This window comes from Crinia signifera, chromosome 2 (genome assembly GCF_055691185.1).
Source record: "Crinia signifera chromosome 2, ASM5569118v1, whole genome shotgun sequence".
Classification (NCBI taxonomy): domain Eukaryota; kingdom Metazoa; phylum Chordata; class Amphibia; order Anura; family Myobatrachidae; genus Crinia; species Crinia signifera.
This window is the reverse complement of record NC_139218.1, coordinates 362340225-362401789: the sequence shown is the minus strand read 5'-3', so window position 1 is coordinate 362401789 and position 61565 is coordinate 362340225. Positions and strand designations below refer to the sequence as shown.

Here is a 61565-nt window from a genome sequence, read left to right as displayed (position 1 = left end):
CCAAAGGTTCTGCGTTATCACTGTTTTATGTTTTATGGTCTTATGTGATTCCCTGTGGAGGGAAAAAGAACATTATTGTTCAGAACCTGCGTGAAATCATCTGATTCCCAGTGCTACAAAGGGAAAATACTATTTGAGCAGGTCTATGTATTTGGGAATCGGTCATCTATTAGAATGAACTTAGGTCTACAGTCATTAGGTCGACCCCACTAGGTCGACTGGCAGGAAGGTCGACCTGACTTAAGGTCGACATGGGCCAAGGTCGACATGACTTAAGGTCGAATTTGCATAAAGGTCGACATGAGGAAGGTCGACTGGTCATAAGGTCGACATGGGGTTTTTCACTGTTTTTTGAGCCGACATGTGCCGACAGGCGGTATTTCATGCCCTACCATCCACTAGGGCGTGGAGGAGGTTATTAAAGCTGTGGCAAGCGAAGCGAGCGATGCGAGGATCCGATTCTCATTGCCAACTGTGTCGACATTCGGATAAAAAAACAGTGAAAAACCCATGTCGACCTTATGACCAGTCGACCTTCCTCATGTCGACCTTTATGCAAATCCGACCTTAAGTCATGTCTTCCTTGGCCCATGTCGACTTTAAGTCAGGTCGACCTTCCTGCCAGTCGACCTAGTGGGGTCGACCTAATGACTGTAGACCTAAGTTCATTCTAACAGATGTACCGATTCCATGTCACCAAAGGGTAAAACATATGGGCCCTTATTCTGATCGGTGCGGACTTTCCCGAATTGTTACGGTGCGGTCCGCACGCCACGCTGTGCGGCGGCGTGCGGGCTTCGTCCGTAGAAACGCCCACGTGTCCTCCGCATTCGGACGGACTCACTCTTTAAGAACAGGGCGTGTGTACGGACGACATACAAACCGTGCGTGTGCGGTGGAAACGTACAGATTCTTGCACGGTCTTCCAGCACAAGCACGGTCTTACCGCGTCAGAACGTACGGGAAGCTGTCCGTACGCCCCGATGCGGAGTATTTACGCTCAATCCCACACTTTTTTACTGAGTACACACAGCGATCACATGACCCACTTAGGCAATTAGGCAACCTCCTGAAAAAGGGATTGTTATCAATTTCAATCAATTAAATGCTCATCTATACTGACCCACATTCCTACTACATTCATGACACACATTAACCCTTACAGCATGTGACCCTAACATACATCTAGATACACTATGTACATTTTGCTTATTTTAAAGATTTTAAACAAGTTACACATATGGTACTTATGTAGTATCTGGGCTGCCGATTTTTTGATTGTATGCCTTAAGTTAAGGACTCAGTCCATTTTAACATTGATACCTATGGAAAAATCGGGTCATCGCATCGCATCCGATGGTCGCATGCGATGCGATGCGATGTACCCGATTTAGAAATCGGCAGCCCAGATACTACATAAGTACCACACATATACTTTAGCATGTTAGAAAAAAACACTGACAACTTTGAACTTTCAATAACGATTTATTACAAAACACATTTCAAAAACACATAATTAATTTTCGGCATCAATGATGCTGTCCATTAGTGCCAACATTTGGCGCATCAGGCCTCGCAGACGAAGGAGGGCCCCACGGCGACCCTCCTCTGCTTGGGCAGGCTCATCTGTGGAGGAAATTCAAATTGAAAAATGACTAATGATATTCATGCATACATTTAACATAGTCAAACCTACTTTTTAAACATGCATTGTGACAGGTGTGTGTGTATATATATATATATATATATATATATATACACACACACACACACATATATAACTATATATATGAGATATACACCTATACATACATGCATACATACTACATGGAAAGCCTGATTTTGGCCCTCTACCCTTTACTCTGTCAAACACCTCACAGTCATACTGCTCCTTCTCAATCCAAACCCACCCATGACAAAGCTGTGAGAAGCATGTCACGCGCTGCACCAATCAAAATTCGGCAAACAAAGTTCATTGTCTGTTATATGATGGAGCCTGGCAGGGGAGTTACACAACTCTCAGGAATGCTCAGTACATTTGTGCAATCAAGCATGGCTTGGCTGCTGATGGTCTGCTCCAGAAATCATTGTCAGAATGCCAGTTAGGGGAAGCTGCAGCACTAACCCACTCCCATGCTCAAAAGCATTATTTATTTATTTATTTATTTACAGGTTCTTATATAGCGCAGCAGATTCCGTTGCGCTTTACAATAGTAGACAGTGATAAAACAAACTGGGTAACAACATACAGACTTGGAGGTAGGAGGGCCCTGCTGCAAGCTTACAAGACCAAATCAACACACAATTATGGTGCAAAACATACATGCAGACCGAAGGGGGTGGTTAGCTAGAGGAGGGCCCAGGGGCACTGACCACTTGTTACTCCAGTCTAAGCCACGCCTGTCCATACTCCATTTATGCCATACTGAATCTAGTTTACAAAGAACAATCACCAGTAAACTCTACTCACCTAGATGAGGCTACAGATTGTATGCAACCAGCAGGGACATGTAACCCTTACATGAGCAAGTCATCACTTTCTTCCTGGATACAGATTAACTACACAGGTTCAGTGGCACTTAAAATCGACCTGAAAGCCATCCGCACAACCTGTGTCATTAATATGTGTCCAGGATGAAAGGGATGGTTTGGCCACCCTATCTAACCCCAAAGTGTGTCTGTTGCTACCCAATTTGTTGTTTGCCTTTATAGTATTTTCAAACACATTTGAATCAACAGTGCTACATATCAAATAGTGGATGACAAAATGAATAATGATTCTTTATGTATACATACCACTTTCGGCCGCCTGCTCCACCTCACAGGCCTCCTCATCCTCCCCCTCTTCCTGGGCCTCCTCGGCTGGCACGACCTCCTCCTCGGCTGCCACCTCGTGGTCGAAAGCCACCACCTCCGCCTCCACTGCCCACACATCCTCCACCACTTCTTCAGTTTCTCCCTCCTCGCCCATAGCTGGCTCCGCCTCCTCCTGGGCCTGGGACGCCTCTGCCTCCTCCCGGGCCTGTCTTGCTCGATCACGTGCTGTGTTTGGGATAAATAAAAAAAGTACCAATTAGTGGTAATTTGTATTAAGCCTTATCAACCTAGAAATGCAAAGGTTATAAGTACTGATAATTGTACAGGCAAACAGCTCCTTAGTGGCCTTTACAAAACACAGCCTGTAACATGGCAGGTATGCTGTGACATTTGGCCCATTGTAAGCATCACAAGCATTAATCCTCCCCAATAACATATTTTATGACCATTACAGGGTGTCAAACAGGAAGTAGCACACATATATTGTATGCCATGTTTAACTCATGGATCAGGCAGGTTACCTTATTGGTTGAAAAATGGTCATGTCAGCAATATTGTACAATTGGGCATTTAATGGGTAAACACTTACATCGAGCAATGCTGGCCCGTATTTGCTGGAGCTTATCAGGCTGGCGCCGCCTGAGATCAGACCATCGCCGCTCCAGCTGTGCGATGGTCCTGCGCACCTGGGTGCGCGCGAATATGCGCCTGCGGGCCAATGCATATGCCTGGCGCTTCTGCCGGTTTGTAATAAAAGGGCTGGCACGCCCTAGCCTGGTCTCCATAACGGAGACCAGAGTTCGCAGCTCCGCGGAAGAGAATGGGGCTGCTCTCCCATAGGCCGCCATCTTAGCAATGGCACAAATCAAACAATCATGTGCTGTCATTGGTTGATCAGAGTGATATTTGGTATTAACTTTATTGTTCATTTTTACACTAACAGCGTGTATGCGCCAGAACAGACGGCTAACCCATTGCATCGCACACCCATCCTAAACAGACAGTGTAAAATAAGATGGAAACACATTATATATAATCTATACCATCCACCAAACATGGGTAGAAGCACCAGGTGAAATAGTCTGCATCAGTAGACACTTACACCTAACTCCACAAGGTTCTAAACAGCTATTTTATAATGAAAGCTATGCAGCAGAAACATAGCAAATAGTGGCAGACCTTTTACAAAAATTAGCCCATGCTGCCATGTGTACACTTACCTTCTACTGGCCCCTACTACAGAGGTGGAATGAAAAGTAGCTAGCATCCAACCTGAATTTGGAGTGCTTTCACATGTGATTTGGATGCTAGCACTGATTACTTGTGGCTAAGTGGTGGACTGGATTGACATATGGAATGGGTAGTGTCAGTTGTACTACATACCAAACAAGTGCACAGTACAGATGTACATTCAAATATACAGTTCATGTGTGACCTCTGTTTTATTTTGTAATTGGTGTTGGAATCTGCATTTAGCTACTAAATCTGACTTACTCAGTTTTCCTGGTTTTTGAGAAATATTTTTCCACACCAAGGGGCGTCCCGTATGCGCCGCACGGTTGACGCTGGCGTACGGAACGCGGCCGTACGGAACGCAGGTTGCAGCTGATTAACGCCAATTACAGAAATAGTATTTAAAGTTGTCCTAGAAAGGCAAACAGTTGTTGCAAACATGGCTGGCTCAGAGTCAGAGGAAGAACAGGTGGTGCAGAATCTCTTGTCCCGCATGGAAGCCAACACCACCTATGTCCCCCTCAACCCAGAGCAGCCCGATGGGCCATCAACATCAGGCCAATCAGCAGCTGGCCCATCCTCAGCATCAGCAGAATCATTGGGAACACAGCAGGTGGCTTCCCAACAGAGTAGCCAGCCCAGCACTTCAAGTACACCAACCGGTGGCCGTGCCCGTGGACGTGCCAGTGGCCGTGCCCGTGGCCGCAGTCGGGCAACAGAGGAACCAACCACAAGAAACATGGCATTTGAACCGCAGGAGCTTGACATCCTGGTGACCCGGGCACGTGATTTAATAGAGTGCCCAGCGGTAAAGTTGACACACACAAGGAGATGGAAGATCTGGGAGGAGATAACGGCGGAGATTAATGCAGTGGCTCCACAAGTTCGTGAGGCGGAGCACGTTAAGAAGAGGCAAGTACATGTGTGTTACATTTGAGCAGTACAAGTCCAGTAATGTTTACATTCAATATTAGATGGAGTTGGTCGATGGGTGTTCACGTTGCTTGGAGGCACAGACATGTTGGCCATGACATTGAATAGATAGTTATTGGAGGGTGACTGTTGTTGTATCTTCTAAGGGTTGGTTTTAAAAATGAATATAATGTAAGTTTGGTGTCAGTAGGCGCATGTTGTATTATGTTTCATATTGCAATGGGTGCTACAGCAAACATGAGGAGTTACATGTATTAATATGTACACTTTGATTGCAGGTGGCACGACTTCAAAGGCAACCTCAAGAAGAAATTGACCGAGCGGTGGCAACACAGCCACACCTCTGGGGCTGGCCCCATGCCTGGCAAGCTGAAGCTCACCCCCCTGGAAGAGATGGCCCAGTGCTGCATTGCAGTGGAGGAGGTCCGGGGGGTGAGCACCATAGACAGCGAGTCCCCAGTGGAAGTGATGGCTTCTACGCTTGAAGGTAATTATTTGGCAGGCCATAAGTAGATGTTTTGAATTTGGCATGGAATGTGTGGTAATTGGTAATTTCTCGTTCAACAGCATCCCCACCGCTTGGTCCAGATTCTCTTGAGGAGGTTGTGGAGTCTGTGCCACCTGGCCCCAGTAGCAGGCCCGTGCAGCAGCAGCCGGAAATGTCCGCGGCTGAATTGTCCACGTGGGGCCGTGTGCTAGACAGTATTGTGCAGCAGGGAGACTCGGCATTCGAGCGGGTGCGTAGGGCCGAGGAGGTGCTGCAGGGTTTGACCACCAGCCAGCAGAGTATTGCTGCGAGCCTGCAGGCTATGAGTGCCAGCCAGCAAGCTATGAGTGACAGCCAGCAAGCTATTGCTGCTAGCCTGCAGGTGCTGGCTGATCAAGCCCTGCGGCAAAATGAACTCCTCCTCCGCCATAATGAACTTATGGTGGAGCTAGTTACCACCAATAGGGTCCTAATGTCACCCGCTTCGGGTGCTTTACCAACATCATCACTCCCTGCTGCCAGACGGGGAAGAAGATCCCCCCCCCTCCCCAGCATGTGCTCCACGTGACCCTCCATCTGAGCGTGGCCGTGGGCGAGGCCGAAGAGCTGCTGCACGTGGCAAGGAGCCTGCCAGGGGCAAACGTGCCCGCAAATGAACTTGTGTCCCCATTAATCTCCACCGTTATGTCTTCCCAAATCTTCCATTGAGCTGTGTGTGTCAGCATCCTGTGTCAAAATCCGTGCCGAGGGTCACCACATTTGCCCGCGGTTCAAATGTCATGTTTGGTTCCCCTGTTGCCCTGTTTGGGCTAGCATTACTGTGTGCTGTACTTGAAGTGTTGGTGCTGTACTTTTGTTATGAAGCCACCTGATGTGTTCCTAATGATTCTGCTGTGGCTATTTATTATATATTATTTACTTTTAGTCCTGTTATGGTACCATTTGTTTTGTGATGTTTTTGTCATTTTTGGCAAAGTTTCTTTAATAAATGTTATTTTGGCCCCACAAATGTCTGTATTAATTGATACACGCAGAAGTGACATGTGTATTAGTATTATTAATATTAAGTTGTGTTGATTATTTGCAGTGTAAAAGTGTGTGACAAGTGCAGCATGTAATGTTCCCTTTAAGCTGCAATGCTTCCAATTGTAGCAGTGAGAAGCGTGTCATTAACAAGTAATGAGTAAAGTAGGTGATTGTATTGGGTTCAGCTGACATTGGTTGTGTTGCGTCCGTCCTGATTAGGCGTTCCGATTGCCTAGCGCATGACCGAGTGGTGTCCGCAAAGCAATACTAGCCTTTTGGACACCGCACATTTCTACCCTTTTTGTTCGTGTGCATTCGGCGTGCTGTCCGAATGCACGCCTACCCAAATATGTGTACTCCCCCGTGTCCGCCCATGTTTCCGCCCAGTTTAGCCCACTTTGAAACTACGCCCCTGTGTCATTCCGCATGACGCCCATAACACACCCATATTGGCCGAATGATTGCGGTGCACATTTCTGTACGGTATTAGTGAGAACAAGTACGGAGACCATACGTGGCACATGCGCATAGCGTTCCCCACGCATGCGCAGACGGCTAAAAAACGCGATCCGAAAGAATTCGGGAAAGTACGCACCGATCAGAATAAGACCCATGGTTATTTGGGGGTAAATTGAATAGGATGAGAGATTCAGAAAGTGAGAGATTTGGTAAGAATTCTCCAGTTTTTTTAAAGCGGCAATCATTTACACTGCAAAACCAGTCTGATTTTAAAGTGTAAATGATTGCTGCTTTAAAAAAACTGGAGATTTCTTACCAAATCTCTCACTTTCTAAATCTCTCATCCTATTAAATTTCACCCAAAGAGTTTTAAAGAGAACGTGCCACAATATTTACACTATCCAATTTGTATTTGTATCTTTCTTTACAGAAATGAGATCCGGACTTGGGGGGCAATTTACTTACTCCGCTTACCATGGAGATAAAGTCGCTCCTGTTTTGCCTGCTATCACTTTCTTTGCTTTTTTATACTCTTTGATTTTGTTGACATGGAAAAAAAAAGTTACTCTTTACCTAGCACGGCGCCCGCGTGGGCATCGCAGGTAAAAAAATCGCGGGCATCGCGGGCATTGAATGCACTTAAAATCGGGTGTGACGCGACCGACGCGATGCCCGCGATTTCCCATAGGGAACAATGTTAAATGTCTCAATTGACCCGATTTTCATGTTCAATGCCTCAATTGACCCGATTTTTCCATAGGAAACAATGTTAAATGGCCCACAGAGGCCAAATAGCCACCCTGAAGTGTGAAATGGCACCCACAATTGTTAACGCCAACCCACGATCAACGTGAACCCGAAGCGTGGCGAGCGCAGCGAGCCCACGAGGGGCGGCGGTACGCGTCCTACGACCTTTTCATACCCCCACTATCCACGTCGGCGTGGAGTTGAGAATAGAATAGTGTGGCGAGCGCAGCGAGCCACCGCGCCCGAAGCGTGGCGAGCGCAGCGAGCCCCACGAGGGAACGCGGATACCTTCACAGGTAAACGCATCCCTTTGCGGGCTTCACAGGTATCCGCTTGCGCTCGCCACACTTCGGGCTCGGAGGGCAGTGCACCATAGTAAATAATTATTACATCCATCCTCACATTGCAGAACAAAAAGGAGAGAATGGTTTAAAGATCAGTTATGTGGAAACTTGCATGAGCTTAGAACATTTGTTACACAGTTAAGGATTTTCGGTACTTGTGTATTATCAGGGCGCCTGCGAAATCGGCAGCAAATCGCATGCAAAAATCGGATGCGATTTTGCGGCCGTTTTTTGGCCGATTTTTCAAGTTTTTCCGGCCGATTTGCATGCTGTTCCATCATTGCACACCCCCGATTTCCATCGTAGTGCATAGCATTGCATGCAATATAGCGGCATGCGATGCATGTGATGCGATTCGATTTTTAAATGTACAAGCACCCTAATGGGTGCTTACAATGTTAAATGCCCCTCCATTGTCAACGCCACCCCCACTATCAACGCCAACCCGAAGGGTGGCGAGCGGCGGCGGTACGCATCCTTCAACCTTTTCATACCCCCACTATCCACGTCGGCGTGGAGTTGATTTTAGATAGTGTGGCGAGCCCAGCGAGCCACCGAACCCGAAGCGCGGCGAGGGGACGCGGAATACATGTAAAGTGATCTGCGTCTGCTCGCCACGCTTTGGGCTCGGTGGCTCGCTGTGCTCGCCACACTATATATAATCAACTCCACGCCGACGTGAATAGTGGGGGTATGAAAAGGTCAGAGGACGCTTACCGCCGCCCCTCGCAAGCTCGCTGCACTCGCCACGCTTCGGGTTAGCGTTGATGGTGGGGGTGTCGTTGACAATGGGGGTGCATTTAACATTGCGAATCGCATCACATGCCACTTGCTGGCATGCAATGCTATGCGATATTTAATTGTACAATCAGGGGCATTTTCCCGAAAATCGCATTGCATACCATCGCATAGTACCTGGGGGTGTGCAAGGATGGAATAGCATGCAAATCGGCCAAAAATCGGCGCACGAGAGGCGCGCGCGTCCCCTTCCGACGGTGCTTCCATCCGCTCCCCGCCGGCTTGTCGCGGTAACCCGGGGTCCCCGCCGCCTGCCCGCACCTTCCCCCCCTAACCCTGTCCTTCTCCCTGAGGCGGATACGGACAGGGTTTCCGTCGCCCCGCCGACGGAGACTGAGATGCGCGTGAGATGCGCGTGAGACGCGCGTGAGACGCACGCGCGTCTCAGTCTGATGGATGGCGAGGCTGCTGGCGGATCGCCAGCGGGGACGTTCTGGCGATCCGCCAGCCAGGATGTAGCCTGCCCCATCTGTATGCTGAGAATTACACCCATTGCCCATTATTAAAGAAGTGGTACTGTGCAATTGTTATATATTTATTTTACCTCCCCCAATATAGGAATTAAATAATATTGCCCCCATGGTATAACTAATAATGGTTGTTGTTTCCTTAGCAGCCTATAATTGCGTACAAAAAGGGGGTGGGGTCACAGCTCATAGGGGCGGGTTCACGGCTCATGGGGTAGTCATGGGTCTACGCCCTCATAGTAAATGTATTGTACCTATTTTTGTGCTGCTTTTGCCAATCGTAAAACTGCTACAAATATCCCAATGTTTTATTAGTATAAAGAGGGTACTGGATGACGGTGTTATGTTATGGTTAGAAGACACTGAGATATATACAGTAATACCCACTAACACTAACTAACTGACTGCATAGCGGCCATCTTGTCCCATGACATCATTATGACATCACAAATGCTCTGTGTCAGAAGACTTTCTACCGGCATCAGGAGAGGAAGCTGAGTTTATTCTCTTGTGCTTCAGCTCTACTCTAATTTTTTGGCCGTTACCTATATAATACAGCTGATATTATGGGCTGCATGTGCAGTAAACTGTGCATCCCTGCACCCAGCAGGAAGGTAAGTGCGCTGTTATATTTATGGATTGTACTTTGTACATACAGAGAATTATCATAGGCCACCATAGGGGGAGCTCAGCCGATATTGGGAGTTTCTGGGCAGATATGGTGGTGATTTGTCCAGTTCTGTAGCCTAAATACGGGGGGATAGGTATATTGTATTGTTATTCTCAATGTGCACACATTTCCACTTTAACTTAAGTTGTTTTTTTCATGTATTGAACATCCATGTAACAAAAAGGGTAACGCTGCTCTTCAACTCTATGGGGGGAATTCAAGTGTTTTTGACACCGGTGGCCACTATTTGCTTCATTGTTATGTAGCATTAGGGGTACACAGGTAGGTGATGCTCCCTGTATGTAGTATTAGGGGTACATGGGTAGGTGGTGCTCCCTGTATGTAGCATTAGGGGTACATGGGTAGATGGTGCTCCCTGTATGTAGTATTAGGGGTATGCACCTTCTCCTTTGCACTGTATAGGTGACCCAAGGAGACCCCCTCTCACCTTTTTGGCTCCCTGCAGTGTGCGCCTTTCTCCTGCCGGTAGCTGCCTACTGCCCATCTTCCTCCTGCCTGACTCTAACTGCCACAAACTGCGCATGCCACTTGGTGACCAGTGTTGCCAGATCATCATTTTAATAAGAGCATATATTAATTATACAGGTCCCAGGTGTCAGAGATCATGCCAACTGTCATTATGTCCGATGAGTAGTCAAGTTTAGCCCCAAATCCTGTGTTAAAAATATATTGATTGCTCATTGGATGTAATGACAGTTGGTATGAACTCTGACCCCTGGGACCTGTGTAATTCATATGTGCGCTTATTAAAGGGATGATCTGGCACCCCTGCTGGTGACCCTCATACCAGGGGAAACGCAGGATGTAAGATGGGGGTTTCTCCCAACATGACCCATTCCAGGAGGGACACAATGCTCTGCTCCTGCGCTTCCCTCTGATATTATAATTGCTGTCACCTGTGTTGAACTAGTTGCTTGTTAAGAAAGGTGATAGCAATCCTAAAATAAGTAGGCATGGCCAACAACCATCGATAATTCATAGTCATTGATGGTTTCTGGCTGATGTTGAATACATTTTTGCCATCAATGGGGGAGAATCAGATGTTTGCCTTCATCGATGGTGAAACATAACACCTGTAATGCCCTGCCCCTGGAACTGATTGGCCCACGAGCCAGTCTGTCACATAAAACGGATAACCATCAGTTGGTGAAACCACAATTACATACTGTGGAAGGCTACCATCAATGACTACATGCAATATCGCCATCGATGGCAACCACATCGATGGTCATCCCTAATATTGGCCCTTATTCTGATCTGTGCGGCCAGATCAGAATATGCGGCCAGGACCGTGCAGGCGAATCCCCGCCTTCCATACGGATCGCCACCTCCGTCCGTACGCGGATATGTGGCGGTCCGCATGAAAGTGGACGGGGATACGCCTCCTCCATCTTGGGAGCAGCCCCTGCATTCGATGGTCGCCGACCATCGAATGCAGGGCCGCACGCTCCACCAGCTCCCGCCACCCTAGACCACACGGACACTTGTCCGTATGAAATCATGTATGGGGGCGGGCAGCTGACATCCGGCGATGTCAGATGCCCGCCCCCTACACATGCGTCACGGCTTTATTACCATGCATACGCCCAGCGTTTGCATGGGAACGCCCATGAAACGCGGGGCGTATGCATAGGGTAATGAGGCTAAGTAGCCCCTCACGCCCCTCTCCGCCCCCTGTGCAGCGTCTAAAAAAAACGTACGGCGAAACCGCTTGCACATGCGCAGAGTGACCTCTGCACATGCGCAGACGAAAAACATCGGCGGTACGACCGCAAGCGGCAAACACCGCACCAACCAGAATAAGGGCCTAATAGAGAAGTCCAAGAAATCTAGAAAAGAGCATTTTGTCCATTTTGGAGTAGGTCAAGTTGGAAGGTATGTAATATTATATATATGTGGATGTTTTGGTGCTGCAAGCTGGCACTCTAGTCGGTAAGGATGACACCAGTTAAAGTTCTCCAGACAGACTAGCTCGTGGGCCAATCAAATCCAGGGACAGGGCATGACACGTGTTATGTTGCACCATCGATGAAGGCAAACATCTGATTCTCTCCCCATTGGTGGCAATATATATATATATATATATATATATATATATATATATATATTTATTATGTCACTAACACACTCACTGTTACTGTAGTTTAGGGGAGGATGAGGTCAGACCCAGACAGTTTGCATTGTTAGGCTCCACCCATTCCTAGCATAATGCCACAATTCCCAGGTCTGTGTGAAGGGGTGGGGCAAAATTGACGTGATTCTTTTGTATTATGTCATATTATACCCTTCCCCTCACCATAGACCCGCTACTCATTAAATTATGCTGTGAGGGGCGGGGCTTTGCCGGTCCGAGTGCAGATGTTTAAAAGAAAACTGGGGGTGGGGTTTGAAGTTACTGGGTACCCCCCCCCCCCTTTTGTGCGATAGTGCATACCCCCTGGTAGTCACTTTGTACTCTCCAGTGAGTGTTACACTAACAATGGTTATATGTTAGTGACACTATATGAAATTTAGTGAAAATACAGTTAAAAAAAGCTGGGCGGATCTAATCTCCATCATTATACATTGCTATAATCTTATTATAACTGCTCACGTTGGTAGTCATAAGGCCCCCTTACATTTGTCCGACTTGTCACAACGACAAGTCGGACCCGATTGTCCCAGCAGCTCCCCAGGAAGGATCACATGCGATGGCACTTCATGTGCCAAGTTTTGCATGTGATAAATCGCATGCGATTTATCACATGCCACTCCCGGGGAGCTGCAGGGACAATGGGAGCGGGGGACAGCAGCAGGAATATGCCCGCAAACAGAGAGTGGGCAGGGGGGGGGGTCGGGGTGCAGGGAGCCGGGCAGGAAGCCGCTGGGCAGGGAGCAGGGGGGGGCGGCGGCGCAGAGTACCAGGGAGCCGGGCAGGAGAACACGATGCAGCAGCAGCACTTCCAAAAAAAAAGAAAAACCCCATACAAACGAATAGGAAGCCATTGATTGGCTGAGACCTCTCTCAGCCAATGAGCGATTGGCTGAGAGAGGTCTCAGCCAATCGCTGATTGGCTGAAAGAGGTCTCAGCCAATGAATGGCTTCCTATGCGTTTGTATGGCCCTTTTTTTTTTGAAGTGCTGCTGCTGCAGCGTCTTCTCGTGCCCGGCTCCCTGGTACTCTGCGCCGCCCCCCCTGCTCCCGCTGATGCTGCTCGGCTCCCTGCGCCTGACTCTGGTAGGTCCCCTGTTGTGGGGGAGCACGGCTCCGGGCAGCACATAAGATTTAGCAAATCTTATGTGCAGCCCGTCCGACCACCCATCTCCGATCCGATGCGCACGTGGGCCGCGCATCGGGTCGGAGGGGATGTCACCATATGCGATTTGGGACGATTTCACGGCCCGATTCATCCGAATCGGGCAAAATCGTGCCCAAATCGCATAATGTAAGGGGGCCTATAGTTATAACAATAACTTATAAGCCACAATGGTGACGCTCCAGCTGATTCCACTGGGCGCTGTACGCGGTGCTGAACTACTGCTTCTACTCAATCTACTGATCTGTGCTAGTGCTTCTATAGTAAAAAGTGACTGCACTGTTATGTAGAGTTATGTAGTCACAGCTCATGGTGTCTCCTCCTCTGCACCTTATAGACAGGCAAGTCTGCCAAAGTGAGGAGGATCATGGTCCAGCCCATTAGTGCTGAGAAGCCCCCCAACACCAGCGGCACCACTCCTCTACGTGTGGTGGGCAAACCTCTGGCACAGGAGGACATGGTCGTGCCCATTACTGTGAAGGTGGGGACACCTCTGGCGCAGGAGGACATCTACCTGCCCAGTGAGGGTAAGCTTATGTACGGGCTGGATGTAAGCTTCCCCAGGTTTTATGTACGGGCTGGATGTAAGCTTCCCCAGGTGTTATGTACGGGCTGGATGTAAGCTTCCCCAGCTGTTATGTACGGGCTGGATGTAAGCTTCCCCAGGTGTTATGTACGGGCTGGATGTAAGATTCCCCGGGTGTTATGTACGGGCTGGATGTAAGATTCCCCGGGTTTTATATACGGGCTGGATGTAAGCTTCCCCATGTGTTATGTACGGGCTGGATGTAAGCTTCCCCGGGTGTTATCTACGGGCTGGATGTAAGCTTCCCCAGGTTATATGTACGGGCTGGATGTAAGCTTCCCCAGGTGTTATGTACGGGCTGGATGTAAGCTTCCCAGGTGTTATGTACGGGCTGGATGTAAGCTTCCCCAGGTGTTATGTATAGGCTGGATGTAAGCTTCCCCAGGTGTTATGTATGGGCTGGATGTAAGCTTCCCCAGGTGTTATGTACAGGCTGGATGTAAGGTTCCCCGGGTTATATGTACGGGCTGGATGTAAGCGTCCCCAGGTGTTATGTACGGGCTGGATGTAAGGTTTCCCGGGTTATATGTACGGGCTGGATGTAAGCTTCCCCAGGTGTTATGTACGGGCTGGATGTAAGACTCCCCAGGTGTTATGTACGGGCTGGATGTAAGCTTCCTCAGGTGCTATGTATGGGCTGGATGTAAGCTTACCCAGGTGTTATGTACGGGCTGGATGTAAGCTTCCCCATGTGTTATGTACGGGCTGGATGTAAGCCTCCCCAGGTGTTATGTATGGGCTGGATGTAAGCTTCCTCAGGTGTTATGTACGGGCTGGATGTAAGCTTCCTCAGGTGTTATGTACGGGCTGGATGTAAGCTTCCCCAGGTGTTATGTATGGGCTGGATGTAAGCTTCCTCAGGTGTTATATACAGGCTGGATGTAAGCTTCCCCATGTGTTATGTACGGGCTGGATGTAAGCTTCCCCATGTGTTATGTACGGGCTGGATGTAAGCTTCCCCAGGTGTTATGTACGAGCTGGATGTAAGCTTCCCCAGGTGTTATGTACGAGCTGGATGTAAGCTTCCCCAGGTGTTATGTACGGTCTGGATGTGAGATTCCCCAGGATGTTGCCCATAACAAGCAATCTGATTCTGTCTATCACTTTCTAACAATATATACAGATTCCTCGGACAGTGGCAGCTGTGAATCTGATAACAGCAGCTGTGAATCTGAAACCAGCAGCAGCTCCAGCATAGGGCACCTCACGGCAGCATCACCTCCACCACCAGATGCTGCAGTGGTAGCAGCTGTGAATGCTATTATCTCAGAGAGAGTAGCATTTTACTTGTTCGGTGCAGGTAAGCTTCCACAGGTGTTATGTATGGGTAGTATGTAAACTTCCCCATGTGTTATGTATGGGCCAGATGTAAGCATCCCCAGGTGTTATGTACAGGCTGGATATAAGCTTCCCCAGGTGTTATATACGGGCTGGATGTAAGCTTCCCCAGGTGTTATGTATGGGTAGTATGTAAACTTCCCCATGTGTTATGTATGGGCCGGATGTAAGCATCCCCAGGTGTTATGTACGGGCTGGATATAAGGTTCCCCAGGTGTTATATACGGGTTGGATGTAAGCTTCCCCCAGGTGTTATGTATAGGCTGGATGTAAGCTTCCCCAGGTGTTATGTATGGGCTGGATGTAAGCTTCCCCAGGTGTTATGTACAGGCTGGATGTAAGGTTCCCCGGGTTATATGTACGGGCTGGATGTAAGCGTCCCCAGGTGTTATGTACGGGCTGGATGTAAGGTTTCCCGGGTTATATGTACGGGCTGGATGTAAGCTTCCCCAGGTGTTATGTACGGGCTGGATGTAAGACTCCCCAGGTGTTATGTACGGGCTGGATGTAAGCTTCCTCAGGTGCTATGTATGGGCTGGATGTAAGCTTACCCAGGTGTTATGTACGGGCTGGATGTAAGCTTCCCCATGTGTTATGTACGGGCTGGATGTAAGCCTCCCCAGGTGTTATGTATGGGCTGGATGTAAGCTTCCTCAGGTGTTATGTACGGGCTGGATGTAAGCTTCCTCAGGTGTTATGTACGGGCTGGATGTAAGCTTCCCCAGGTGTTATGTATGGGCTGGATGTAAGCTTCCTCAGGTGTTATATACAGGCTGGATGTAAGCTTCCCCATGTGTTATGTACGGGCTGGATGTAAGCTTCCCCATGTGTTATGTACGGGCTGGATGTAAGCTTCCCCAGGTGTTATGTACGAGCTGGATGTAAGCTTCCCCAGGTGTTATGTACGAGCTGGATGTAAGCTTCCCCAGGTGTTATGTACGGTCTGGATGTGAGATTCCCCAGGATGTTGCCCATAACAAGCAATCTGATTCTGTCTATCACTTTCTAACAATATATACAGATTCCTCGGACAGTGGCAGCTGTGAATCTGATAACAGCAGCTGTGAATCTGAAACCAGCAGCAGCTCCAGCATAGGGCACCTCACGGCAGCATCACCTCCACCACCAGATGCTGCAGTGGTAGCAGCTGTGAATGCTATTATCTCAGAGAGAGTAGCATTTTACTTGTTCGGTGCAGGTAAGCTTCCACAGGTGTTATGTATGGGTAGTATGTAAACTTCCCCATGTGTTATGTATGGGCCAGATGTAAGCATCCCCAGGTGTTATGTACAGGCTGGATATAAGCTTCCCCAGGTGTTATATACGGGCTGGATGTAAGCTTCCCCAGGTGTTATGTATGGGTAGTATGTAAACTTCCCCATGTGTTATGTATGGGCCGGATGTAAGCATCCCCAGGTGTTATGTACGGGCTGGATATAAGCTTCCCCAGGTGTTATGTACGGGCTGGATGTAAGCTTCCCCCAGGTGTTATGTACGGGCTGGATATAAGCTTCCCCAGGTGTTATGTACAGGCTGGATGTAAGCTTCCCAAGGTGTTATGTACGGGCTGGATATAAGCTTCCCCAGGTGTTATGTACGGGCTGGATGTAAGCTTCCCCAGGTGTTATGTACGGGCTGGATGTAAGCTTCCCCAGGTGTTATGTACGGGCTGGATGTAAGCTTCCCCAGGTGTTATGTACGGGCTGGATGTAAGCTTCCCCAGGTGTAATATACGGGCTGGATGTAAGCTTCCCCAGGTGTTATGTACGGGCTGGATGTAAGCTTCCCCAGGTGTTATGTACGGGCTGGATGTAAGCTTCCCCAGGTGTTATGTACGGGCTGGATGTAAGCTTCCCCAGGTGTTATGTACGGGCTGGATGTAAGCTTCCCCTGGTGTTATGTACGGGCTGGATGTAAGCTTCCCCAGGTGTTATGTACGGGCTGGATGTAAGCTTCCCCAGGTGTAATATACGGGCTGGATGTAAGCTTCCCCAGGTGTTATGTATGGGCTGGATGTAAGCTTCCCCAGGTGTTATGTACGGGCTGGATGTAAGCCTCCCCATGTGTTTTGTATGGGCTGTTTGTTTCTGATCAGTAGTCTAATTGTAGTGTTACTTTGTTCGGGCACATGCACTGGTGGTGCTGACATTACTGTTATGTTCCGTTAGTGTGAAAGGTAGGTTAACTAGTATATATGTAATAGGCTGGGAGTTCTGTGACAGGCAGGTAACTAGTATGTATGTAATAAGCTGGGAGTTCTGTGACAGGCTGGTAACTAGTATATATGTAATAAGCTGGGAGTTCTGTGACAGGCAGGTAACTAGTATATATGTAATAAGCTGGGAGTTCTGTGACAGGCTGGTAACTAGTATATATGTAATAAGCTGGGAGTTCTGTGACAGGCAGGTAACTAGTATATATGTAATAGGCTGGGAGTTCTGTGACAGGCAGGTAACTAGTATGTATGTAATAGGCTGGGAGTTCTGTGACAGGCAGGTAACTAGTATATATGTAATAAGCTGGGAGTTCTGTGACAGGCAGGTAACTAGTATGTATGTAATAAGCTGGGAGCTCTGTGACAGGCAGGTAACTAGTATATATGTAATAGGCTGGGAGTTCTGTGACAGGCAGGTAACTAGTATGTATGTAATAGGCTGGGAGTTCTGTGACAGGCAGGTAACTAGTATATATGTAATAAGCTGGGAGTTCTGTGACAGGCAGGTAACTAGTATGTATGTAATAAGCTGGGAGCTCTGTGACAGGCAGGTAACTAGTATATATGTAATAAGCTGGGGGTTCTGTGACAGGCAGGTAACTAGTATATATGTTAATAGGCTGGGAGCTCTGTGACAGGCAGGTAACTAGTATATATGTAATAAGCTGGGAGTTCTGTGACAGGCAGGTAACTAGTATATATGTAATAAGCTGGGAGTTCTGTGACAGGCAGGTAACTATTATATATGTAATAGGCTGGGAGTTCTGTGACAGGCAGGTAACTAGTATATATGTAATAGGCTGGGAGCTCTGTGACAGGCAGGTAACTAGTATATATGTAATAAGCTGGGAGTTCTGTGACAGGCAGTTAACTAGTATATATGTAATAAGCTGGGAGTTCTGTGACAGGCAGGTAACTAGTATATATGTAATAGGCTGGGAGTTCTGTGACAGGCAGGTAAGAAATATATATGTAATAAGCTGGGAGTTCTGTGACAGGCAGGTAACTAGTATATATGTAATTGGCTGGGAGTTCTGTGACAGGCAGGTAACTAGTATGTATGTATGTAATAAGCTGGGAGCTCTGTGACAGGCTGGTGACAAGTATATATGTAATAAACTGGGAGTTCTTTGACAGGCAGGTAACTAGTATATATGGAATAGGCTGGGAGTTCTGTGACAGGCTGGTAACTAGTATATATGTAATTGGCTGGGAGTTCTGTGACAGGCAGGTAACTAGTATGTATGTAATAAGCTGGGAGTTCTGTGACAGGCAGGTAACTAGTATGTATGTAATAAGCTGGGAGCTCTGTGACAGGCAGGTAACTAGTATATATGTAATAAGCTGGGAGATCTGTGACAGGCTGGTAACTAGTATATATGTACATAGGCGAATCTAGAAATATGTTAATGGGTGGTCCCAGGCTCAACCTCCCAGAAAGCATGACCATTGCGCGGCTAAGCCGCGCGGCGAAAAAGGGGCATGGTCTCGTGAAAGGAGGCGTGACATCGCAAAAAGGGGCGTGGTATTATACGATTGATATGGGACACATGGGGGCACCCATAGAATTATAGGGCACACATGCGGGCACCCCTGGACTGATATTGCACATATGCGGGCAACCCTGGACTGATAAGGGACAAATTATTCCCACCAATAGCACCTGCTACCTAACCTTTTGGTGACAAAAAGTGCTATGTAAAACCCCATTCCCTGGGGCAGTGCACCCTCAGGGCTGCTGCCTGTCCCCCCTCCCCAAATAACAGCAGAGTAACCATTTTTAAAAATATGGGGGCCATAAAATAATGACCAAGATTCCTTGTTCTCCCCTTCTCCCCCAACACAACACAACACCCCACCCTATCAACACAACCTCTTCCTTACTTTGTTTGATAGGCTGGCTCACTTCAGCTACTCGGCTGCTCCACAATCCAGTCCAGCCGCCCTGCCCGCTGTGCCCACTCTGCTACACACAGTAATTCCCATTACACATAATGCCACACATAGTAATGCCCATTACATATAATACCACGCACAGTAATGGCCATTACACATAATGCCACGCACAGTAAAGGCCATTACACATAATGCCACGCACAGTAAAGGCCATTACACATAATGCCACGCACAGTAATGGCCATCACATATAATGACACGCACAGTAATACCCATCACACATTATGTCAGGGCTTGACAATAGGGACAGTGCATGTTAAAAATTTACACCATATTGCCTATTACACATCACACAGCCATTACATAGTATACCACATGCCTAACACGTTATACCACACACTGTAATGCCCATTGCACGTTGGGCTTCACACTGTGATGCCCATTACGCTTCACACCATAATGACAATTACATATTAGGCCACATACCATAATACCAATTACATATTCGGCCACACACTGTTATGCCAATTACCTATTACGTCCCACACCATAAAGCCCATGACATATTATGCCCCACACCGAATTGCCTATTACACATTATGCCATATGCTGTAATGCCCGTTACACATTATTCCAAACACAGCAATGCCAATTACACAGTATGCCACACACCAAATGACCCATTACACCGGGGGGGTTTCATTCTCATTGCCACAGAGACTACATGCTTGTTGCAAGTGGTAATTACAGGCTTATTGCGGGAGGGATTACATGCCTGTTGCCCAGGGGGAGTACATGCTCATTGCCCAGGGGGATTACAGTCTCATTGTCTGGGGGAATTACATGCTTGTTGCCCACATATAATGCCCCCCTTAGTTCTACATACATAATGTCCCCCACAGAGCCACACACATAATGCTGACCCCTTAGTGTCACACACAATGCCCCAATAGTGCCACATACATACTGCCCCCCATAGTGCCACACATATAATGCCCCTGTAGTGCCACATGCTTAGTGCTCCCTGTAGTGCCACACACATATAATGCCCCCATTGTGCTATATACACAGTGGCATGTATATATGACAGAGCTGCCAGGAGCCTGCCACTGCAGTGGTGTGTGGGGACAAACCTGCTGCTGCCAGGCAGAGGAGGAAGGAGGCGCCTGGCGATGGAGCACCGGGCAGCATCCAGCCAGCGTCTTTAAAGGGTAGGAAGCGGCGGGGAGAGCGCATCATTAGGAGGTGCCTGTGTACCCAAGGGCGAATTTAGCGTATTCATTATGTTATGTTATACATACATACATATATTTTTACAAAACAAATATTACAACCCAAAGGTTAACATATAATAGACGGTACACCTCAGTATAGTCAGTAATTTAATGTCCAATTAAAAAAAACACATAGCACAGCAGCTGAGTATAAATATGACAGAATAATCACTTGGGAAAACAGTTACACCTTCATCCTGGACTGTAACTTGCATATACACATATATATACACATATATATATATATATATATATATATATATATATATATATATATATATATACATATATATACACTACATCTAATATACAGGTGATAAGTTACCTGGAGGAGGCCACATTATCTCCTCAGCTTTCCAGAAACACTGGGGTTAATGATCCTTGGGCCGACTCCGTCTCTCACCCACATCGGAGCGGAGCTGTGAGCAAGGGGGTGAAACTGCACCCACTGGCCCGAGAGGAGTGGGGCACTGGGGAAGACAGTGGGCGGTTAGATACTGCCGAGTAGTGTGTCAGCTCAGGCTGTGAGCCGAATGGAGCCATGCTGGGATGATGCCGCCACGGCAGGACTGCAGTCCTTCCTGTGCGACTCTGAGTGGGCAGCGCCGCTCCACGCTTGCTCTGCAGCCGCGGCGCTTACAGCTCCCGCCTTTTCTTCCCTTCCGACACAGCTTCTCAGTCCTGCACTGCGCCGGTACGCGGTGACGTCACCCGTGCACCCGCGCAGTGCACTACTGGGAACGCTGAAGCCCTGAGAGGCTTCAGAATAAAATGGACTGTAAACTAAAATTTAAAGTTTAAATTGTGTACGGCGGTCTAATGGGTGGTCCGGTGCACCCCCGGACCACCCCCTAGATTCGCTTATGTATATGTAATAGGCCGGGAGTACTGTGAGTGGACAGGAGCTTGTTATCTCACCAGCCTGATTTCACCTTATACTTTTTACTGCTTTAAATCTACAGCAGTGTTAATTTTGTCAGGGATTTTCAGTATAGTTTTAGTCTTAGTCACTTTCCTAAAATTTGACGAAAATAATGGTCACATTTTAGTCAGATTTTTTAATTTCGACTCTTTAGTCAGGTTTTAGTCAGTGGATCTTGACGAACATTTTCATCTAATTTTAGTCATTGATTTAGTCATAGCTTTGCCCAGTGGGGTAACTATTAAAATATTATATATTAAACATAGAAAGTACAGGGTACGTTTACTACAATGAACAGAGGTGATGTTGCCCATAGCAACCACTCGGATTCTGTCTCTCATTTTGAGATGATACAGCATCTCTGGAGTCAACTGCTGACTGCTCTGAGCTGATGGACATGGCAGAAAGCCCGTCTGATACCAGCAGCACCGGCTCTATTGCGAGCAGAGACTCCTCCCCCAGGTAGGTTGCCGGCACAATACGTGCGTCCTCCCCGCTCTGGTCGCTGGGGTAGATATCAGGTCTCTTGTCTTACAAACATGATATGATGTAGAAACGGTATCTCCATATCTGCCTGCAGTTGGGCCCCTACAGAAGTTCTATCACACAGAGCGCTGATTGGCTGATATTCTACTTGTATGACATACACGTATATATCATTATACTAACGAGTGTAACAATATAAGAAGGCCAAAATCGCTCAGTGTGTAGCCCCATTAGAGGAATCTCACATCACTGTACGCTGGGCTTTCTGTATGGGGCCGTCCTTGTCATGTCACACCCACAGCATCAGCGCTGTGATTGGTCCAAAAAGGAATCACACAGATAAATGTAGTCAGTAACTAACATGGTGCAGACGCTACATACCAGCAGGCCAGGGAATAATGAGAGGACTTGTACATGGCAAACGTTTGGGTCTTTACAATAACAGTCACTGATCAAAGTCTGTTTTTGTAGGAAGGACGTCTATAACAGCAGCATCTCTGTTGGCCTCATCTGGCAGGAGGAGGACGGCATGCCAAGGGTCGATTGTTAAACATGGACCTCGGACTCATTGAGTCACTTATATTTAATTGTTATTGATTTTGCATCAAACTAAATCATTATAGTTTATGCAGCAGTTAAAAGCCAGTCCTGTTGACGGCTATTCCCCCAAAGCCAGTCCTGTTGACGGCTATTCCCCCAAAGCCAGTCCTGTTGATGGCTATTCCCCCAAAGCCAGTCCTGTTGATGGCTATTCCCCCAAAGCCAGTCCTGTTGACGGCTATTCCCCCTACCCCTACAATGCCTGTCCTGTTGATGGGTAATCCCCCTACCCCCAATCTCTGTCTTCACAACTCCCTCTCTCCATATCCAGCAAGTTTGAAGCATCATTTTGCTTTCACTTTCTGGGGAGTAATTTGGTCGCTGAGCGGCCTTTATATGTATCTGTTATTTCAACAATAAAAAGTCACACAAGTCAATCCGTGTCTGATGTGTTATTTCCCACCTACTACTTTGAATGTTCCTATTGTACTACTGTATTGGTCGGACCCATATTCATGTGTTAAATAGATGTTGGGAATGTAATATGTAATAAAAGAATACGGTAGGTTGGTGCAGTACTGTGGGCTATGAGGATCTGTGCAGCTACGTTGAGCCCCAGAGGTGACTGATGCTTCAACACTTGGGGGACCATTTACTAAGGACTGCATATACAATACGATCTGGGTCGGTTCATACCGCCCAGGATCGCATACAGTCAGTGGCGTAACTACATAATATGTGCCCCCATATCCGCCATAATAGTTAATCAGTGCTCCCCACAGTAAAGTGAAGACGCCCAACCCTCACATCCCTCCGCTTGCCGCCGTCGGGTCTGTGGCCGGGACCTGCAGATCTGCTTGTCTGAGGTCCCGGCACTCCTCCTGATAGGCTGCTGCTAATGAAAAATGCCCTATAAAAAATAGCTGCCCCCTTACAGCAGACCATTTTTAAGGATTCTAGAGGAGGCTGCCTACTCTAGCATCCTCAAAAATGGTCTGCTGTAAGGGGGTGGACATTTTGTCAGGGCCATTTTACACTAGCAGTTGTCCAGCAGGAGGAGTGCCGGGTATAGTTGGGGAATTAGACACAAATATGAAATGATAAATGGGCCCCTTTGTCTCCTCACTGGGTTATGTATGGTTATCTACTCAGAGGATAGCTGCCATAGTGCTACACACACCCACATACAGCAATGTACAAGCAGGGGTAATGGCTAAATGGGACTATAGCCCTGAGATGATGCAGAACCTCTCTTGCTGCAGTCATGTGTAACCTTCCCCTCCCCGCAGCCTTTCCTGAGTCCCCCCCGCTAGTGCAAACCTCCTTTCGCCAGCCGCATGCTAGCTAGCCCTCCGTACTTACCGGTTGGTATTCCTGCTGTCAGTTTCCCAGCATTGGAATCCTGATATATTCAGAGTTTCTGTGCCGCTGTTGTGAGGGCAGCCGGGATGCCGGCATCAGTATACTGGTAACCGCATTCTGTCAAACCACCTGCAACAACACGCAGACATTTCAGGTCCAGGTCCTTGTGCAGGCCTGGCGTCAGAGGGTGCAAAGGGTACACCCGTCCTGGGCCCCAAGAATCAGAGGGGCCCCGTGATCCAGAGAAACATAAAACAGGGCAGCATTACTTACAAATAATATACATACTGAGTGTGCTGGACGCATATCCATCATTGCTCAGTTAGACAAAGAAATCTCAAATGTGCTGAAACCCTGCTCACAGTTAAGGAAGACTTAACCCCCCAACCTCCATCCCCTGGGCTATACAAGTCACTATGCTGCATCCGTGGCGTCGGGCCTTCCCTTCTTTTCTGGTCACCGCGGTCACCTAAAAAGAGCAGGACTGCACCAGGAGACACAATCCACAGCAGTTGCCGGATCTGTTGCCTGGCACCCTCTCCACCCATGAGAAGGCTGACACTTGTCCAAATGTATTAAGCCTTAACAAGAGATAAAGTGGAAGGTGATAAAGAAAGGTAAAGGACCAGCCAAAAAAAAACACAAGGAAAAGGAAGCCATTGTGGTTTGCGAAAGATGTAGCAAGTATTGTGAAAGCAAAAAAGTTGGCCTTTAAGAAATTTAAGCAGATGCAGAATAATGAAGACAAAGTGGTGTATCTTGTTAAACAGAAGGAGGCTAAGAAGGTAATCAGATGTGCAAAAGCACAGGTTGAGGAGAAAATGGCCCAGTCACTGGGTAAAGGGGGAAAAACTTTTTTTTAGGTATATAAGTGAAAGGAGAAAAACAAAAAGTGGAATAATTAGACTGAAGACAGAGAGTGGAAGTTTTCTTGAGGGGGACAATGTAATGGCAGATCATATTAATAATTATTTCTGCTCAGTATTCACTGCTGAAAGAGAGGAGAAGGGGCCACAGTTAAGTTGCAAGTATAGTCAGAAAACTGAGGGAGAAACAAGTACATTTACAGAGGAGAAAGTCCTCAAAGAACTCTCAAAACTGAAAGTAGATAAATCAATGGGGCTAGATGGGATACATCCAAGGATACTAAAAGAGCTTAAAGGGGAGCTGGTAAAACCGTTAACAGAATTATTCAACCAGTCACTAGCTACTGGAGTAATCCCAGAGGACTGGAAAACAGCAAATGTAGTCCCACTGCACAAAAGTGGAAGCAAGGAAGAGGTAAGCACCTATCGACCAGTGAGCCTTACATCCGTAGTAGGAAAACTGATGGAAGCACTTTTAAAACAAAGAGTTGTAGAATATCTCAAAACCAGAAATTTACAGGATCCGAAACAGCATGGGTTTATTAGGGGAAACAAATCTTATTTACTTTTTTGACTAGGTAACTAAAGTAATAGACCAAGGTGGGGCTGTGGATGTAGCTTATCTAGACTTTAGTAAGTCTTTTGACACTGTCCCACATCGCAGACTGTTAAATAAACTTGAAAGCTTGGGATTGGATTCTAATACCCCTTTTACACCGCCTCAAAACTCCGGGTCTTCGGTGGGTCAGAGGCGGTGTAATTCTGTCACGCCGTGTCCCTTTACACGGGACTTCTACCCAGGTCCTGACCTGGGTAGAACACGGCTAGGACCTGGGCAGAGGGCGGTGTAAATGGGTACACCGGGTTGGATGACCCGGCTCCCATTTACATGAATGGGGGACGTCCAACCTGCAGACCGCAGCGTCCACAGGTTGGACGGGGGGGGGGGGGGGACACAGCCTGCGCTGCTGTCTGCTTAACTCTGCAGACAGCAGCGGCGGCATCGAAGGAGGTGAATGGATGCCTGTGTGCGGCATCCATTCACCTCCCGGACGGTGGCTGGGGAGGTGCATGGGGGCTGGGGGTAGCCCAGCAGCTTACCTTGGTGCTGGGCTGCCCCCAGCACGGCGATCAGTGTATCCGGCGCGGATCACTGCGGTCCCGGCACTTGGAGATGATGTCATCTCCAAGCGCCACCTCCGTCTACATTGCGGGTGGGCACCGCAGTGTAAATGGAGTAAATCCTGGATCCGACCCGGCTTGAACCCTTCTTCCAAATGCCGGGTCAGATCCGGGATTTTTTGTGTAAAAGGGGTATAAGATAGTTGAATGGATAAGATTGTGGTTACAGGACAGAAAACAGAGAGTTGTACTAAACGGAGTACAGTCAAAGGAGGGAAACATTACAAGTGGAGTACCCCAGGAATATGTACTTTTTAATATCTTTAATTGGTGGGTAAAATGTGCCTTTTTGCAGATGACACAAAGGTATGCAACAGGGTAGACCCACCAGGAGGGGTCCACATAGGCCTGGAGCTGAAATTTACAAAGGGCCTATTGTGTGCCACTGCATGGTGTGTGACCAACGTCGCTGAGAAGTCTCCCTGTGTGGGACGGTTGGTTTGGTGGCGCACTACCTCCCTGCATTACATCTCCTCACTATACTACACTACACTACATCTCTACACTATATCACTCCACATTACTTATCTGCACTATGGGGCTAATTCAATAAGCCCAGCAGAAGTGCAAAAAAAATCGCAATCCGCAATGACTCTCACACTTCTGTGCATGTGCAAAACCTCAAAGTGCGGTCTTATCCAGGAAGGACACAATCATAGCTTGAGTGTTGGGGGGGGGGGGGCATCGATGCGCCAATAATGGCATAAGGTCAGGACAACGCAATGACAATGCAGTGTTATTCTGGTTGTTCAGAAGAAGAGTAAGCTTTGCTGTTGGTGGTGACAGCTGTGGTGAATTTAGGGCCCTAGGCCAGATACTGGGATGGGGCCCCTCATCCAATCCTTAGCATTATAATTTATTTCCGGATTCATGCCCCTTACATTATTTTTACAAACATGGTGTAATGATTCGCATCACAGAACGAGGACATTGGTTCAATTCCCACCACGGGACTAACTATGGGGGCCCCAACTGCATCCCTGAGGCAATGGAGGATGGTGGTGTTGTGGCTGTGTGCATTGCTGCTTCTCTATGTATGCGCAATGTGATATGACATCACACCACCACTTATTAACAGACAACCCCAAACCTTACCAACAGCTATTACAGTACATCTGACACCGCGCTAACATCACCAGATCTACCAGTCACCAATAACAATGCTGCAATTATTGTATATATTCCCCATCCCATTACACATTGCTGTATATTAATGAAGCATTGTACCTCTATTGTTTCAGCAAATAACATTTCTGATTTAAAATCACCTTTTGGTCTACTTTATAACTACCAGTGACACATGCTTTATAACTATATACCAGGGATGCAGTCAGCATCCCACCAGACAGGATGTCAGCATTCAGTATAGCGATGCTGGCGTCCCGGAGCCGGAACGTTGAAGAGATTAGGATGCTGATGCCGGAATAGTGACTGGCAACTTCACATTCAGGGAGTATGCAGGGATCAGTAGTGGGGAAAGTGAGGTTAGGTTTAGACACTAGTGGGGGGACATAGGGTTAGGCTGTTGGAGGGGGGGGGTTTGATTTAAACACTTACAAGGAGGATATGGTTAGGCACTAGCAGGGAGGGTTAGGGCAGGCTGCGGGGGGGTTACGGTTTAGGCAGCTACAAGGGATTGTTAGGTAGGGGGAGAGAGGGTTAGAATTCTCCACATCAGGATGCCGGGTGGGAATTTTGACCACCAGCATACCCACCCCAGGGATATTGTATGTATCCCCATATACCACATACAGACATTTTCTCTCATCATCACATTGCGGATAGCGCTTGTGTCCCCATTACTAGAATTGTATCCCTATTAGAGGTGGGTTATCTTCTACTCCAGCTGCTCCAGAGCAAGGACTGCCGTTCTGCTAACACAGGTATACGGAATATATGCGACGGAGCCTGTGCTTTATCGGTATCGGTCTATGATTTGCAGGGGCTACTCAGTAATGACTGGTCCAAACTCGAATTGTGGTATATTTGGGGGGTTTTACTGAGCGCTCAGCTAGTTACTACAAAGTGTAGGGATACAAAGTGATCAGAAAGATTATGAGACAATGATGTACAGATGGCGCGCCTCTCAGCCAGTGCCGGGGATCGCCAGAATGTCCCTGCTGGCAAACGCTGCCGGAGCGGCGCTCCATCTGACTGGGACACGAAAGCATCTCACACGCATGCACCTCCCAGTTTTCGGGCGGGGGATGGGAACCCTGCCCGTCTCCACTTCAGGGAGACGGGCAGGGTTATTGGGGGTGTCGGGAGGCGGTGGGGCCGGCAGGCAACGACGAGGACTGACGGGGAGCTCAGTTGGAAGGAGACGCATGAGAATATTGTGCGCGCGCATCCTCTTCCGGCGGCTGGTGATCCGACCGCCAGACCCCCGCTAAACGAGAGCGGCTCATATCTGTATAACAGGATGATGGTTACATGTCAATCAGTACTGTGAGACAAATATGTGCATAAAGATGTATTGTAAAAATAAATAAATAATGTGGTGCCTGGGATTTGTAGTCCACAGGTCAGTCCTCGCAGTATCACTCTTAGGGTATGGTATAGCATACTGACAGTTGGGATTCCGACATTCGTTTCTCCGACATCAGAATCCCAACTGTCAGGAGCATGACAGAGCTCACCACTTATTCTCTTCCGGCACCCCACTCTTATCGGGTAATCTTTTAGGGACCCAGTACACCATAGGACCCCTCAGGTGACCACAGCAGACTAAATGGGCAGAACATAAGGTGCCAGTTTTTTGATGAATATTGTGAAATTAACGTTCAGAGTACTAATCCAATCAATAATAAATGAAACAGGGCCTGTAGCAAAAATATGGTTTTATTTCCAGTAGGGATATAGGATCAAGTGAAATCAAACTAGTTTGTGAATGACAGCCGGAGCGTGGCGTCCCCCTACCGGGTGCTTACCCTCTCTGTTGTTAGGAGCTGACAGCCCCGCAGTCTAGCCGGTGCTAAGGAGTGTCGGTGCAGTCCCTGGGAGTGCTTATCGGAGGATGTCCTGGTGAGGAGCTGGAGCAGAGGCAGGGGTGAGCGTCCGTGTTCGCTCAATCCCCTGAGTGCACTTACGGGTTAGCAGGGGCTCCCGCCATAGGCAGTGTGATGTTGCAGCTTGATGCTTTCTAACTGCACTGTGGAATGGATGTAAATAGGAAAGTCTGTGTCTGCCATACAACGCAGGTATATGTCACCTCACATCCTTTGAACATTACCATTGAAACACAGCCGTCACCAACATTACACTGTCAACCCACACTGCCATCACTATCAATGACAGTACATCAGCACACACTGCATCACTACAAGCACACACTGCACCACTACCAGCACATATTGCACCACTACCAGCACACACTCAACCGCTACCATAACACACTGCACCGCTACCAGCACACACTACACCGCTACCATAATACACTGCACCGCTACCATAACACACTGCACCGCTACCATAACACACTGCACCGCTACCATCACACACTGCACCGCTACCATCACACACTGCACCGCTACCAGCACACACTGCACCGCTACCAGCACACACTGCAGTGCATCACTATCACTGACATTTCACTATCTGCACCGCTACCAGCACACACTGCACCGCTACCAGCACACACTGCACCACTACCATAACACACTGCACCGCTACCAGCACACACTGCACCGCTACCAGCACACACTGCACCGCCACCAGCACACACTGCACCGCTACCAGCACACACTGCAGTGCATCACTATCACTGACATTTCACTATCTGCACCGCTACCAGCACACACTGCACCGCTACCAGCACACACTGCACCACTACCATAACACACTGCACCACTACCATAACACACTGCACCACTACCAGCACACACTGCACCGCTACCAGCACACACTGCACCGCTACCAGCACACACTGCACTGCATCGCTATCACTGACATTTCACTCTCTGCACACACTGCAAACTCACACATCACATTGCATCACTATATACAATCAGGCAATAAGCATACACTGTATAACTGCATACACCCCAAATCAGCACACTGTTATTACAGTCCCTGGCAGCTTGCCTTGCACAGTAACCCTCCTCCATACAACAGTGACTCACCTGTCCTAACTATGGCAGCTATACTTCATTTTCAGCATCTTCTGAGACAGGGACCCAGCATAGTAAAGCCCACTCGTTGCCTGTAGTAGCCGAGGAGCTGGCACAGGAAAAACAGACAGCAGCACAGTAATGAGAAGCTTATTCTCTTAGCTCCCCCTACTGGCACCTGGAGGAAAATGCTTGTAATTTACAAGCAGAGGAAGATACCTATTACTGACGGCTGCTCCTTTTCACCTGCTAGAAGTAACAGCTTCCGCACACCAGGGTCGGATTCCGGGCCCACGGCCAGGGTCCCAAGGGACCCGTGGCTGGGCCTCCAATGCAGACTGTCAACACTGACTGCATAGCAGGACTCTGTGGGCCTATTTTCAGTGGTGGGCCTGGATCTACAGCTCCATTTGACCCATTGTTAATCCGGCCCTGGTCCTAAGATACTTACAGGGTGAGGAGGCACTCCAGTCATAAAAAAAATACTGAAAGCCAAAACTTGGTAGACAACATTTCAGCACCTTTTATGTGGTCACCTAAGTTTACCACACCATATACCCCTTATACAAATCATGCAACACAATCCTAACCCACTTATACTGTATTTGCTTCTTACACAATATGCCACATGGATCGAGCCAAAATACACACTATACCAAACGGATTGAGTCAAAATTAACAACATGCTTCATAAACAGGGATAAAAAGGCGCGCATGAAAAATTTACACCATAATGCCCATTACATGTTAAGCCACACACCATAATTTCCATTATGTATTATGCCAAACACCATAATGCCTATTTAAAATTATACTACATAAGTGCTGCTTACCTACATGCTCATTGCCAGGGGTTCAATTACATGCTCATTTCCAAGGGGGAATACATGCTCGCAGTAACTGTGGGACAGCCGCTGCCGGGCAGAAGTGATAGTCATTGACAGCCAGGCAAAGAGCGGGGGGGGCTACCCGGCCATATTCAGAGCGCTGCAGGTCCCGACTATTTGAAATAATACCCCTTTCACACCAGAAAATGCAAGGACGTACCCAGGAATATGGTCCCAGGATTCACTTCCGGAAGAGGCCGGGGATGGTCGCATGCACGTGGAGCTCCGTCCCCCATCCACGGAACTCAACCATCCCCGGCCTCAGGAGCAGCGTGCGGCAGAGGGGACGAAGACAGGCAGAGGAGGCGGGCAGGCAGTGGTGGAAGAGGAGGAACCGTGCGCTGCAAGCCGAGGACGATGCAGCCGGAGCTGGGAGAAGGCTGACCGCACGCCCGTTGAAGTTCACCTTCAATGGGCGGGTGTGAGATCATCTCACAGGCGCGACTCACCCCCGGGACCCGCCGAGCACTCGACACGCTCGCCGAGCTGCCTGTGGCCTCTAGAGAATTGAGGCCTGGATCAAGTGGTGCAGTCGCGGCTTCTCCTGCCAGATCTGATGCTGCCGGCACATCACGGGTGACGCGGCTGGCGCATCGAGTAGTGAGCGGATGCCCCCGGCAACACCAACGGCCGGGGGGAAACCCTACGACCACCTTCACTGCCCTATGGATGCAGAAGGCCGGGCAAAAGCAGACCAGCGGACCTGGTCAGAAGGGACCCATCCCCCCAGCTAGGACAGAAGGCAGATCAGCCAGGGGGACCCCCGGCAATACATCCGGAGGCCGGTAGGACCCCCCCCCCAACAGGCCACACCAGCCCCAGGTAACCCTGCGGCAGCTCTGCATCCTCCCCCCTCCACTGACTCTCCCCCGGCCTCACTGAGTCTTTCTACCCCCTCCCCCCCCATAGGTGCAGATTTATGATTTTGCTGGTGGGTGCTCAAGCCAAAAATATAGGGGAGTGGCTTCATGGGGAAGGGGTGTGGCCACAAAATAATACCAATTTATATTACGTAGTACAGTTGTCTCTAATATTCAAATTATGGTAGCAGCGTCAAGTACATAAATGCCCCCACAGTGCCAAGTACATAAATGCCCCCACAGTACCTGTGCCGGTAATAAGGGAGGGGTAGGGCCGGCGCCACCACTAGGCAGGTCTAGGCATTTGCCTAGGGCGCCAGCCACTGGAGGGCGGTACTGAGCCGCCGAGGAGAGCCGAGAAGCTATACAAACACTAAACTACAACTCCCAGAATGCTCCTTACCAGGAAAAGACCACAGCCTTTACTGATTGGCTATTGCTGTGACTATTGAACACTGATTGGCTGCTGTATGACAGCCAGGGAGTGTAGGCACATCGGCCGCTCAGCTATACACCACCCGGGATATGGCAGCGTGCGGGGGCCCTGCGTGCCATCTACTGCTGCAGGGGAATATCCTCCTCGTTAGGCAATGGCGAACTGTCAGGAGGGACTGCACTTCAGAGGCTGCAGGTGAGGCAGTGAGAACGTGCCAGCCTACCGCCCCCCACGCGCCGGACTCCCGTCTGTGATTTCCCCCCCCCCCTCTGTTCATCCCATAGCAATCTAGCGCTGCACCCCCTCCAGAGCACGTGGGTTGTGTCTGCCCCCTCCTCAGCGGCAATCCCCGTGCTGGACAGCCCCAGGCAACCTACCCCCCCTCCCCAGAGAGGAGCGAGCGGGCGGGCGGGGGGATAGGTTGCCTGGGGCGCTCACAGGGTTTGCACCGGCCCTGGGGAGGGGGAGTGCGATGGGACATGGGCGGAAGGGCTGCTGCTGAGCTACTCAGTCAGTGTGCACTATGTGCACAGCACGCACAGGCTGGCCTGCCTCACATCCACCTATTACTCTGCGGATAGAATACACTCCTCCCGGCATACTGTTTCCCAGGCGTCGGGTCCAGCAATGCGGGTGCTGCAGCCGCAAATTAGCAAGTTAATACAGCGGCCCAGCAGCGGGACTTGGGTCCGTGGGTGCTCATCAATTTCCGTGGGTGCTCGGGCCCTTGAGCACCCACAGAATCGGCACTTATGCCCCCCCCATCCCCACCACCACCCACAGCTCTACCACAGGAAGATTCAAGATGGCGCCGCAATATGGCTGCCTAGGAACTGTGCATATGTATCATGTGTTTAACTGTACTACTGTCCCTGCTTAACTGTACTGTCCCTGCTCAGGGGCAAACGCAGGATTTTCAGAAGGGGGTTTCCAGAGGGGCGGAGCAAAGCCGGGTCAGTTAAAGTATTATAGATAGACCAAATGCATATAAATAATAATAAATATATATAGTGGAGTGGGCTTATTATTCATAATTTTCTGGTGGGAGGACAGCTTGCTTGACTGCAGATATCTCCAGTTCCCAGAAATTGATTTCTTAGATTATAATGGAATTAAAAACTAGAGAATCCCACCAACCAAATGGTATTGGGGACTAGGGGATCAGAGTTCAGGAGGCAGAGCAATCTGCCAACGAGTATATAAAACTACATACCAGGTGTGTGGAGCTGGAGCAGTAACCAGCTACTGGAAGGCTGATATCTCTGGCTCTGGGAACAGTAGAGACAAGCTACTAGTGTCCATCAAAGGGGGAGCATCACAGCTTTTGCAATATACCCTCATAAAAACTCTAAGTCAGAAAGAACCTGAAATATCTGACTGGGAAAGGCAATTAACAGGCTTGGATGGGGACCACTGCTTTAAAGTCAGATATCTCCGGTTCCCAAGGGCCGATTTTTAAAATTCTTGTACCCATGGAAAGAGGGGACCCTCAGCTTTCATCCTAGGGCCCTTAGACTCCTGGGGGGGGGGTTTCTGGGTACTCATAAACCCCCCCTGCGTGCGCTACTGCGCTTATATTGATACCTACCTGGCTGCTGCAATGACCAGTGGCGCCGCTGATGGCTGCCTAGGCGCTGTGCAGCTCGGTGGGCATGTGATCCCCGCAAGTGAATGCTCTCAATGTAATGTGTATAATGTCTCAATGGAATGTATGTAATGTCTCCCCCCCCCCCCCCCATTTCATCCCTGCTTGATGCTGCACTGTAATCCACAAAAAATTCCTAGAGTGCGCAAGCACACATGGCCAATAAAGTTGATAAAGATAAAGTTGATGAGGGGACATTCCCGGGTTGGCCCCTTTTACACCAGCCTAGTCCCTGCATTTTCTGGTGTGAGGGGGAGAGAAAACCACCACTCTCCCCCCCCCCTCCCCCCCCCCGCCGCCCCTTAACCGGCTATATCGTTTAACCAGATATATCTTCGGAACCAACTGACCCATTTACATGAGACCAGTATCATATTGAAGAACTTTTAACTGGGCTTCAAATGATTTTGGTCCCATGAAACTGGGCCATTTGGTTCCAGAGAAATCTGCCTTCAAAGTACATAAACAACCATGAAATTACATTTCAGAAATAAATAAAAAACCGGTTAACCCACAATATCCCTGGAACCAATCAACTCATATGGACCAGCCTGGTATCAGATTGAATGCGCAGCGATTTGGGTTTGAATGAGTTCAACCTCGGAACTGGGTGGGGGTCAGAATTAGGGGGTCCCATGTTATCCTATGGGGAAAAGTTCCAGGTTTGTCCGGTGGCAGGGGCGGATCCAGGATAAAATGACAGGGGGGGCACCATGATAAAAGAGGGTTTAGGTGGGGGAGGGCCAGTGTTAGTGGTGCCAGTGTACATGCTAAGAGAGCGGCAGAGAGAGGGTGGGAATGGGATTAAAAATAGGCCCTGGCATTTAAAGTACGCAGGCCCACCATGGTGACAAAAGTGAAGGATGTAGTTGTGCGCGCGCCGAAGGTGCACTCTGGAAAAGTGGGTGTGGCCACTCAACAGGGGGCATGTCCTTGAGTGTAGTGTATAACACCATATACAACTTCTACACATTATGCAACAAAATACTAGACCCCATTATACTTGCCCCTTACACATGATGCCAAATGGAATGAGCCAAAATTCACATAATGCCACACGGATTGTGTCAAAATTCACATAATGCCACACGGATTGAGCCAAAATTTACATAATAACACACGGATTGAGCCAAAATTCACATAATGCCAAATGGATTGAGCCAAAATTCACATAATGCCACATGGATTGTGTCAAAATTCACATAATGCCACATGGATTGAGCCAAAATTCACATAATGCCACACGGATTGAGCCAAAATTCACATAATGCCAAATGGATTGAGACAAAATTCACATAATGCCACATGGATTGTGTCAAAATTCACATAACGCCACATGGATTGTGTCAAAATTCACATAATGCCACATGGATTGAGCCAAAATTCACATAATGTCAAATGGATTGAGCCAAAATTCACATAATGCCAAATGGATTGTGTCAAAATTTACATAATGCCACACGGATTGAGCTAAAATTCACATAATGCCACACAGATTGAGCCAAAATTCACATAATGCCAAATGGATTGAGCCAAAATTCACATAATGCCAAATGGATTGAGCCAAAATTCACATAATGCCACATGGATTGAGCCAAAATTCACATAATGCCACATGGATTGAGACAAAATTCACATAATGCCACACGGATTGAGCAAGAATTCACATAATGCCACACAGATTAAGACAAAATTCACAATACGCTTCATAAACAGGGACATTGTCCACCAAAGGCTCGCATTAAACATTTACACCATAATGTCCATTACACGTTAAGTTACCCAACATGATGTCCATTATGTATTATGTCAAACACCATAATGCCTATTAAAAATTATGCTACATACAGTAAGTGCTAATTATCTACATGCTCATTACCAAGGGTTCCATGCTCATTGCCAGAGGTTCCATGCTCGTTGCCATGTGGGATTACATGCTCATTGCCAACGGGGAAGACATGCTCGTGGTAAACGGGGGACAGCCGCCGCCAGGCAGAAGTGATAGCTACTGACAGTGGCAGAGCCTGGCTGTATTCCGAGCACTGCAGGTCCCAGCTGTTTGAAATAATACCCATTTCACACCAGAAAATGTATTCCCAGGTTGGCCCCTTTTACACCAGCCTAGTCCCTGCATTTTCTGGTATGAGGGGGAGAGAAAACCACCCCTCCCCCCTTTAACCAGTTATCTCATTTAACCGGCTATATCTTCGGAACTAACTGACCCATTTACATGAGACAAGTATCATATTGAAGAACTTTTGAGTGGGCTTTGAATGATTTTGGTGCAGGAAAACGGGAATGTTTGGTTCCAGAGTAATCTGCCCTCAAAGAACATGAACAGCCATGAAATTACATTTAAAAAAAAAAATCGATTTACACGCTATATCTCTGGAACCGATTGACCGATATGGACCATCGGGGTATCATATTGAAGGCCCAGCGATTTGGAATTGAATAACATCAATCACAAGCTCCTGTGATGCCAGGGGGGGATCTGGCAGCTGTCGGAACCGGGTGGGGGTCGGAATTGACGGGTCCCATATTATCCTATGAGGAAAAAATGTTACAGCTTTGCCAGGCGATATCTCTGGTTCCCGGGGGGCTAGAGACATGGGGCTGGGCTCGTTGGAAAGCTCTGGTCCTCATCTACAAAATGGATGACAGGGGGGCACGTGCCCAGGTGCCCCCCCCCCCCTGAATCCGCCACTGTCCGGCGGTATCTCCGGTTCCCGGAGGGCTAGGGATGCGGGGCTGGGCTTGTTGGAAATCCCCAGTCCTCCTATTTGGAGTGTGGGCCTGGAGCAACAGCGACATCAGGCCCATTGTTAATCCGGCCCTGATAGGCACTGGGCGCATTTTTTGAGGCTCTCCCACCCATGGGCCACAATGTCCCATGGTGTGTGTGTAGGGGGGGGGGGGTCACAGAGGAAACCAACGCAAGACTACAGTGTGCAATAAAATAAATCTGCAGTGTGCAATTTGGTACTTGTGTATTATTATCACGGCGCCCACTACGGCATTAGCGTAATGGGCTATTCACGGTAGTGAAATCGCATTGCATGCCATTATTGTATGGCATGCGATGCGATGAGATGCAATTTTAATATATAATGTATTCACTGCTCTGTGTCAGTGAATCCATTAAAAAGATTGCATCACATCGCATACCATTATTGTATGGCATGCGATGCAATGAGATATCAGTTCTGATTGAACCTATAATAATGCCATTTAATGTCCTATACCATTAAATGACATATGATGTCATTTATTTAGGCCTCCCACAACCCCCACTATCCACGCTGTCCCAAAGCATGGCGAGCGCAGCGAGCCCCGCGAGCTGAGTCAGCAAGCGTCCGCCCGACCTTTTCATACCCCCACTATCCACGTCAGCTGGGAGTTGCATTCATATTCTTAATACGAATTAATACGACAGCATACCTCGTATGCTTTGTCGTGTTCCAGAGGGGGATTTACAAAGCAGTCAAATAGGACTGGTTTGTAACCCTCCGATGGCGTATTAATTCGTATTAGCTGGCCGTATATACGCCCGCTAATACGAATTAGTGTAGGCAGTCTGCACGGATCAGTCAGATCAGTGCAGGCTGCAAGGTGTAAAAAAAAAAGAAAGAAAAATAAATACATTTTAAAAATAAACGGCGTGGGGTCCCCCCCACAGCCATAAACAGCACCAGGCTGACAGAGCCGGGCCGGTAATTAAAAATCAGGGAACCCGACAAATAGGGGTTCCCTGATTTTTAACAACCAGCCCCAGGCTCCAGGTCCGGGGCTGGTTCCCAAAATACGGGGGACAAAATGACTAGGGGTCCCCGGTATTTTAAGAACCAGCCCCAGGCTCAACCAGCCAGCAGGGTAATGCCACAGCCGGGGGGAGACTTTTTATACAAGTCCCCCCGGCCAAAGCATTAACCCTCTGACCAGTCAGCCTGGCCAGGGGCCCTGGGGGAGTGGGGACCCCCCCAATAAAGGGGTCCTCCCCCTCCAGGACTTACCTGACCAGGCTGAAGCCTGGTGCTGTTCTCGATGCCCCTGGGCGGTGTGTAAAAAAAATAGAATAAACTATTGTTTTTAACTGTGGAACTATGAGTCCCAGCAAGCCTACCCTGCAAGCTGGGACTTGGAGAACCACAAGTCCCAGCCTGCGGCATTAAAGGGCCCGCTGGGTCTTGTAGTTCCACAGTTAAAAAAATAGTAAAATAAACACACACTGACACATAAGAAAAATAAAACTTTAATACATACATTACACACATACTGATACTTACCTATCTTGGGGCCTTATTCTGGTTGGTGCGTACTTTCCCGTATACTTTCAGATGGCGTTTTTTAGCCATCTGCGCATGCGTGGGGAACGCTATGCGCATGTGCCACGCATGGTCTCCGTACTTGTACTCACTAATACCGTACAGAAATGGGCACCGCAAACACTCAGGAAATATGGGCGTATTATGGGCGTCATTCGGAATGACACAGGGGCGTACTTTCAAAGTGGGCTAAACTGGGCAGAAACATGGGCGGACACGGGGGAGTACACTTATTTTGGTGGGCGTTCATTCGGACAGCACACCGAATGCACGCAAACAAAAAGCCTAGAAATGTGCGGTGTCCATAAGCAAGTATTGCTTTGCGGACACCACTCGGTCATGCGCTAGGCAAACGGAACGCCTAATCACTGAAACCATTGTCAGGTGAACACAATACAATCCCCTACTTTACTCAATCCTTGTTAATTACACGCTTGTCAGTGCTTCAATTGGACCCATTGCAGCTTAAATGGAACATTACTAAGCACACACATATATGCTGCACTTGTCACACACTTTTACACTGCAAATAATGAACACAACTTTATATAAATAATACAAATACACATGTCACTTCTACATGTATCAATTAAACCACACATTTGGGGGAATCAAAAAAACATTTATTAAAGGAACTTATAAAATAAATTAGAATTCAAAACAAAATAAAAGGTACCATAGCAGGAAGACAATGAAATCATATATACAAAATCCATGTATTATAGACATACATAGCCACAGCAGAATCATTAGGAACACATCAGGTGGCTTCACAACAAAAGTACAGCACCAACACTTCAAGTACAGCACACAGTAATGCTAGCCGAAACAGGGCAACAGGGGAACCAAACATGACATTTGAACCGAGGGCAAATGTGGTGACCCTCGGCACGGAATTTGACACAGGATGCTGACACACACAGCTCAATGGAACATTTGGGAAGACATAAGGGTGGAGATTAATGGGGACACAAGTTCATTTGCGGGCACGTTTGCCCCTGGCAGGCTCCTTGCCACGTGCAGCGGCTCTTCTGCCATGGCCACGGCCAGATGGTGGGCCAGGTGGAGCACATGCTGGGGAGGGGGGGGATCGTCTTCCCCCTCTGGCAGCAGGGAGTGATGATGGTGGGAATGCACCAGAAACGGGTGACATTAGGACCCTATTGGTGGTAACTAGCTCCACCATAAGATCATTATGGCGGAGGAGTTCATTTTGCCGCAGGGCTTGATCAGCCAGCACCTGCAGGCTAGCAGCAATAGATTGCTGGCTGGCACTCATAGCCTGCAGGCTCGCAGCAATACTTTGCTGGCTGCTGGTCAAGCCCTGCAACACCTCCTCGGCCCTACGCACCCGCTCTGATGCCAACTCTCCCTGCTGCACAATATTTTCAAGCACATGCCCCCACGTGGCAAATTCAGCCAAGGACATTGGCGGCTGCTGCTGCATGGGCCTGCTACTGGGGCCAGGTGGCACAGACTCCACAACCTCCTCAACAGATTGTTGACCAAGCGGTGGGGATGCTGTTGAAAGAGAAATTTCCAATTAACACACATTCCATGCAAAAATCGAAACATCTACTTGTGGCCTGGCAAATAATTACCTTCAAGCAAAGAAGCCATGACTTCCGCTGGGGCCTCGCTGTCCATGGTGCTCACCCCCCGGACCTCCTCCACTGCAATGCAGCACTGTGCCATCTGTTCCAGGGGGGTGAGCTTCAGCTTGGAAGGCATGGGGCCAGCCCCAGAGGTGTGGCTGTGTTCCCACCGCTGGGTCAATTTCTTTTTGAGGTTTGTTTTGAAGTCGTGCCACCTGCAATCAAAGTGTACATATTAAAACATGTCACTCCTCATGTTTGCTGTAGCACCCATTGCAATCTGCAACACAATACAACATGTGCCTCATGACACCAATCTTACATTATATTAAATTTGAAAACCAACCCTTAGAAGATACACTCAAACTCACCCTACAATAACTATCAATTCAATGACATGGCAAACATGTCTGTGGCTTCAATCAACGTCACAGCACATTGACCACCTCATCTAATATGTAATGTAAACATTACTGGACTTGTACTGCTCAAATGTAACACACATGAACTTGCCTCTTCTTAACGTGCTCCGCCTCACGAACTTGTGGAGCCACCGTATTAATCTCCGCCGTTATCTCCTCCCAGATCTTCCATCTCCTTGTGTGTGTCAACTTTTCCGGTGGGCACTCGATCAAATCCCGTGCCCGGGTCACCAGGATGTCAAGCTCCTGCGGTTCATATGCCATGTTTCTGGTGGTTGGTTCCTCTGTTGCCCTATTTCGTCCACGGCCACTGGACGACTTTGATGAGTGGGAGGTTCCATCTGAGCCGCAAGACCCGCCCATGCGCCCATCCCACTCCCCGGAAAGCAGACGCAGATACCAGCTGCGGGACTCTGTGGCCCTGAGATACTTCAGGTACATTTCTGATTGTTGTCCAGACCTAACATGTTTTGGATCTATTATCCCCATCAAGTCTTGTTAGCATTACAGAAACATGTTAGCTGGCCACCATTTAACTGACAGATGTTAAACGTGTGTGGCACCATATAATGGTGAACTACATGTCCCAGCATTATTGGATTTGTTTGTATTTAGTTATTGAGCAGATGAGCACACCTGTAATACTTACTTTGTGTTTAGTTGTTACATGTTTAAAATAAATGTGTCTTTAACAAGGTGTGTGGGGAGGTAATATTATTGAAACTTCTTTCTAGATTACTATGGATCTGTAGGACTACACTGGGCGCCCCTGTATTGTACGTATATTTGCATCAAATGTGTCAAATTTTGAAGTATCACCAATCTTGGCATAGGTGTATCCTTATTTTTTAACCTTTTGTTGTAGCTTGCTGAAGCGGTAATGCCTTACATGGCTGAGAGGCTAAGGTCACTTGCGGCTCACCCCACTCGTCGCCCAAGGAGGCCAGGACGTGCTAGAATCTTCCGCACACGGGTGACACTCTTTGGGATGCCCGATGATGAGGTACTTACTAGGTACAGGTTACCCCCACATGTTATTCTAGATATACTCTCTTTAATTGAGAGTGATCTAGAACCTCTTCATGGGCTCATGACAGCAATTCCGCCTCACACTCAGCTGCTGGCGGTGTTGCATTTCTGCACCTCGGGATCCTTCCAACAAGTAGTGGCAGTACTTGCTGGAATATCTCAGCCGGCTTTCAGCCGAATCCTGAGGCGTGTGACGTCAGCCATGTTTAGGCGCAAGGGGCACTTCATGGCCATGTCTTTTGCCCAAGAGACCCTTCACGGAAGCCAGCAGGCATTCCATCAAATTGCTGGCTTCCCTAATGTGATAGGGGCTGTGGATGGCACCCATGTACCATTTGTGCCTCCATCAAGAAGTGAGAAGATCTATAGGAACCGAAAATTGTTCCACTCACTGAACGTGATGGTGGTATGTGGCCCATCCATGGAAATTCTCGCCTTCAACTCGAAGTTTCCCGGAAGTGCCCATGACTCTCATGTTATCCGACAAACCGGGATTTGGCAAAGACTCCAAGAGCTTGAAGGCCGTGATGCGTGGGTTCTGGGTGACTCCGGTTACCCATGTACGCCCTGGCTACTTACGCCGTACAGCTCCCCAGAACCAGGCCCACAGGAGGCATTCAATAGGGCGCATGTTGCCACCAGGCAAGTGGTGGAGCGCTCAATTGGCCTGTTGAAGGGTCGATTTAGAGTGCTCCATCGCACTGGTGGTGACCTACAGTATGCGCCTGAAATGGTGTCGAGGATTGTGGGCCTGTGTGTTTGTTTTCACAACATAGCTGTGCGGCGTGAGATACCCTTTGATGAGTGGGAGGTTCCATCTGAGCCGCAAGACCCGCCCATGCGCCCATCCCACTCCCCGGAAAGCAGACGCGGATACCAGCTGCGGGACTCTGTGGCCCTGAGATACTTCAGGTACATTTCTGATTGTTGTCCAGACCTAACATGTTTTGGATCTATTATCCCCATCAAGGTTGACAATGACTTAAATTTTGTGTCCTCCAATTTAAACATTAGGCACCATGGGCTCTTAATGGCAATAGCAATAGCACTACGTATTGTGTTTGATGTGTATTGGTTTAAGGCCAATATTGCACGTATTGTCCATAGATTTGAAATAATATTTTATGTATTCATTTTTTTAGTTGAGCTTATCATCCGAGTCTGGTGAGTACATTGAATTTCTTACTTTTTTCACCATGTATGTGTGGGATGTGGATGTGAATATTTTTGGTTCTGATGTATTTTTGATGATCACATATATATATGTTGATTTTGGGGGGTTAGTTAAAAATATATAAGCAGTAGGAGGTAGGCAGGCAGGCAGCCAGGCAGGCAACCAGGCAGGTGTCCAATGTAATGGCCAAGTGCTAGTATGTGTATGTGTTTTTTTCTCATAAAGGTACGCATACACATAAATGCATACAGTAAGTAATGCGAAGTACAGCTAAGCGATGCCAAGCTATAGCACGCGTTGCTTGGCGGTGCGATGTTATCGCCGATGTTTGGGCGCATACACAACGTCCATGTCAATATGGACAATAAAGTTAATACCAAATAGTGCCCTTACCAACCAATCACAGGACATGCTAATTTGTCATACGCCACTCCTAAAATGGCAGCTTACCAGAGAGCACAAGCCTTCAGCACCGCGGAGCTGTTATCTCTGGTGGCTGTGATGGAAAGGAGGCTGGGGCGTGCAGGCCCCTTCATCACAAATACTGACAAGCGCCGGCCGTACCTTTCTGCCCGGCGCAGGATATTCGCCCGCACCAATGTGCGGAGGACCGTCGCCCAACTTGAGCTGCGATGGTCCGATCTAAGGAGGAGGCAGCCGGAGCTGCTACAGCGGCTCAGACGCCGAATTGAACGGTGTAAGTTTTTTCGCAATTCATTAATCATGAACATTAAGGGCCATCAAGCTTCATAAAGTGATAAAATGGAGAGTGATAAACAACCAGCCAATCAGCTCCTGCCTGACATTTTTCAAACACAACCTGTAGCATGACAGGAAGGAGCTGAATGGCTGCGTGTTTATCACTCTCCATTGTATCACTTTTGAAGCTTAGTGCATCTAGGCCAGTGAGTGTTTGCATTTTCACATTATTGAATAATAACATTACATGAGGTCAGTTGGGTGTTTATGACATAGAAATGCCATATACTATATGTGTGATATATAACACATATATAATGTGGTTACGATATGTACTTGGTCAATTACAATGCCAAATGACACTGACCCATTTTGTTTGGTTAACCCACAGCACGGGAGAGAGCCAGACAGGCCAGAGCTGAGGAGGCCCAGGAGGAGGCTGAGGAGGGCCAGGAGGCGGCCGAGGAGGGGCAGGAGGCCGAAGATGAGGGCCAGGAGGCCGAAGATGAGGGGCAGGAGGTCGGCCAGGAGGAGTCCTCTGACGCCCTGGAGGTCCAGGTTGAGGTGGAGGAGGCGGGACAGGTGGAGATGGAGGTTGAGGGCCACCATGAGGTGGAATACCTCGCCTCCACCACCCCTGCACACCCCTCCCCCTAGCCAATCAACAACCTCCACTTTGTACCTCCCCTCCCCCCCCCCCCGTGTATCAAGAGGCCGTACCCCTTGAAGACCTGCCACCACCTCCAAGTGGGGAGGAAGAAGAGCCGGTGGAGGTGTCTGGCAGGGGTAAGTAGATGTAATGACTCATGACTAACTTAGGGACAGTTATTTATGTGGCAAAGATGATGCAATTTTGGTATAATAGAGTAAAGAGTAGTCCAAAGAAATGTAAACCAACTGACACACTTTGGCCTTATAGGGCCATGCGGCAACCGTGCAATGTGCAGGCTCATGTAGGTGATGAGTGTTTCTTTAAGCAGGGTCTTTGTATAGAAGACAAACAAAACATCAATGGAATATCGCCAGGCCAGATTTCTAACGGAGTCTCAAGTGTCCAGTTCTCCTGGGCCACCCTGTAGCCAGTGGTCCTGTGTTGTTGCCATGTATTTTTGAATGTACTTATGTAGGATGTATTGAACTTAGAAATTGTTTGGTGTATGGAAGCCGATTAGTGATGCACTTTGACCTGTCTGGCAATGTGACAAGGAATCATGAAGTAATAGGTTAGAGTGAGTAGCTTAGGCTTTTAATGTGTTATCTATTATCTATCTATCTATCTATGTATCTATCTATGTATCTATCTATCATGCAGTTTAGCTATTAAGCAGTAACATGCAGGTATATATGTATGGCTAAATGTGGCATGTTGTAGTGGGTGTATGTTTCGAGTTGAGTGGGGAGTCTTTGGCCAGGACAACTGTGAGTGATCCTCAAGTGTGGTTGTGATTTTGATATATAGATTGTGAAATGTATATGTCACACAAGTGTGTATGTGTATGTGTGTGTATGTATGTGTGTGTGTATGTGTGTGTGTATGTGTGTGTGTGTATGTGTGGTGGCAGCATCATGATCATATATTTGCTGCCATTACATACAGGATTGGCTAAGTATTTGTTTGTATGTATGATTTCTCATGGTGTAGGTACTTAGGATTGACTGTACAAGGTGTACCTGAGTAGCATAATTAATGTTGTACCCCCTTTCTCATGCCCACAGATTACCAGGAGGCAGCCCAGGGTGTTCGAGGGGCCCTCATGAGGTTGCGGGAGGACCTCATGAGGATGGCTGGCCATGTCCAGGACCTATGCGACCTGCTCCTGGATTAAGTTTAATTATTTTTATTTTTTTTGTAAATAAAAGTTACCCTTTAATTAAGAAGTTGTCTGAGTGTTATTTTAGTATTTTACATTAAAAGTATAAATAGCATATCAAATAAAATCATGGTGATGTTTAGTTATGTACGCAGCAAAAAAAGCATTTTTATCCCCATAGGGAATGTTAGGGTTAATGTATAGTGCTTGTAAGTGATTAAGGATCAATTAGATAAATAATAGATGACCAGGAGCAACAATCCCTTTTCAAAGTGGTTTGATAATTGCCTAAGTGTGTCATGTGATCTATTTGGGAACTCAGATAAGAGTAGTCTGGTTTTGTGCGTAAGTACACCGCATCTGTGCGTAGTGGCCGGGTCGCGTGCGTTCTGACACGGGAAGGCCGTGCATACGCGGTCAGACCGTGCAGAATCTGAGTGTTTCCCCCCGCACACGCATGGTTTGTATGTCGTCCGTAAACACGCCCTGTTCTTAAAGAGTGAGTCCGTCCGAATGCGGAGGACCGGTGGGCGTTTCTACGGACGATATCCGCACACCACCGCACAGCGTGGCGTGCGGACCGCTCCGAAAGAATTCGGAAAAGTACGCACCAACCAGAATAAGGGCCTTGATCCCGTAGGTAGGTCCCAGGGTCTTGATCCGGAGCCTTGTCCTGGTCCGGATCTATTCTTCACCATGTCGATCTCCATGTCCGGTCCGGGGTCCGAAGAAATCCATGGGGGACCTGTGGAAGGAAATCCTACTCACCCACGTCCTCCATGGAAGTTCTTCAGTCTTGATCCGCCGTAGTCCAGGGCTTCTTCCAGGTTCTTCAAGCTGCCGGCGACTCCGGCATCTCCCCGCAGTGGACTGAGAGGCGCAGAGATGTTTCATCTTCCACGCCTCTCATCGGAATGATTCTATTGGCTGCTCAGCGGCCAATCAGAAGCGCCGCTGAGGACAGCACCAGGCTTCAGCCTGGTCAGGTAAGTCCTGGAGGGGGGGGACCCCTTTATTGGGGGGGTCCCCACTCCCCCAGGGCCCCTGGCCAGGCTGACCGGTCAGGGGGTTAATGTTTTGGCCGGGGGGACTTGTATAAAAAGTCTCCCCCCGGCTGTGGCATTACCCTGCTGGCTGGTTTGGCCTGGGGCTGGTTTTTAAAATATGGGGGACCCCTAGTCATTTTGTCCCCCGTATTTTGGGAACCAGCCCCGGACCTGGAGCCTTGGGCTGGTTGTTAAAAATCGGGGAACCCCTATTTGTCGGGTTCCCTGATTTTTAATTACCGGCCCGACTCTTTCAGCCTGGTGCTGGTTACGGCTGTGGGGGGGACCCCACGCTGTTTTTTTAATTTATTTATTTTTCTATTTTTTTTTACACTAAAGCCTGCACGGATCTGACTGATCCGTGCAGGCTAAAGCCAAATACAACAGGAAAATAAGGTGTATTTTCCTGCCGTATTTTCGTGGCTGTTTTATGCCAATTAGCAGCCGTCATAGGCGTGCGCACGGGGGGTGCCAGGGGTGCACAGGCACCTCCTAATGACAGGCACCTCCGTGCGCATGCCTATGGTGCCACAGCACATTGCACCCCCACACCTCGCACGATTGCAGCAGCAGTGAGGATGCTGCTTGCCTGCTTGGACTGGCTGTCTGCTGTCCGATGGTCTCTGACCATGACCAGTGCTAGTGCTGCGGCGCCAGCGTGGGCGCGCGGGCACACAGTATGCCGAAAACAATGATGAAAAATGTGCGCCGTGCGGACGGCTTGCGCCTCCTTTCAGTCAGCATAGCAACAGGCAGCCAATCGCGAGGCTGCCTGTTGCTGAATGGGGGGCGGGCCAAAAGACACTGATCCTCAGACACGAGTGATGATCAGTGATCTGTGAGCAGTGCTGTGCTGTTGAGACTCCTGGTTGACGCCGGGAGCAGCAAGTCCAACATTTAGCATCTACCGCAAGTACAAGCCATACCAAAGGTAAACTAAGTTAAGGGGAGGGGGGTGCAGAAATATTAGAACATATGATACAGTATAACAGAAGAACTAAATTATCTAGGGGTGGCTGTTGAGGCTGCCAACATTTAAATAACAGAACTACAAGGAGGGGTTGTTGTACATTAATAAAACTACAGGGAGGTACCAGGGCCTGATAAATAAACAGTGCCTGCTGAGCTGTTCACACTGGTACTGATGAACATTTGAAATATGGCACCTGTCTGCCAGCCTGTCAGAGCTGGCATATCACCAGCCAGAGTTAGTAATTGGCTGCCAGACCGCAAACTTTCATTGAACCAGCGTCATATTTCAAATATCCGTCAGCACTGGTATGAGCCATCAGCAGCATAGGTGCTGAGCGCACACCACACAGGGCCGTGACATTTCTCCTTCACTCTTCTCTCTCCTCCTGCACTAATATGGAAAATCTGTAAGGGAATTATGTGTAAGGGTCATTACTGGAGGCATTATGTGTGTGGCATAGTGTGTAATGGGCATCACAGTATGTGGCATAATGTTTAACGGACATCACAGTGGGAGGTGTAATGGGCATCACAGTGTGTGGCGCAATGGGGAATGGTCATCACAGTGCGAGGCATTACGGTGTCAATTTTTGGCACACGGTTACTGTGCGCACTGTACCTATTGCCCATATTTTACAAAAATTTCTAAAGCCCTGGTATAATATGTAATGGCCATCATGCGTGATGGGCATTATGGTGTGTGGTATTATGTGTAATGGACATTACAGTGTAAATATTTGCAGTGCGCCTTTGGCACTGTCCCTATTTCTGGTATGTATGTGTGTGTGTGTGGGGTGGGGGAATGATTAATTCTGAAGTGCATATACATAAATATACATATATAAGTCACCTTCTATTAAGTTTGCATTGATGTGTTGATGGACACGCCCAGTAGGCTGTGATGACATGCCCAGTACGTGGAGATAGACAAGCCCCTCCAATGGTGCACCCCCTAAGAAAATGGGCTGCGCACGCCTATGGCAGCCGTATTATCAATACGACCGCTTAGTAAATCAGGAACCACCATTCTTTTGAATGGTGATTCCTGTCGTATTCTATCGATGGTGTAGACATTCGTATTTGTAAATACAAATATGAATGTCCCATCATTAAGAATACGAAAATACGTTTTTTTGGCATAGTAAATGCCAAAAATACGTATACACCAAAAAAAATTGTATTTTCGTATGAAAATATGATTTTTTCCACAAATTTTTGTTAGTAAATTTCCCCCTATATGTAATTTAATGGTATAGTACATTAAATGCCATTATAAGTGTGAAAATCGCATCGCATGCCATACCATAACGGCATGCAATGCGATGCGATTTTACTACGTTTGCTTAAGTAGTAAAATCGGGCGGCCTGATAATACACAAGTACCTGCAATTTATTTTATTTTTACTGTGATATTTATTACAAGACACATATTTGGTAGTGAGGTCTTTTTATTTTTTAAATTCCTTTTTTGTAGATTCAGTCGATCATTGAATATTCTGAATATGGGCATGCAGTTGTTTCTTTGGTGCAAGTAATTTAAAGGGTGCAAGATCAGCTTAATTCGGATGGCGTTTTCAGCATAAACACATGAAAACGGCACCTAAATGGCACCTGCCACCCTTCAGGCCTAATAGGATCGACCCCTATGTCTGGTCCCATTTGGCCTCGAGCATGCGCAATACGATCCACACACATGTCCAGTCAATCGATAATCGCACACCACCGATAACTCTCAGTCAGGTCCCTTATGCTGATTCTGACATCCCTGAATAAATTGCAGCAAGGTGGTTTAGGAAAACCTGTGAGAGCATCATCTATTACTGAGTGCTTAAAATAACATGCAGTAAGCAGCAAATGCATTATTAGCATACACATCAGCTTCAGGCCTACATAGGTATTTGTATGTAAAGTAACTCAGTAATAGGTGCTTCATCCAAACTAGGTGGCCTGGTGCCATTCATTCCATTACTTGTTGTAACTGTACACTGTGGTGCCAGCTGCGCCTCCTTCACTGTAATTATTGAACCTGCAGGGAAATCTGATTGCCAGAGATATTAACCAACAGAAGCCTGAGGACGGAGTGGATCATACAGCCAGGTGGCTGACCCCAGGGTACAGCTTAGAGTTAAGGATGATGCCGCACCAAGGACCCTTGGGCAAACAGTTTACACAGCAGAAACAAGTCATTTTCTATTGGAAAGATCTACAGTAAAGAACACATAGTGGGGCAGATGTATTAAGCCTTAACAAGAGATAAATGTGAGACAAGGGTGATAAGGAGAGATAAACGTCCAGCCAATCAGCTCCTTACTGACTTTTTTCAAACACAGCCTGTAACATGGCAGTTGGCAGGTGATTGGCTGGACGTTTATCTCTCCTTATCACACTTGGATTTACTGTATCTCTTGTTAAGGCTTAATACATCTGCCCCACTGTATGTCAGGTGCAGTACTCCGGAATGAGGGATCTCATCTACGTGGCTGGGTCTGCTGAACATGTGGATACTGCAGGGTTGCCTATTTTTCAGCTGCCTGGGGGAGGGCAGCCAACTAGCCGACGAAGGGGGCAGAGACGGCAGACATGCCATGAAGGGGCGTGGCCAGAGGTGGGGCTGAAACACTGTGCTGAATTTAGGGGCAATTGCGAACTCATCATCGTGACCATGCCCCCCTCATTGCAATATCGGTATTTCAGGCATTGCAGAGCGGTGGTGGGGCCACAATGACGCTATTCGAAACATCAGGTCCCCGCGGGCTCGGTCAGGAGGCGGACTTGACTTCTGGGAGCCTCCCGGCCATTAAGTAACGGACCCATTGAGCAAGATGGCAACATAACTCCTACCTGACCTGATTTTGGGTGTGGATCATTACGTCATCAAGCATAAGGTCAACAGTCAATAGGTAGACCATATGAAAAGATTGCCATAGTCAATAGGTTGACACAAGCAAAAGATTGACATGGGAAAGGTTGACATGGGGAAAGGTCAACATGATTTTTTAGGGTTTTTTGGTGTCTGTGTCGGCATAGGTAGACATGGACACCGTATTAGGGTACCGCTGCGCACGCTACAGGAGCGGTGCTTCGCAGTGCTCTGCACACTATTTTAGTCTCCCTTTTTTTTTTAAATTGCTGTTTGATTAGCACTGGGAGACGGGGACAGGGGGCATGCCAGCAGCTCTTTGAGCATTGGGCATGTACCCTTAGTGGCAAAAACCTGGGCCTAGCCTCGCGGGAAGTGTTGTGCTCATGTGTCAAACATCTAGCCACGAAGTCAGACGCATTCAACATTTTCGGAGCTTGACTGGGGGCGCTGTGGTCATCTTTCTAAACAGTACGAACTATAGAAGATAGCGCTACCAGGCTAATACACACAAGTGGTGTTATTGTCTCCACAACAGAAGAAACCTACAAATACAAAGTGGATAGTGTCAATATTTTGGTGCTTTTCCTTTAAAACTCTTTAAAACCATAAAGCGCTCACACTTCTGATGAAGATCTCATAGAGCTTGAAACGCAGTGGCATAACTACTGTAAGGCAGCCCCAGCAGCTGCTTGGAAGAGCAAGCAGCAGTAGAGTCTGTGTGGGCGCCGGCATCCGCTCGACGCTCGGACTCAGTGGCAAACGCAGGATTTTCAGAAGGGGGTTTCCAGAGGGGCGGAGCAAAGCACTGAGATGGACACTTAGGTGACCCAGTATATGCCGGGTCATTTAAAGTATTATAGATAGATCAATATATATATATATATATACAGGGGCGTCAACAGCAGTGTGGACCCCTGGGCATAGCAATGTATTGGGGCCCCTACCGATCCTCCAGTGGTAGGGGTGGGGGAAGCTTTGACATCCCGCGGGTGGTAGGGGGTATTATATCAACCGCTCAGCATGTAGGGCCTGGATCAGTAATTTCCACTAATTACCCCTTTACTGCACAGATGGTGGGAGATGGGGTGGGTGAAGAGGGCATTGGGCTGAATGAAGGGGCCCTGACACATAACTTCCAGGGTGGTAGAGGATGTTTAATATGCAGAGGAGGGGTGTATAGTGGAGTGGGCATATTATCCATAATTTTCTGGTGGGAGGACAACTTGCTTGACTGCAGATATCTCCAGTTCCCAGAAATACATTTATTAGATTTTAATGGAATTAAAAACTAGAGAATCCCACCTACCAAATGGTATTGGGGACTAGGGGATCAGAGTTCAGGAGGCAGAGCAATCTGCCAATGAGTATATCAAACTACATACCAGGTGTGGGGAGCTGGAGCAGTAACCAGCTGCTGGAAGGCTGATATATCTGATTCTGGGCACAGTAGAGACAAGCTACTAGTGTCCACCAATGGGGGAGAGTCCCAGCTTTTGGAATATACCCTCAGAGAAACTCTGAGTCAGACACAACCTGAAATATCTGACTTGGAATAGCAATTAACAGGCTTGGATGGGGACCACTGCTTTGAAGTCAGATATGTCCGGTTCCCAAGGGCCGATTTTTAAAATTCTTGTACCCATGGAAAGAGAGGACCCTCAGCTTTCAGTCTAGGGCCCTTAAGACTCCTGGGGGGGTTTCTGGGTACCCAGAAACCCCCCCTGCGTGCGCTACTGGGACATGCTGCTGTCGGCCGCTGCCCACTGACTGAGCACTAGAGGCGAGTCAGCCGTAGCGCGGGTGGGGCCAAGGCAGAGATGACAAATCCCCCCATTTATTCAATTGACTGTACACAGAGCCAGCTATTGGCTACTGTGTACAGGATGGGCGGGCTGATGGTGCTTGGGATGCATCAGAGCCAAGGGAAGCAGCAGTGTATGCTGGTCTCTCTTCCTTGCTCCTGCTTCAGCTTCTCCGTTATGCATGTGACGTCATCACATCACACGCTGGGGAAACATGCTGGAGGGGGAGGGGGTGCCACACACTTTTTGGCAGGGGGGAGCAAAATTTATAGTTCCGCCACTGTTGAAACGTGTTAAGTGCGGCTACTTGCCTGTTTCCAGATTTGGCGTATCTGTGTTTGGACTGATTGGAATGACATCCTCCTCCACCGGGCCCACTGCAGAGTCCCAGGGAGATTGAGAATCACCATTGCGGTAGCTGCTTGCCACTGGAAATAATCTTATGCTTTTATATCGTCTTAAATTTGTAAGTGCAATATTGATTAAAGCCTTTTGTTTTACCAAAGGTTCTGCGTTATCACTGTTTTATGTTTTATGGTCTTATGTGATTCCCTGTGGAGGGAAAAAGAACATTATTGTTCAGAACCTGCGTGAAATCATCTGATTCCCAGTGCTACAAAGGGAAAATACTATTTGAACAGGTCTATGTATTTGGGATGCGGTCATCTATTAGAATGAACTTAGGTCTACAGTCATTAGGTCGACCCCACTAGGTCGACTGGCAGGAAGGTCGACCTGACTTAAGGTCGACATGGGCCAAGGTCGACATGACTTAAGGTCGAATTTGCATAAAGGTCGACATGAGGAAGGTCGACTGGTCATAAGGTCGACATGGGGTTTTTCACTGTTTTTTGAGCCGACATGTGCCGACAGGCGGTATTTCATGCCCTACCATCCACTAGGGCGTGGAGGAGGTTATTAAAGCTGTGGCGAGCGAAGCGAGCGATGCGAGGATCCTAATCTCATTGCCAACTGTGTCGACATTCGGATAAAAAAACAGTGAAAAACCCATGTCGACCTTATGACCAGTCGACCTTCCTCATGTCGACCTTTATGCAAATTCGACCTTAAGTCATGTCGACCTTGGCCCATGTCAACCTTAAGTCAGGTCGACCTTCCTGCCAGTCGACCTAGTGGGGTCGACCTAATGACTGTAGACCTAAGTTCATTCTAACAGATGTACCGATTCCATGTCACCAAAGGGTAAAACATATGGGCCCTTATTCTGATCGGTGCGGACTTTCCCGAATTGTTACGGTGCGGTCCGCACGCCACGCTGTGCGGCGGCGTGCGGGCTTCGTCCGTAGAAACGTCCACGTGTCCTCCGCATTCGGACGGACTCACTCTTTAAGAACAGGGCGTGTGTACGGACGACATACAAACCGTGCGTGTGCGGTGGAAACGTACAGATTCTTGCACGGTCTTCCCACACAAGCACGGTCTTACCGCGTCAGAACGTACAGGAAGCTGTCCGTACGCCCCGATGCGGAGTATTTACGCTCAATCCCACACTTTTTTACTGAGTACACACAGCGATCACATGACCCACTTAGGCAATTAGGCAACCTCCTGAAAAAGGGATTGTTATCAATTTCAATCAATTAAATGCTCATCTATACTGACCCACATTCCTACTACATTCATGACACACATTGGGGCAGATGTATTAAGCCTGGTGAAGAGATAAACTGGAGATAAAGTGGAAGGAGATAACGCACCAGCCAATCAGATCCCAACTGTCATATTTCAAACACAGCTGATTGGCTGGTGCGTTATCTCTTCCATGTTATCTCCACTTTATCTCCAGTTTATCTCTTCTCCAGGCTTAATACATCTGCCCCAATAACCCTTACAGCATGTGACCCTAACATACATCTAGATACACTATGTACATTTTGCTTATTTTAAAGATTTTAAACAAGTTACACATATGGTACTTATGTAGTATCTGGGCTGCCGATTTTTTGATTGTATGCCTTAAGTTAAGGCATATAATCAGATGCGATGCGATGCGATATCGCATCGCATGCGACCATCGGATGCGATGACCCGATTTTTCCATAGGAATCAATGTTAAAATGGACTGAGTCCATTTTAACATGGAATTCAATGGGAAAAAGGGGTCCTTTTCATACCCCTACTATCTAAGTGGGCATGGAGTTGGATATAAACCTGTGGCGAGCGTAGCGAGCCACCGAGCCCGAAGCGTGGCGAGCGAAGCGAGCCCCGCGAGGGGACGGTATTCTGTGTCCCCTCGCGGGGCTCGCTACGCTCGCCACGCTTCGGGCTCGGTGGCTCGCTACGCTCGCCACAGGTTTATATCCAACTCCATGCCCATTTGGATAGTAGGGGTATGAAAAGGACCCCTTTTTCCCATTGAATTCCATGTTAAAATGGACTCAGTCCATTTTAACATTGATACCTATGGAAAAATCGGGTCATCGCATCCGATGGTCGCATGCGATGCGATGCGATGTACCCGATTTAGAAATCGGCAGCCCAGATACTACATAAGTACCACACATATACTTTAGCATGTTAGAAAAAAACACTGACAACTTTGAACTTTCAATAACGATTTATTACAAAACACATTTCAAAAACACATAATTAATTTTCGGCATCAATGATGCTGTCCATTAGTGCCAACATTTGGCGCATCAGGCCTCGCAGACGAAGGAGGGCCCCACGGCGACCCTCCTCTGCTTGGGCAGGCTCATCTGTGGAGGAAATTCAAATTGAAAAATGACTAATGATATTCATGCATACATTTAACATAGTCAAACCTACTTTTTAAACATGCATTGTGACAGGTGTGTGTGTATATATATATATATTTATATATATATATATATATCTATATATATATAGATATATATATATATATATATACACACACACATATATAACTATATATATGAGATATACACCTATACATACATGCATACATACTACATGGAAAGCCTGATTTTGGCCCTCTACCCTTTACTCTGTCAAACACCTCACAGTCATACTGCTCCTTCTCAATCCAAACCCACCCATGACAAAGCTGTGAGAAGCATGTCACGCGCTGCACCAATCAAAATTTCGGCAAACAAAGTTCATTGTCTGTTATATGATGGAGCCTGGCAGGGGAGTTACACAACTCTCAGGAATGCTCAGTACATTTGTGCAATCAAGCATGGCTTGGCTGCTGATGGTCTGCTCCAGAAATCATTGTCATAATGCAAGTTAGGGGAAGCTGCAGCAATAACCCACTCCCATGCTCAAAAGCATTATTTATTTATTTACAGGTTCTTATAAAGCGCAGCAGATTCCGTTGCGCTTTACAATAGTAGACAGTGATAAAACAAACTGGGTAACAACATACAGACTTGGAGGTAGGAGGGCCCTGCTGCAAGCTTACAAGACCAAATCAACACACAATTATGGTGCAAAACATACATGCAGACCGAAGGGGGTGGTTAGCTAGAGGAGGGCCCAGGGGCACTGACCACTTGTTACTCCAGTCTAAGCCACGCCTGTCCATACTCCATTTATGCCATACTGAATCTAGTTTACAAAGAACAATCACCAGTAAACTCTACTCACCTATGAGGCTACAGATTGTATGCAACCAGCAGGGACATGTAACCCTTACATGAGCAAGTCATCACTTTCTTCCTGGATACAGATTAACTACACAGGTTCAGTGGAACTAAAAATCGACCTGAAAGCCATCCGCACAACCTGTGTCATTAATATGTGTCCAGGATGAAAGGGATGGTTTGGCCACCCTATCTAACCCCAAAGTGTGTCTGTTGCTACCCAATTTGTTGTTTGCCTTTATAGTATTTTCAAACACATTTGAATCAACAGTGCTACATATCAAATAGTGGATGACAAAAGGAATAATGATTCTTTATGTATACATACCACTTTCGGCCGCCTGCTCCACCTCACAGGCCTCCTCATCCTCCCCCTCTTCCTGGGCCTCCACGGCTGGCACGACCTCCTCCTCGGCTGCCACCTCGTGGTCGAAAGCCACCACCTCCGCCTCCACTGCCCACACATCCTCCACCACTTCATCCCTTTCCTCCGCCACCCCTTCTTCAGTTTCTCCCTCCTCGCCCATAGCTGGCTCCGCCTCCTCCTGGGCCTGGGACGCCTCTGCCTCCTCCCGGGCCTGTCTTGCTCGATCACGTGCTGTGTTTGGGATAAATCAAAAAAGTGCCAATTAGTGGTAATTTGTATTAAGCCTTATCAACCTAGAAATGCAAAGGTTATAAGTACTGATAATTGTACAGGCAAACAGCTCCTTAGTGGCCTTTACAAAACACAGCCTGTAACATGGCAGGTATGCTGTGACATTTGGCCCATTGTAAGCATCACAAGCATTAATCCTCCCCAATAACATATTTTATGACCATTACAGGGTGTCAAACAGGAAGTAGCACACATATATTGTATGCCATGTTTAACTCATGGATCAGGCAGGTTACCTTATTGGTTGAAAAATGGTCATGTCAGCAATATTGTACAATTGGGCATTTAATGGGTAAACACTTACATCGAGCAATGCTGGCCCGTATTTGCTGGAGCTTATCAGGCTGGCGCCGCCTGAGATCAGACCATCGCCGCTCCAGCTGTGCGATGGTCCTGCGCACCTGGGTGCGCGCGAATATGCGCCTGCGGGCCAATGCATATGCCTGGCGCTTCTGCCGGTTTGTAATAAAAGGGCCGGCACGCCCCAGCCTGGTCTCCATAACGGAGACCAGAGTTCGCAGCTCCGCGGAAGAGAATGGGGCTGCTCTCCCATAGGCCGCCATCTTAGCAATGGCACAAATCAAACAATCATGTGCTGTCATTGGTTGATCAGAGTGATATTTGGTATTAACTTTATTGTTCATTTTTACACTAACAGCGTGTATGCGCCAGAACAGACGGCTAACCCATTGCATCGCACACCCATCCTAAACAGACAGTGTAAAATAAGATGGAAACACATTATATATAATCTATACCATCCACCAAACATGGGTAGAAGCACCAGGTGAAATAATCTGCATCAGTAGACACTTACACCTAACTCCACAAGGTTCTAAACAGCTATTTTATAATGAAAGCTATGCAGCAGAAACATAGCAAATAGTGGCAGACCTTTTACAAAAATTAGCCCATGCTGCCATGTGTACACTTACCTTCTACTGGCCCCTACTACAGAGGTGGAATGAAAAGTAGCTAGCATCCAACCTGAATTTGGAGTGCTTTCACATGTGATTTGGATGCTAGCACTGATTACTTGTGGCTAAGTGGTGGACTGGATTGACATATGGAATGGGTAGTGTCAGTTGTACTACATACCAAACAAGTGCACAGTACAGATGTACATTCAAATATACAGTTCATGTGTGACCTCTGTTTTATTTTGTAATTGGTGTTGGAATCTGCATTTAGCTACTAAATCTGACTTACTCAGTTTTCCTGGTTTTTGAGAAATATTTTTCCACACCAAGGGGCGTCCCGTATGCGCCGCACGGTTGACGCTGGCGTACGGAACGCGGCCGTACGGAACGCAGGTTGCAGCTGATTAACGCCAATTACAGAAATAGTATTTAAAGTTGTCCTAGAAAGGCAAACAGTTGTTGCAAACATGGCTGGCTCAGAGTCAGAGGAAGAACAGGTGGTGCAGAATCTCTTGTCCCGCATGGAAGCCAACACCACCTATGTCCCCCTCAACCCAGAGCAGCCCGATGGGCCATCAACATCAGGCCAATCAGCAGCTGGCCCATCCTCAGCATCAGCAGAATCATTGGGAACACAGCAGGTGGCTTCCCAACAGAGTAGCCAGCCCAGCACTTCAAGTACACCAACCGGTGGCCGTGCCCGTGGCCGTGCCAGTGGCCGTGCCCGTGGCCGCAGTCGGGCAACAGAGGAACCAACCACAAGAAACATGGCATTTGAACCGCAGGAGCTTGACATCCTGGTGACCCGGGCACGTGATTTAATAGAGTGCCCAGCGGTAAAGTTGACACACACAAGGAGATGGAAGATCTGGGAGGAGATAACGGCGGAGATTAATGCAGTGGCTCCACAAGTTCGTGAGGCGGAGCACGTTAAGAAGAGGCAAGTACATGTGTGTTACATTTGAGCAGTACAAGTCCAGTAATGTTTACATTCAATATTAGATGGAGTTGGTCAATGGGTGTTCACGTTGCTTGGAGGCACAGACATGTTGGCCATGACATTGAATTGATAGTTATTGGAGGGTGACTGTTGTTGTATCTTCTAAGGGTTGGTTTTAAAAATGAATATAATGTAAGTTTGGTGTCAGTAGGCACATGTTGTATTATGTTTCATATTGCAATGGGTGCTACAGCAAACATGAGGAGTTACATGTATTAATATGTACACTTTGATTGCAGGTGGCACGACTTCAAAGGCAACCTCAAGAAGAAATTGACCGAGCGGTGGCAACACAGCCACACCTCTGGGGCTGGCCCCATGCCTGGCAAGCTGAAGCTCACCCCCCTGGAAGAGATGGCCCAGTGCTGCATTGCAGTGGAGAAGGTCCGGGGGGTGAGCACCATAGACAGCGAGTCCCCAGTGGAAGTGATGGCTTCTACGCTTGAAGGTAATTATTTGGCAGGCCATAAGTAGATGTTTTGAATTTGGCATGGAATGTGTGGTAATTGGTAATTTCTCGTTCAACAGCATCCCCACCGCTTGGTCCAGATTCTCTTGAGGAGGTTGTGGAGTCTGTGCCACCTGGCCCCAGTAGCAGGCCCATGCAGCAGCAGCCGGAAATGTCCGCGGCTGAATTGTCCACGTGGGGCCGTGTGCTAGACAGTATTGTGCAGCAGGGAGACTCGGCATTCGAGCGGGTGCGTAGGGCCGAGGAGGTGCTGCAGGGTTTGACCACCAGCCAGCAGAGTATTGCTGCGAGCCTGCAGGCTATGAGTGCCAGCCAGCAAGCTATGAGTGACAGCCAGCAAGCTATTGCTGCTAGCCTGCAGGTGCTGGCTGATCAAGCCCTGCGGCAAAATGAACTCCTCCTCCGCCATAATGAACTTATGGTGGAGCTAGTTACCACCAATAGGGTCCTAATGTCACCCGCTTCGGGTGCTTTACCAACATCATCACTCCCTGCTGCCAGACGGGGAAGAAGATCCCCCCCCCTCCCCAGCATGTGCTCCACGTGACCCTCCATCTGAGCGTGGCCGTGGGCGAGGCCGAAGAGCTTCTGCACGTGGCAAGGAGCCTGCCAGGGGCAAACGTGCCCGCAAATGAACTTGTGTCCCCATTAATCTCCACCGTTATGTCTTCCCAAATCTTCCATTGAGCTGTGTGTGTCAGCATCCTGTGTCAAAATCCGTGCCGAGGGTCACCACATTTGCCCGCGGTTCAAATGTCATGTTTGGTTCCCCTGTTGCCCTGTTTGGGCTAGCATTACTGTGTGCTGTACTTGAAGTGTTGGTGCTGTACTTTTGTTATGAAGCCACCTGATGTGTTCCTAATGATTCTGCTGTGGCTATTTATTATATATTATTTACTTTTAGTCCTGTTATGGTACCATTTGTTTTGTGATGTTTTTGTCATTTTTGGCAAAGTTTCTTTAATAAATGTTATTTTGGCCCCACAAATGTCTGTATTAATTGATACACGCAGAAGTGACATGTGTATTAGTATTATTAATATTAAGTTGTGTTGATTATTTGCAGTGTAAAAGTGTGTGACAAGTGCAGCATGTAATGTTCCCTTTAAGCTGCAATGCTTCCAATTGTAGCAGTGAGAAGCGTGTCATTAACAAGTAATGAGTAAAGTAGGTGATTGTATTGGGTTCAGCTGACATTGGTTGTGTTGCGTCCGTCCTGATTAGGCGTTCCGATTGCCTAGCGCATGACCGAGTGGTGTCCGCAAAGCAATACTAGCCTTTTGGACACCGCACATTTCTACCCTTTTTGTTCGCGTGCATTCGGCGTGCTGTCCGAATGCACGCCTACCCAAATATGTGTACTCCCCCGTGTCCGCCCATGTTTCCGCCCAGTTTAGCCTACTTTGAAACTACGCCCCTGTGTCATTCCGCATGACGCCCATAACACACCCATATTGGCCGAATGATTGCGGTGCACATTTCTGTACGGTATTAGTGAGAACAAGTACGGAGACCATACGTGGCACATGCGCATAGCGTTCCCCACGCATGCGCAGACAGCTAAAAAACGCGATCCGAAAGAATTCGGGAAAGTACGCACCGATCAGAATAAGACCCATGGTTATTTGGGGGTAAATTGAATAGGATGAGAGATTCAGAAAGTGAGAGATTTGGTAAGAATTCTCCAGTTTTTTTAAAGCGGCAATCATTTACACTGCAAAACCAGTGTGATTTTGAAGTGTAAATGATTGCTGCTTTAAAAAAACTGGAGATTTCTTACCAAATCTCTCACTTTCTAAATCTCTCATCCTATTAAATTTCACCCAAAGAGTTTTAAAGAGAACGTGCCACAATATTTACACTATCCAATTTGTATTTGTATCTTTCTTTACAGAAATGAGATCCGGACTTGGGGGGCAATTTACTTACTCCGCTTACCATGGAGATAAAGTCGCTCCTGTTTTGCCTGCTATCACTTTCTTTGCTTTTTTATACTCTTTGATTTTGTTGACATGGAAAAAAAAAGGTACTCTTTACCTAGCACGGCGCCCACGTGGGCATCGCAGGTAAAAAAATCGCGGGCATCGCGGGCATTGAATGCACTTAAAATCGGGTGTGATGCGACCGACGCGATGCCCGCGATTTCCCATAGGGAACAATGTTAAATGTCTCAATTGACCCGATTTTCATGTTCAATGCCTCAATTGACCCGATTTTTCCATAGGAAACAATGTTAAATGGCCCACAGAGGCCAAATAGCCACCCTGAAGTGTGAAATGGCACCCACAATTGTTAACGCCAACCCACGATCAACGTGAACCCGAAGCGTGGCGAGCGCAGCGAGCCCGCGAGGGGCGGCGGTACGCGTCTTACGACCTTTTCATACCCCCACTATCCACGTCGGCGTGGAGTTGAGAATAGAATAGTGTGGCGAGCGCAGCGAGCCACCTCGCCCGAAGCGTGGCGAGCACAGCGAGCCCCGCGAGGGAACGCGGATACCTTCACAGGTAAACGCATCCCTTTGCGGGCTTCACAGGTATCCGCTTGCGCTCGCCACACTTCGGGCTCGGAGGGCAGTGCACCATGGTAAATAATTATTCCATCCATCCTCACATTGCAGAACAAAAAGGAGAGAATGGTTTAAAGATCAGTTATGTGGAAACTTGCATGAGCTTAGAACATTTGTTACACAGATAAGGATTTTCGGTACTTGTGTATTATCAGGGCGCCTGCGAAATCGGCAGCAAATCGCATGCAAAAATCGGATGCGATTTTGCGGCCGTTTTTTGGCCGATTTTTCAAGTTTTTCCGGCCGATTTGCATGCTGTTCCATCATTGCACACCCCCGATTTCCATCGTAGTGCATAGCATTGCATGCAATATAGCGGCATGCGATGCGATTCGATTTTTAAATGTACAAGCACCCTAATGGGTGCTTACAATGTTAAATGCCCCTCCATTGTCAACGCCACCCCCACTATCAACGCCAACCCGAAGGGTGGCGAGCGGCGGCGGTACGCATCCTTCAACCTTTTCATACCCCCACTATCCACGTCGGCGTGGAGTTGATTTTAGATAGTGTGGCGAGCCCAGCGAGCCACCGAACCCGAAGCGCGGCGAGGGGACGCGGAATACATGTAAAGTGATCTGCGTCTGCTCGCCACGCTTTGGGCTCGGTGGCTCGCTGTGCTCGCCACACTATATATAATCAACTCCACGCCGACGTGGATAGTGGGGGTATGAAAAGGTCAGAGGACGCTTACCGCCGCCCCTCGCAAGCTCGCTGCACTC

The 61565-nt window shown here is 48.0% G+C and overlaps 1 protein-coding gene and 1 long non-coding RNA gene across 2 annotated transcripts in view; both read right to left on the bottom strand.

Moving 5' to 3' along the window:
- Positions 1–1496: 1496 nt before the first annotated feature.
- Positions 1497–29106, bottom strand: LOC146059197 (uncharacterized). The gene is made up of 3 exons (XR_014470173.1): positions 28896–29106; positions 2797–3042; positions 1497–1626 (listed from the first exon to the last, which is right to left on the bottom strand). It is a non-coding gene; the product is annotated as an uncharacterized LOC146059197 (long non-coding RNA).
- A 25124-nt stretch (positions 29107–54230) lies between these two features.
- The window catches only part of LOC146059196 (uncharacterized), a 24454-nt gene continuing 17119 nt past the window's right edge, over positions 54231–61565 (bottom strand). Inside the window, exons 2-3 of the mRNA XM_083171319.1 lie at positions 55556–55825; positions 54231–54360 (exon numbers count right to left, since the gene is read on the bottom strand). Coding sequence (XP_083027445.1) covers positions 54251–54360; positions 55556–55754 — 309 coding nt within the window. The 5' untranslated portion in view covers positions 55755–55825 and the 3' untranslated portion in view covers positions 54231–54250. The remainder of the gene's footprint in view (positions 54361–55555; positions 55826–61565) is intronic.